Source organism: Symphalangus syndactylus, chromosome 15, assembly GCF_028878055.3.
Source record: "Symphalangus syndactylus isolate Jambi chromosome 15, NHGRI_mSymSyn1-v2.1_pri, whole genome shotgun sequence".
Taxonomy (NCBI): Eukaryota; Metazoa; Chordata; class Mammalia; order Primates; family Hylobatidae; genus Symphalangus; species Symphalangus syndactylus.
This window is the reverse complement of record NC_072437.2, coordinates 13,584,036-13,656,124: the sequence shown is the minus strand read 5'-3', so window position 1 is coordinate 13,656,124 and position 72,089 is coordinate 13,584,036. Positions and strand designations below refer to the sequence as shown.

At 41.0% G+C, this 72,089-nt stretch overlaps 1 protein-coding gene across 1 annotated transcript; it reads left to right on the top strand.

Annotated features, from left to right (window-relative positions):
* Nucleotides 1-13,675: 13,675 nt before the first annotated feature.
* On the top strand, nucleotides 13,676-69,628 carry LOC129463904 (ATP synthase F(0) complex subunit C1, mitochondrial-like). The gene is made up of 2 exons (XM_055244630.2): nucleotides 13,676-13,751; nucleotides 69,015-69,628. The coding sequence occupies exon 2, from the start codon at nucleotides 69,092-69,094 to the stop codon at nucleotides 69,500-69,502; it is 411 nt and encodes a 136-aa protein (XP_055100605.2). The 5' UTR covers nucleotides 13,676-13,751; nucleotides 69,015-69,091; the 3' UTR covers nucleotides 69,503-69,628.
* The last annotated feature ends 2,461 nt before the right edge of the window (nucleotides 69,629-72,089 follow it).

Sequence of the window (72,089 nt, the reverse complement as noted above, 5' to 3'; positions counted from 1 at the left end):
GATTTACGAGAAATAGAAACCTGCTCCTAGGAGGTTTCATGCTCTCTGCAGACTTAATTTCTTTTTTGCCACAATTTCTCAGTGATCTTTCACAGAGGAACTCGCTCAAGTGCTCACCCTCGTGTACAAATGTGAACAGATGTCTCAGCATTCTTTCTAGGTGAACCACTGTTTGTCTTTTCGAAACCTGATGCTTCCAGGTTAGGGTCTTGAGATGACAATCAGTTGCTTCGTGGGAATGAGCTCTGGCACCGACCCTGTGCCATGAGCCTAGACTAACACAAGAGGCATCCAACCAACAATTTTCATGAAAACAGTTTTGAATCTCTTGCCTGATTCCCACCTGCCCTCTGAGCATGCATTTCATTCTTTGTTTACTCAGTTCTGCCCCTTGGCTTCCCTCCTGTTTCTGCTCCCCGTGCCTGGACATGACTGCTGTGAACCTCAGCAGGGCTCGGTATTTACTCTTCCACTCCCTCTGCTCTCAAAGCTCCAGATAACTGCCCTACAAATCCATCTGGAGCTCCGGAGGTGCACCTGATGACTTTGCCAATTTGGCAGCCCTCCTGTCAAGCCTCTTTGGCCTCCCTGGGGCTGTTTAGACAAATAATCCCTAAGGATGCTTTCTCACAGGGTGGCCATGAGGACCTCTTGACCTCTTCCTAGCAATGTGCAAAGTAGGCAACAGTCTGCAATTGGTTCATTCATTCACGTGTTGCATGGACCATCTCTATTTCCTTCAGCTCATTTGCTCTTATCTCCTTCCACCATTCTTTAATTACACAAGAACCCCAGTTCTCTGAGTTTACCACTTCCTTACCCATTACTGTTTCAAATTCTTTCCTCCCTTACTAACATTCTCAATTCTCTGATTGCTTTCCTTCTATAGTAGCTCATGATAAATTACTGATTACATTCATCCTCCAACCTGGTGAACCCAACTACCCAACCCAAGTATCCAGCTCCTCTGCACTTTCATCCATTAGAAGTTAAAATTTCCCTGGGCCAGTTGTAGTGGCTCACACCTGTAATCCCAGCACTTTGGGAGGCCAAGGCGGGTGGATCACCTGAGGTTAGGAGTTCAAGACCAGCCTGGCCAACATGGTGAAACCCCGTCTCTACTAAAAATACCAAAAATTAGCCAAGCGTAGTGGCAGGTGCCTGTAATCCCAGCTACTCAGGAGGCTGAGACAGGAGAATCACTTGAACCCAGGAGGTGGAGGTTGCAGTGAGCCGAGATCACGCCACTGCACTCCAGCTTAGGCAACAAAAATGAAACTCTGTCTCAAAAAAAAAAAAAAAAAGAAAAGAAAAGATAAAAGAAATTCCCTGGGAACATTGTACACCAGGTGGAAGGTTTCACTGAAATTTCATGACCACAGACCCATGTGAGCACTCAACACTCCCTCATGGTTCCGCCATATTTTCCAAGATCTTTGTTACTTTTCAACTCTTCTTGAAACCCTATACCTGGCCCCCTCTACTTCCCTCTCTTAGCCACTGCCCTTGACTTGCAAACAATTAGACGGGAAATCCCTCATCTTTCCGCTACCTAATCAACACACCTATCTGCATCTACATCCGGATTCTGCCCTTTCTCTCCTGTCACCGGAGTGAGACACTGGTGCTGTTTTTGAGAGGCAAATGCCTTCTTTCATGATCTGCACTGCCTTTCCTCACTCACCTGCACCAGGTCTTTATTTTGGGAGTTACCCTGCCTCTCTGCTCTGCACCATCCATTTCTCCCTCTTTGCTGGCTCAGTCCCATGGGCACTCAAGTAAGCTGTATTGCTTCACTTCTTTAAAAGGATCTTTTATTGACCTTCATTCTAAAGGATCTTTTATTGACCTTTATTCTCTTCTAGCCACAGCACCATTCTCGGCTCTGTTTTCACAGTAAGATGTCTGGAAAAAGTTGTCTACATTTATTGCTGTCTCTCACATGCTCTTTACTTTTCACAATGTGAGATGTATTGTGAAATATGTCATGCATTCGAGGGCATATAAAACATATATAAATATATATTTCTTTATATATTATATATATAAATGTATAGAGGTATTCAAAAATCTATGTCTAAAATAGTAACATAAAATGTTGCCAGCCCCTAGGAGTCCCCCAAGTGACACTTCTAAATCATATACTGTGGCCTGCCCCCACAGATATAAACACTTTCGCAAACTTTGTGATAATTATCCCAATACTTTCTACTTTCTTTCCTTCCTTCTCTCTGTCTCTGTCTCTCTCTCTCTCTCTCTTTTGATCCTAGAGTTTAATAAAAATAATGAGCTTTAACAGAGCAAGGGCACCTAGGCCAGTCAGAAGAGGGAAGTTGAGTTGTAGTTTCATTCAAGGAGGAGAAAGGGAGAGAAAAAGAGGTGGGGAGAAAGGAATTGAGTGAGTGAGTGTGAGAGAGGATGTGAGAGGAGAGAAGGAAAAAAAAGGGAGAAAAGGGAAAGACAGAGAAAGAAAAAGGAGAAGGAGGAGGAGGAGGGAAAGAAAGGAGGAGAAAAGAAGGAAAGAGGGAGGGAGAGCCTCAGGCTTCCTTTATAGTTTTCCCAAATTTGTATGTCTCCCTAAACTACACGTATTTTTTGTCTGTTTGGTAAAACATATTATTGTGTCCATTATAAGATTAGATTTGTGTTTCGTTTTTGAGTTTTGCTTTTTTTGCTCAACATTATGGGATTGGGATTCTAACATGTTGATATGTGTATCTTAATTATGTTCAGTGTATAGTATGACGTTATATGAATATATCCTGATTATTTATCTTTCCTATAGTTGAAGGATATTTGGGTTGTTTCCAGCTTTTTCCTTTTTATTTATTAATATAAATAATGCTTCTATGAATGTTATTGTATATATCATATGTGTAAGAGATTATCTAGAAATGGAATTGCTGCCTTATAAGGTTGTACATTTTCAGTCTAACTATAATTGCCAATTTTTTCTTTAAGAAAGTTACACTATTTTACACTGTTCAAATGTTCTATGAGCATTTCCATTACTTGACATGCTTGATAACCTTAGTATAATCAGATTTTTAATTTTTTCAACTTTTGGACATGAAAAGCTGGTTCATCGTGGTTCTAATGAGAGTTTCCTATATTGTTATTAAGGCTAAATATCTTTCATATGTTTATTGATCATTTGAGTTTCCTCTTCTGTAAAATTCCACCTTACATCTTTTTGATTGTTTTTCTTATTGAGGGATGGTGTCAGGGTCATGTGAACCAGAGCAACTCCATCTTGAATAGGAGCTAGGTAATAAAAGGGTGAGACCTACTGGGCTGCATTCCCAGATGGTTAAAACATTCTAACTTACAGGATGAGATAGGAGGTCAGCACAAAATCCAGGTCATAAACACCTTGCTGATAAAACAGCTTGCAGTAAAGAAGATGGCCAAACCCCAACAAAACCAAGATGGCAACCAGAGTGACCTCTGGTGGTCCTCACTGCTACACTCCCACCAATGCCACGACAGTTTACAAATGCCATAGCAACATCAGGAAGTTACCCTATATAGTCTAAAAGGGGGAGGCATGAATAATCTACCCCTTGTTTAGCATATGATCAATAAATAACCATAAAAATGGGCAAGCAGCAGCCCATTTATATACTCCCAATATATTCCAATTTATCAATCTTATCTTTTATGATAAATGGTTTAGCGTCATTTTAGAAAATTCTTTGCTACCTCAAGGTCACAAGTATCTTCCATATTTCTCTTAATGTTTCAAAATTTTGCCTTTCACATCTAAGCTTTATCAATTAACTATAAATGTTCCAGTTAAAATATAAAGATTGGAATTTTAGACATCTAATTATCTGCTGAAATTATCAACGTCTAAAATTAATCAATATCTTTGTTCTCCACCTGGAAAATTTAAGGATGTAGAAAACTCAGTCATTCTTTAATTTCTCTTTCCAGCTGTCATGAGTATTTTTGACTTATATCGCCAATTTCCTACTCACTACTCTTTAGCTCTTTACTTATTCTTTTATCTCAGACATTCCATCTGAATCACTCTTTCTTCCGCCTTTAGGCTTTTCTATCGTGAGGATCTGAGAATGGAAAATCCTTAATCTTTGTCTGAAAATGTTTTTATTTTACCCTTGTTCTTAAAAGACATTTTTACTGGTCTACAGTTTTAGGTTGACAGTATCTTTCTTCAATCCTGGTCTGCATTACTGCCATTAAGAAATCATCTGGAAATCCAATAGCCACTCTATTAAAGACAATCTGTCTTTTTTCACATCATGATTTTATATATAAAAAACCATAAAGACTCCACCAAAAAACTGTTGGAACTAATGAATGAATTCAGTAAAGTTGCAGGATACAAGTCAACATACAGAAATCAGCAGTGTTTCCATATTCTAACAACGAATTATCTGATATGGCTTGGCTCTGTGTCCCCACCCAAATCTCATGTTGAATTGTAATCCCCACATGTCAGGGGAGGGACCTGGTGGGAGGGGATGAGATCATGGATGTGGTTTCCCCCATGCTGTTTTCATGATAGTGAGTGAGTTCTCATGAGATCAGTTTGTTTGAAAGTGTGTGGCACTTTCCCCCTCTCGTTCTCTCTCACCTTCCCTGGCCGTGTAAGATGTGTGTGCTTCCTCTTAGCCTTCCACCATAATTGTAAGTTTTCCTGAGGCCTCCCAGCCATGCTTCTGTACAACCTGTAGTACTGTGAGTCCGCAAAACCTCTTTTCTTCATAAGCTACCCAGACTCAGGTAATTCTTTACAGTACTGTGAAAATGGACTAATATACTATTTTAAAAAGTAATAAAGAAGACAATCTCATTTATAATAGCAACCAAAAAAGAAAAAGGCCAATTTAGGATAAATTTAACCAAGAGGTGAAAGACCTGTACATTGAAAACTATAAAACATTGGTGAAAAAAATTGAAGACACAAATAAATTTAAGATATCCCATATTCACAGATTGGAATAATTAATATTGTTAAAATATCCATACTAATCCAAAGTGATGTACAAATTCAGTGCAATCCCTACCAAAATTCCAATGAAATTTTTCACAGAAATAGGAAAGGTAACCTAAAATTTGTGTGGAACCACAAAATAGCCAAAGCAATCTTGAGCAAATGAACAAAGCTGGAGGCCACACTACCTGATTTAAAGTATATTTCAAAGCTATAGTAATCAATACAGCAAGATACTGGTATGAAAACAGACACATAGGCCAGTGGATCAGAATGGAGAGTGCAGAAATAAATCTATCCATTTACGGTGAGCTAATTTTCAACCAAAGCACCAAGAAGACATAATGGCGAAAAGACAGTCTTGTCAACAAATGGTATTGGGAAAACCGGATATCCACATGTAGAAGAATGAAATTGGACCCTTATTTGACACTGTATAGAAAATAATCTCAAATGAATTAAAGACTTAAATGTATGACCTGAAATCTTAAAGCAACGAGAAAAAAGTATAAAGAAAAAACTTTTTGATATTGGGCTAGGCAATGATTTTTTTGATATGACCCGAAAAGCACAGACAACAGAAGCAAAAATAGACAAATGGGGCTGCATCAAACTAAAAAGTTTCTGCATAGCAAAGGAGACAGTCAACAGAGTGCAGAGATCACTTATAGGAGAGGAGAAAATCTTTGCAAAGCATCTGTCTGATAAGGGATTAGTATCCAAAACATACATGGAATACAAGCAATTCAATAGCAAAAAAACAAATAACCCAATTACAAAAATGGGCAAAGGACCCAAATAGACATTTCTCAAAAGAAGACATACAAATGGCCAACAGATGTATGAAATAGTGCTCAACATCAGAATCACTAGGGAAATGCACATCAAAACCACGGTGAAATATCGCCTCATATCTATTAGAATGGCTATTATAAAAAAGACAAAAAACAGCAAGTGTTAGTGAGGATGCAAAGAAAAGAGACCCTTTGTACACCATTGGTGGGAATGTAAGTTAGCACAGCCATTACCAATTAAGAGTGTGTGGTTACCTGGAGAACAGTATGGCGGTTCCTAAAAAGTTAAAAGGAGAACTGCCATGTGATTCAGCAATCCTCAATACTTGATATGTGCCCAAAGAAAATAAAATCAGTATATTGAAGAGGTATTTCATTCCCATGTTCATTGCAGCATTATTCTCAACAGTCAAGATAGAATAGTCCGAAGTGTCAATTGACAGATGAAGAAATAAAGGAAATGTAACATATATAATGTATAGTATAGTACATACTAAATGGAATGCTATTCAGTCTTAAAAAAAAGAAGGAAATTCTGCCATTTGTGACAACATGGATTAACCTGGAGGACATTATGTTAAATGAAATAAGCCAGGCCCAGAAGGACAAAGAAAGTGCATGGTCTCACTCATATGTGGAATCTAAAAGATTCTAACTCACAGAGGCAGAGGTAGAATGGTGCTTGCCAGAGGCTGGAGAATGGGGAAAATGGGGAGATGTTGGTCAAAGGGTATAAACTTTCAAGTAAGGCAGGATGAATAAGCTCTAAAGAGCTAACATACTGCTTGGAGATTATTGTTAATACTGTATTGTATACTTGAAATTTGCTAAGAGAGTAGATGTTAAATGTTACCCATCCCCCCGCCCACACACAATAACTATGTGAGGTGATGGATATATTAACTAGTTGATTTGTGGTGATCGTTTCACCATTCACATATATATGAAAGCATCACTTCGTACTCTGCAATATAAACAATTTTTATTTGTCAATTATGCTTCAACAAAGCTAGAAAAAATAATGTATTTTTATTCTGGTTCCTCTTAAAATATTGTTTTCTTATTGTCATGGGCATTTTTCAGCTTCACTGTGATGTGTCTGGGTTTTTTGTCTGTGATGTGGGTAGATTTTTTTTGTTGTCCTGTTTGGCATTTATTGAGTACTTGAGTATATGTACTGATGACTTTATGGAAAATTCTTGTTATCTCTTCAAATATTGCTTGTTCTTCAGGTTCTCTCTTCACTACAAACACCAATTATACATATATTAATATTAATTTTCTCAATGTGTTTTCCATTTCTCTTTACTTGTCTTTCATATTTTACAAGAAATGATTGATGAAGAGGTACTCTGAGCTAAGTTGAGAAGGGCTAAGGGCGTTTCAGAAGGAAGACTGTGTGGTTTCCTGGGAAAACTGAGAAGGAAAACCACACAGGCTGCTGCTCAGGGATTGATCGGGAGAGGTATGATGTAAGGATGGTGACATGGGCAGGGAGAAGATTGTGTAGCATCTTCAGCCAACAGGCAGCGGGAAACCATTGCAGAGTTTAGGGTGAAGGCGAAGGAATCAGACGTGTGTATTAAAAAAATCACCTGGGCCCTCGTGTAGAGAATGGTTGGAAGAGGGCCAAACACGATGTCAGGAGACTAATTAAGAGGCTGTTGTAGTGTCCAGGCTTGTGCTGACATGATGGTAGCCAAGAGAGAGAAGCAGATGGAATGAGAGATACTTAGGAGACAAAAATCAACAGAACTTCGTGTTGTGGAATTATGGCTTCTAAAATCAGAATGAAATAGAAATAAAGGACATGCTGTGATACAGAAAGAATAAGAGACATCATTGTTTTCAGACTGTATACCTAGGGAATCTCAAATCATCAACTGAAAAGCTAGAATTAGTAAAATTATTTATTTAATGACTGTCACTTTCCCTATTCCATTTATTTTCTCACTCTCTTTTCTCTCCTCAAACCTCCCACGTCTTTTCTCACTTTCTCAACGTCCCAGCATCTCACTGTCCACCAGGGATGTGCTTTTAATTTCAGAGAAAAGCTAAAAGCAATCAGAAGAGACTCCTCACATGCTCCCACCATGGTACCCGCCCCCATTTATGTGCACGTATTTCCTTGTGCTCCATCTTTTCTCATGTTGCTAGAAGTAAGCTGTCCTCACTAAGGCCAAGCTCCCCATGTGTGAACTGGCTTCTACTCCTTCTACTGCTCAATTCTCTGTCTCCCTCAGCCTCACCACTTTTCTACTCTATTAGTTGATCTATATCAACACAGGAACATGACCTAATTATTTCCTTTTTACAAAGACTCACTTGACCCCATGTATGTATCCAATTACACTTCCCCATTTCCCTGCTTCCATTTGCAGCATCACTCATTCATATGGTTTGGCTCTGTGTCCCCACCCAAATCTCATCTTGAATTGTAATCCCCTCAGCATGTCGAGAGGGGGAGGTGCTTGGATCATGGGGGCAGTTCCCCCATGCTGTTATTGTGATAGTGAGTGAGTTCTTACTAGATCTGATGGATTTTAAGCATCTCACATTTCCCTGGTTGCACTTCTGTCTCCTGCTGCCATGTAAAGAAGGTTCTTGCTTCCCATTGGCCTTCTGCCATGACTGTAAGTTTCTTGAGGCCTCCTCAGCTTTGTTGAGCTATGAGCCAAATAAAACTCTTTCCTTTATAAATTACCCAGTCTCTGGTAGTATTGTTATAGCAGTGTGAGAATGGACTAATACACTGCTCAAAAGACTTGTCTACGCTCACTGTCTATAATTTCTCCCTTCCCACTCTCTCTTAGACACACTCAATAGGTACATTCCCACCTCATCACTGAACCTGATTTGATGAAGGTCATAAGTGACAACCAGTTGCTAAATCCACGTGGGCGAAAGTCTATGACTGAGTGACACAAGGGTGTAAACGTTGCCCCCTCGCAACAAGGTGCAGTCAGCCTCCCTGCAGGTTCAGACTGAAGCTCATCTCCAGTTGAAATCATGCACATCCTTACCGAGCTTCGCCTCCTGCCCTATCCTGCTGCCTGCACATCCCTGATGACTCTCAATGAATCACTTACAAACATCCTCTCTCAGGCTCTACTTCTAGGCAGCCAACTCGACACAATTGCTTTGTGCCTCATCACTGGGTGTTCAGAGAAAAACTTTTCATATCTGTGTCCAAATTTAAACCATCTTAACTTAGTAATGAACCTCTATCAAGATCCCCGTCTATCAAATCTGGAATTTTTGGAGGTAGTTAAGAAGTTTACTCAGGTCTTTCTGTGTCCCTGACCTAGTTAGGAACGTAATTTCACTCAGATGGGGATATCTTGCTTAGAATTATAATCAACCCCTCACACAGTTTCGAATAATTAACACAGAACTGGCACATGGAAGGTATTCAAGAAATGCTTTTGAATGAAGGAATCATTGCATTTAGCCCTCTCTCAGACTTTGGCCATTTGCCTTCTGTTGTTGCTTTCAGTGTCTTTTGCCCTGTAGAATCTGAAGCTTGGAGAAGATGTTGACTTCTGCTTCCATACAAGCAGTACATACATGAAAAAGGCAAAGCTTCTCTTCTAAAACAAACACAAAAAATCTTATTGAGAATGGACAAATGATCTAGCTCAGATGTCTTCACAAAAGAGTCTCTTAGCAAAAATCAGTTCATGAAGTCAGAGAACCTCATGGTGGAAGGAACTGTGGTGGGATTTATTCCAGTCAGTTCTTGTTCTAATGCTCCCATCATGTGATGAGGTAGCATAAGTAAGAACACAACGCGGGCATGCAATTAGGTTTGTTAAACCCATTTCCTGGGAATTCTTGTTTATCTTGGACAGTAAAAGATTCTGAGGGGTAAACATGTTTTCTTTCCTATTCATGTATCATTATGCCTTCTAATTTCCATTCATTAGTCTAAATTCTATCAACTGGGGCAACATTGAGCAAATATAATTTTCTTTCACAGGATGATATGATGGTTAATATTAAGTGTCAACTTGATTGGATTGAAGGATGAAAAGTATTGTTCTAGGTGTGTCTGTGAGGGTGTCACCAAAGGAGATTAACATTTGAGTCAGTGGACTGGGAGAGGGAGACCCACCCTCAATGTGGGCAGGCACAATTTAATCAACTGCCAGCACAGCTAGAATAAAGCAGGCAGAAGGTGGGAGAAGATGACTTGCTGAGTCTTCTGGCCTCCATCTTTCTCTCGTGTTGGATGCTTCCTGTCCTCGAACATCAGAATCCAAGTTCTTCAGCTTTTGGACTCTTGGACTTACACCAGTGGTTTGCCAGGGGCTCTCAGGCCTTCAGCCACAGACTGAAGGCAGCACTGTCGGCTTCCCTACTTTTGGGATTTGGGGACTTGGACTGGCTTCCTTGCTCCTCAGCTTGCCAATTGTGGGACTTCACCTTGTGTTTGTGTGAGTCAATACTCCTTAACAGACTCTCCTTTACATATTCATCAATTATATTAGTTCTGTCCCTCTGGAGAATCGGTCTAATGTGGATGGCCTTTCAAATATTTGAAAATAATTATCCTACTCCCTCTGAGTTTCTTTAATATGTATTTTTGTTTTTATCAAAATCTAACCCCTCTAATGTGCTCAGGTTCCCACCTCTTCTGGCTTCTCAAGGAGTTCTCTTTCCTGTCTCTACCTCATTTTGTCAATCTCTCTCTGTCTCGAATACATTATCCTATTAGAACTATCCATCATCTAGGGTAGTATTCTACAACTCTGTCAGATGCAACATCCCCCTTTTTAAAACAAATATTTTTGCTCCTTTTTTTCCCTCCAAAATGAAATTCATTGACCTTATAACTTACTGACACACCTGGTAAAAATATGAATAAAATGCCTTAGCTATAATAAAATGGAGAAATAAAAGGTATGCAATATATAATAGGATAATGTGTTTTAATACATAAATGCTTGGAACATGAGGTTAGTAGTTTCTGAAATGGCTCCCAGTTATCCCTTTGTGCCATTCCCTGCCTTTGAGTGTGGGTTAGACCTAACTTGCTTCTGATGAAGAGGGTATAGCAAAAGAGATGGCATGTCCCTTCCTTGATTGCATTATAAAAGTTGTGACTTCCATCCTTCTCTCTCTCTACTCCCCCCACACACCCCATTTTCTCTCTGGCTCTTCTTGCTTATTCTGATAAGGGAAGCTGCCAGACAGAGAGGCTTATGTTGAAACAAACTCTGTGCAACCTCGGGCGCATTGCCAGGGAGGATCTGAGGCTTTCGGTCCCAAAGTCTGCAAGAAACGGAATCCTGCCAACAGCCACATGTGTGAGCTTAGACATGGATCCATCCCCAGTTGATTGCACCTTTTATCAGAGCCCCTGAGCCAGAGAAACTAGCTGAGCTGTACCTGAAGTCCTGACCTACAGAAACTGAGATAATAAATTTTGTTGTTTTAAACCACCAAATTTTAAGATAATTTGTTACTCAGCAATAGATAACTAATATAATCCATAATGAAGTAGTGAGATGCTTGCATCTACTCTTAGAGAATTATTTGGATATTAGAGGCGTAAGATCAGAAATCATTCTCAACAGAAAGTTCAGGGCAGAGAAAGAGCAGAGAGCCAAGTAGACCCTGGATTAAAAGCCAAAGTTAGGTTAAAACTAGTTTTAGGATAACCAGAGTTATTCCAATATTTATTTTAAAAAATCATCCCTTCTACAGCCAAGCAATCTTCATGGCATTTATTCTAAGTTAAAAATCTTAACTAAGAATAAGATCCTTGATGCTTTAGTTCCCTGGATGAACACTGTGATTTGTTTATAGAACCTACATGTCTTCCTTGACAAATGCTATGATATTAAAAAATGTATATCCTCAATGCCCTTTTAAACAGCATTTCCACCCTCAAATGTGTGAAGTTTTGATGATAACTCCACTGTTTCCTTCTCTGCTCAGCCTCAGGATGTCCCATCTGCCCTACTTGAATGCCTGAAGCCCTTCTTTCTCCAATGACCCTGAGGAAAATCTTTGGAGGGGTTTCTTAGTCTGTGGATTTTTTCTCCACAAGGGTATAAAATAAGAGGATGAGGGAAATAACTGAATACATGATGATATGGTTTGTCTGTGTCTCCACCCAAGTCTCATCTGGAATTGTAGCTCTCATAATTGGGAGATAATTGAATCATGGGGGCAGGTTTCCCCACACCGTTCTCATGGTAGTGAATAAGTCTCATGAGGTCTGATGATTTCATAAGGGTTTCCCCTTTCACTTGGCTCTCATTCTCTCCTGCCACCACCATGTAAGACGTGCCTTTCACTTTCCGCCATGATTGTGGGCCTCTCCAGCCACGTGGAATTGTGAGTCCATTAACCTCTTTTTCTTTATAAATTACCCAGTCTCGGGTATGTCTTTATCAGCTGCATGAAAACGGATGAATACACATGAATAGCACGTCAAGACAAATGTTACAGACTGAATGTTTTGTTCGGACCTAAATTCCTGTGCCGAAGCCCTAACAGCCAATGTGACAGTAGTTGGAGTTGGGGACCATAAGGAGGGAATTGGGGTTAAAAATGGTCAAGATCCATTAGGCTTAGAGAGACTAGTGAGCTCTCCCTCATCTCCCAACCCAGGTGCACAAAAGCAAGAGGTCATATGAGCACGCAGTGAAATGGCTGCACCTACAAGCCAAGAAAAGAGGTCTTAGAATAAAACCTAATTTACTGGCACCTTGATCTTGGACTTCCAGCCTCAACAACTGCAGGAAATACATTTCTTTTGTTTAAGTCACCCAGTCTGTGATTTTTTTTTAATAGCAATTTGAGCAGACTAAGACAATAGTTTATAGACTCAGGCCATTAAAGTGTCAAAAATGAGGAAGTATGGTAATCTTATAAATAAGTGCAACCTTATTATTTGTAAATATAGATAAAAAGAATTTTTCATTATGATGTGGGTCAGAGTGGTATGGAGTGTCATAGAAAACACATTTCTTTGCAACTCTACCTGATTGTAGACCATCCATACATTCAGTCCTAATTTTGGATGAGATTTACAAAAGTTGTGTAGGACAAAGGGTTATTTCACCTTTGCACATTGGCATGATATCTGGCATCTCTGGCTCCTGACTACTGAATTCCAGCCATTCCCCTTTAATGATTTGACAATCAGAAATAATCCCATAAATTTTCAAAACTCCCTCCTGAGTGGTGACACCCCTATTGAAAATCATTCCTCTATTATTTCTTTAAAATTCATCATCAACTGCTGTCAACTCTACTGTCAAAACAAGTTCTGCCATTCATACATGATTAGCTCATGTCCGTGAGCAAGAATCCGCCCTCAGTTCAGCGAAGGAGCATAAGATCTAGTCCTAAATCAATCAGTGCACTGTATTCATCTAGTGACAATAGCTAGACATGACCCAATCAGAGCCAATGACACATAATGGAGCTTTTGATTAATAGCTTGGGAAAGAGACTCTGGTCCTCCCAGCCACCTTGAAAGACAGAGGCTGTAGGTATGGAGCTGCTTAACCATGTGGCATGTTGCAGAGCCTCCAGTAAAAGCCAATCCAGTGGAATGTATCGTTGGGTTTGGGTTCTCTTTGTGTGATACTTTCCATGCATTAAGTTGTGCAAGACTTGAAGAGGAGGAAACTATATTCCTGCTTTATAGTCAGATTGGGGGGTACCTAACAGCATGGTGCAGGAAGAGCTTATATAGGGAATCTGTGACCCTAGTACTTTCATATAATATTTTCTGCACTTTATCGATCACTGAACCAGTTATATGCTCCAAAGGTTACATCTTGTACCCTGAAGGGAGGAAAGAAGAAAAAGCAATTTTACACACAGGTGCACAAAATACCTTCCCAGTTCTAATTATTTTGTTTATTGTCTGTCTCTCTTCACTTGAAGGTAATCTTCATAAGGCCAAGATTTGCTACCTGTTTTGTTTATTGCTGTACTCCTGGTGTGGAAGATGGTGCCACTGAGATGAGGGAAAGGTAAGCCTTGGCGTCCTGATTTTCTATTTGCCATCTAAACAGTATTTATCAATATCCACTCCCTTTCTGCTTTTTAATTTTTTGTTATGAAAAACTTCCAATATATACAAGGTAGAGAAAATATAAGTGAACTTCTTTGTACCCATTACTCAACTTCACAATTATCATGGCCAATTCATTTTCACTTATATCCACCACAACTCTCCCTCTTTGCCACTCTAACTAGATTATATTAAAGCAAATCTCAAAAAGCTTCTACAAACTTCTTTTATGGGTACATAGTAGGTATATATATTTATGGGGTACATGAGATATTTTGATACAGACATGCAATATGAAATAATCACATCATGAAAAGTGGGGTATCCATATCCTCAAGCATTTATCCTTTATGTTACAAACAATCCAATTATACCATTGTAGTTATTTTTAAGTGTATTTGTACACTTTAAATATATTTTAAATGTGGTTGTATTAATTTACATTCCCACTAAGTGTGTGAGAGGGTCCCCTTTTCTCTACATCCTCTCCAGCATTTGTTATTGCCTGCGTTTTGTATAAAAGCCATTTTAACTGGGGTGAAATTATATCTCATTGTAGTTTTGACTTGCATTTTTCTGATGGTCAATGATGTTAAGCACATTTTCATATGTATGTTTGCCATTTGTATATCTTCTTTTAAGAAACGTCTACTCAAATTTTTTGCACATTTTTTAATTGTATTGCTAGATTTTTTTTTTTTCCTTTACAGTCGTTTGAGCTCCTTATATTCTGGTTACTAATCCTTTGTCAAATGGGTAGTTTGCAAATATTTTCTCCCATTCTGTGGGTTGTCTCTTCACTTTGTTGATTGTTTACCTCACTATGCAAAGCTTTTTAACTTGATGTAATCCCATTGGTCCATTTTTGCTTTCTTTGCCTCCGTTCACAGGGTATTACTCAAGAAATTTTTACTCAGACCAATGTCCTGGAGAGTTTTCCCAAAGTTTTCTTGTAGTAGTTTTATAGTTTGAGGTCTTAGATTTGCGTCTTTAGTCCATTTTGATTTGATCTTTCTATATGGCAGGAGATAGGATTCAAGTTTCATTTTTGTGCATATGGTATCCAGTTTTCCTGGTATCATTTATTGAAGAAACTGTCCTTTCTCCAATGTATATTCTTGGCACCTTTGTCAAAAATGAGTTCACCATAGGTGTATGGATTTGTTTCTTGGTGCTCTATTCTTTTCCATTGGTCTACTTGTCTGTTTTTATGCCAGTACTATGCTGTTTTGGTTACTATAGCTCTGTAGTATAATTTGAAGCCAGATAATGTGATTCTTCCAGTTTTGTTGGCTTTGCTTAGGATAGCTTTATCTCTTTTGGGTCTTTTGTGGTTTTATATAAACTTTATATTGTTTTTTCTATTTCTGTGAAGAATGTCATTGGTATTTTGGTAGCGATTGCATTGAATCTGTAGATTGCTTTGTGTAGTATGGACATTTTAACAACATTGATTCTTCCAATCCATGAGCATGGAATAGCTTTGCTTTTTTAATGTCCTGTTCAATTTTGTTAATCAGTGTTTTATTGTTTTCATTGTTGACATCTTTCACTTTTTTGGTTAATTTCTAGGTATTTAATTTTATTTGTGGCTATTGTAAATGGGATGACTTTTTTGATTCTTTTTTCAGATTGTTCACTGTTGGCATATAGAAATGCTGCTGATTCTTGTATGTTGATCTTGTATCCTGCAACTTTACTGAATTTGTTTACCATTTCTAATATTTTTCTGGTGAAGTCTAGGTTTCTCCAAATATCAGATCATATTACCTGCAAACAAGGTTAATATGACTTTTTGCTTTCCAATTTTGATGCCCTTTATTTCCTTCTGTTTTCTGGTTGCTCCAGTTACAACTTGCAGTACTGTATTGAAAACAGTGGTGAAAGTGAGCATCATTGTCATGTTCCAGATCTTAGAGGAAAGGCTTTCAGTTTTTCCCCATTCAGTATGATACTTGCTGTGGGTCTGTCACAGATGGCTTTTATGTGATTATTTCTGATGTCAAATCGTTAAAGGGGAATGGCTGGAATTCAGTAGTCAGGAGCCAGAGATGCCAGATATCATGCCAGTGTGCAAAGGTGAAATAACCCTTTGTCCTACACAACTTTTGTAAATCTCATCCAAAATTAGGACTGAATGTATGGATGGTCTACAATCAGGTAGAGTTGCAAAGAAATGTGTTTTCTATGATACTCCATACCACTCTGACCCACATCATAATGAAAAATTCTTTTTATCTATATTTACAAATAATAAGGTTGCACTTATTTATAAGATTACCATACTTCCTCATTTTTGACAATTTAATGGCTTGAGTCTGTAACCTATTGTCTTAGTCTGCTCAAATTGCTATTAAAAAAAAATCACAGACTGGGTGACTTAAACAAAAGAAATGTATTTCCCACAGTTGTTGAGGCTGGAAGTCCAAGATCAAGGTGCCAGTAAATTAGGTTTATTCTATGCCCAGTTTTTTGAGGGTTTTTATTACGAAGGATGTTTAATTTTATCAAATGCTTTTTCAGCATCAATTGAAATAATCATATGGTTTTTGTCCTTTATTCTGTTCATATGATGTATCACATTGATAATTTGCATATGTTGAATCATCCCTTGAATAAATCCCACTTTGTCATGACCATTATCTTTTACATATATTGTTGAATTCAGTTTGCTAGTATTTTGTCAAAGATTTTTATATCAATATTCATTGATATAAAAATGATATTGGCCTGATATATTGGCCTGAGATATTGGCCTGCAGTTTTCATTTTTTGATGTGTCTTTGGTTTTGGTATCAGGATAATACTGTCCTTGTAGTATAAGTTTGGAAGTATCCTGTCCTCCATTTTTCAGAATAGTTTGAATATAATTGGTATTAGTTCTTTTTTAAACATTTGGTAGAATTCAGCAGTGAATCCATCAGGTTCCAGGCTTTTCGTTACTGTGAGACTTTTATTACAGCTTCAATCTTGTTACTTGCTATCAGTTTGTTTATGTTTAGAATTTCTTTCTGGTTCAATCTCGGTAGGTTGTATGTGTCTGGAATTTATCCATTTCCTTTAGATTTTCCAATTTATTGACATACAGTTGCTCATAGTAGCCACTAATGGTCCTTTGAATTTCTGCAGTATCAGTTGTAATGTCTCCTTTTCATCTCTGATTTTATTTAGTTTGGTCTTCTCCCTTCTTTTCTGCATTAGTCTGGCTAAAAGTTTGTCAGTTTTGTTTATCTTTTCAAAAAACCAATATTTTGTTTTGTTGATCTTTTGTATTGTTTTTTTCATTTCAAACTCATTTATTTCTGCTCTGGTTTTTATTATTTCTTTTCTTCTATTAATTTTGGGTGTGGTTTGCTCTTGCTTTTCTAGCTTTTTAAAATGCATCATTAAGTTATTTACTTGAAGTTTTTCTTCTTTTTTGATGTAGGTGCTTATAGCTATACATTTCCCTCCTAGTACTGCTTTCCTTGTGTCCCATAGGCTTTGGCATGTTGTGTAGCCATTTTCATTTGTTTCAAGAAATCGTTCAATGTCCTTCTTAGTTTTTTCATTGACCCACTGGTCATTCAGGAGCATACTGTTTAATTTCCATGTGTTTGCATAGTTTCCAAAATTCCTTTTGTTGTTGATTTTTAGTTTTATTCCATTGTGGTCCGGGAAGATGAATGATATTATTTCAATTGTTTGAACGTTTCAAGACTTGTTTTGTGACCTAACATATGGTGTATTCTTGAGAATGACCCATATGCTGAGGAGAAGAATGTGTATTCCTTTGGATGAAATGTTCTGCAAATGTCTGTTAGGCTCATTTGTTCTTCTTTCGGCAACTCGTCTCTAGTTTCTGGGACATTGCCTCTTTATTTGCTATCTCTTTTCTTTCTAGCCACTCTTCCTTAGTCTCTGAGCTTCTGGGGAGCTCTGGAGTAGGGATGGTCCTTTGGAGTTGTCCTGCCCTGAGATGGGGGGCATGGGTCTTTATTTTCATTGGTCAGTCATTGAGTCGGAGCTGCTTTCTGGGAGGGGATGAAAACTTGGGTGGAGCTGTCTTCAACAGTTGTAGAGTGAATTTGAGTAGCTCACCACAGCATCCACTACAGTCTTCCCCTTATGCTATCATATCCATTACTTTCATGTAATAAGTTTTGGGTACAGCTTCCATAAGTCTTTGCTTGGTCTGTTTAGTGTTGATTTAAAAGAATACCTGAGGCTGGGTAATTTATAAAGAAAAGAGGTTTATTTGTCTCACAATTGTGGTGACTGGAAAGCCCCAGAGCCTGGCACCAGCATCTGCTTGTCTTCTGCTGAGTGCCTCCTGCTGCATCACCACATGGTGATGAAGTAGAAGAGGAAGCAGGCATGTGCAAAGCGGACCAAACATGAGAGATGACTTCACTTTTTAACAGCCCGTTCTCATGGGAACTAATTTATTTCTAGGAGAATTAGCCCAGTTTCAGAGAAGGACATTAATCCATCTTAATGACCTAATCACCTTTTAAAGGCAGCATCTCCCAACACCACCATATTGGGAATTAAGGTTCCACCATGAGTTGTGGCTGGGCCACTCAAACCATAGCAGTCCCTTTTCTTAGTATGTTATGAGATTATTAGGATGAACCACAAACTCTGCAGGTGATCTCAAGACTGCAACTGACAGTCATGGTCTTCCTCCTGTACTACCAATTCTAGAGTCCCTTCGCCACCAGTTACCACCTTTGCTGATATAGGTAGCTGGTGAAGTGATCCTAATTTCTGAGAGGGGCAAGATCCTGATCACAATGCTCTTCTTAGGTTATGGAGGTTGCATTTATCCATTTACTTTTAATATTGATCATAAAAACAAGAGGCAACCCAGTGGGTTACCTACATACCAAACACCTTCTTTGTGTAGAAGCAGGTATATCTCCTCTTGATGATTAGGCTCAACTCTCCTGCCAGGATGACCACTCCTTTTATTGACTGATGGATACTTATGGCATGAAGAGATTGAAGTGTTCAGGCAGATGCCATTGCTTAAAATTTATGTGTCTCTTACTGTGACCCCTGCTAGAAGTATTCCTCTTCAGAGAACTAGGCCTTCTGTGTCTGCAGAGCCCAGTGTGATGGGGATGGAAAGCATGAATTCTCTAATGGGCTCAATTTGCAATAGTGATAAGAGGGGCCACTAGTTCTACTTCTCGGTTCGTAGGTACAGGTATCTATTGACTCTTAGTGTATACTGCATCCTAGAGAATGGCACCCCTTACTTAGAGAGTATATTCTCCATGCTGGAATCTCAGCAGCATTTCCAAAAGGTCTTTCCAACAGACTTTCAGCTTCTGGTTATGTGATGGAGCCAGTAGATCCCATGGCCATATGCCCATTGCCACACCTTCTTTCATGTGACATAGTTTTCTTGGTGTGATGCAATGTTTTATGAGAATTCAATGTCAGTGGATCAACCACTATGTTAGCCCTTGGATATTGGTAGTGGCTAAGGAAAAAAGGCAAACCTATACCAAGAGTATGTCAATTCAAGCTATGATGTGTCACTGTTTCTTATGGGGTGTGTATGTGGCAGGGGTACAGTGTAGTCAACTTGCCACCAAAAGACAAATTGATCTCCTTGAGCATGGTGCAATACTGAGAGCTGAGGGTTGTCTCTGGTGCTGATGACTTGGACATTCAGCAGCAGGAGCGATATCAGCATTGGAGAGTGGAAACACATGCTTTGAACCCATGTGTAGTCTCTATCCTTGCACCATGGCTGCCCTGGTCATGTTCAATTACAGCTGAACTGGAGTAGCCAAAGACAGAGGATGGCTGATGTCAGCTGGCTGAGCCATTCCACTTACCAGGTTGTTAAGTGCCTGTTCTGCAGTGGAGGCTCTCGAGTAGGTATCCAAATGTAACATGGAGATCTTCACACTTCGAACTCACTCCCTTGTATCCAGCCACATGTTTTTCCCCAGACATATTTGCCTCCGAGTTTTCAACCTTTCTCCTTCCAGGTCCTTGACACACCAGTCAAGTCAGGCACCACTGCCCATTTATCTATACATATTCTTACCATGGACCACCTCTCTCACCAAGAAACCAAAACGGAAGAAGAGGTGCACCACCGTGCCCATTGGGAGCATTCTCCTTAATGCTCTATTTAATGTCACACCTGAGAGGACCTCTGTTCCGCAGCAGTTTATTTTAGTTTGCACTCCCAGACCACATGACACATTCATAAACCAAACTTGGCTTTTCTCTTCCTCTGTCAGATGATTATGAGGGACCTCTCTCCATGCAGCCATTATAAAGATTTGAGGAGAGGTACAAGTGCAACGGTGGTGATAACATGCAGGCCAGGATCATCTGGTTTTGTAGGTTATTTGTGTCCTTTAAACAAATGCCCTTTAAACACAAATAAGCTATAAAACTTATTATTATTATTATTATTATTTTGGTTCATGACTACCCTAAATGTACTGCTTCCATCTTACAGTGGATTATGTTGGGGCTACTTGGACTTATGACTTGTTGAATTTGAACTCAATTCACAAAGGGCAATTCCAATTGCATGGTACATGAAGTACCACGGTCAGGTGCTCTACCCCTAGCAGATCCTAATAGCACACCAAAAGCTAGTTTCTAAATGGATTATAATTCTTACTGCAGCTGACATAGTCTTCTTTCACAATCCTGAGGGTATACACTGGAGTCTACTGAGGTTTCTCATAAATTCCTAAGACCATCTTTTTCCATTACAGAGACTTCAAACGCATAGGGCCTGCCAGGTCATATGATGGAAACCACAGACCCTGTTATATATCACATCCCAGACCTGGTCCAGAGCCATTTCCTGATCTGAGCTATGCTCCAAGCTGACAGGCTTTTGTGTCATCCAGTAAGTGGATTGGAGCAGTATTTTCCAGATTTGGACTATGATGTCCTCAGAAACTGAAGAGGCTGTCATTGTGTTTCCTTATTGCTTCCTGAACCACATAGTGTGATAGAGGAAGCAATCATTTGTCCTTTAATTTAAGAAAAAATGCCCCAGCTTCTCTAGGCCACTAATTTCCCCCCCAAAAAACTTCACTAATATGGCAGATCTTCTGTTCGCAGATTTTATTTCGAATGCTCTGAAGTGCATGCGCCCTTGTGAGGCCTCCAGCATACTTGCCACTTCTTGTTCATCCAGTCTAATGAACGTGATATAATAATATAGTGGACCAATATGATGCTCTGTGGAGGGTTGGGATGCTGCAGGCCCCTCTGTATCATATTATGATGGCAGGCAGGACATATTTCTGTATGTTCCAAGTAAATGTCAACTGTTTCTGACCCTCCTTATTCTGCTCCGATTAAAGATGTCATGCCTGACCAACATGGTGAAACCCCATCTCTACTAAATACAAAAAATTAGCCGGGTGTAGTGGCGCACGCCTGTAATCCCAGTTACTTGGGAGGCTGAGGCAGGAGAATCACTTGAACCTGGGAGGTGGAGGTTGCAGTGAGCTGAGATCACCCCATGCACTCCAGCCTGGGCAACAAGAGCAAAACTCCATCTCAAAAAAAAAAAAAAAGGTATCACATCTGGTACAACATCAGCAATGGGACTTACTACTTGATTGAGTTTGGTGTTGTCTACTGTCACTCTCCAGGGCCTGGGTGGTATATTAAATGGGACATGATGGGGCCCACCAACCCCAAACAGTTTAGGTGTTGAATAGCACCAAGCCTTTTCCCCAGGTGTATGATATTGTTTATTGACTATCTTGGCCGGGGGAGCAATAGCAGAGCTTTTCACTTCGCCTTCCCCAATAAGATAGCTCTTATCCCAAAGGCCAAGGAACTCATGTGGGTGTTTTGCCAACTTCCAAGTATATCAACTCCAATTGCACATTTGGGAAACAGGAAAATGACCATGGCGTGGGTCCATGAATCCAGTGGACCACTGGAACCCAGATCAGGGCTGAAACTCCCTTTATTTCCTGGCCCACAAGCACCCTACTCCAATAGAGGGCCCTAAGGAATCCTGAGTTCTCTGGGTGTGAATGTCAGCTCAGGCCCTGTGTCCAGCATTTCTCAAAATGTTTGCATATTCTGCTTTTCCACTGTATAGTTGTTTAAACAAGTGACCACAGGCACCTTTAGCGAAGAACCATTGGAACCATAACTGTGTTCCCTTGCCATGGGTGCTCCTGAGAACCTGACCTCCATTTGAATTAGTGGATTCTGGGTCAGATAAACTGACTCAAGGATTAAGATCTGTTTTATTTCTTCTTCCATCATCTATCACACACTTGTGGCATTTCAACTTTACTTAATGTGGGCTGTAATTTTCTCCAAAGTTCCAGTAGTCATCCTAGCAGTGTGATGAAAACATCTCCCAGAGTCCTTGCCAGGGTGGCAAATCATCTATCACAGTAGACTGCGCCCATATAAATAAACTCACCCTTTTCCAACTTCATGCTTCCCCTGCTTTGATTCATCCCCCTCATTCAGTCCTATAAACAGTCTCTGGCTTTGGCCATTGCACGTTGGCCTGCCACCCTTAGGCACATGGTTCCTTCCTTTGCTCAGTGGACTCTGCATTTCCCCTCCACATGCTGTCTCACTTGACTCTAGTGATGGGTCTGGTCAAGGCAGGAGGTGGGGGTGGGTCCTTAGGAGCTCTGTGTGGTCTTGCAATGCAGAGATTTCTATATCATGTTCAAGCAAGGGCAGAGCACAGCCTCTCACAGGGAGGTCAGGGCCACCTCTGTAGGCCCGGAGGGCTCTGAATGGAGTGTTGAGGTTTTGTTTTGTTTTGAGTTTTGTTTTGTTTTGAGTCTCACTCTGTCACCCAGGCAGGAGTGCAGTGGTGTGATCTCGGCTCACTGCAACCTCCACCTCCCAGGTTCAAGACATTCTCGTGCCTCAGCATCCCGAGTAGCTGGAACTACAGCCGCTCGCTGCCACGCTTAGCTAATTTTTTGTATTTTTAGTAGAGGCTGGGTTTCACATGTTGGCCAGGATGGTCTCGAACTCCTGACCTCAGGAGATCTGCCTGCCTGGGCCTTCCAAAGTGCTGGGATTACAGGAGTGAGCCACTGTGCCCAGCCTCAAGTGTTGAGGTTTTGAGAGCATTCATTCTGATGTCCCACTCATCCCTAATAGGCCCCCGACATTGTTATTGCAGACTAACCAGAGCTAAGAATTCAAATTTTTTTGAAGTGCCGCTATTCTTATAATTAATTCCTGGTCCTTATCCATAGATTTTTCAGTCCTCCTGCTACAGGAGATAAGAGTATCTTCTGATGCCTCCAGTGAGACTTTCTCCCTTTCACACTTTCCTTTCAATGATGATTCACAGCCCTGAGCCTCACATTGTCTTTCTCTAATGCCTCCAGTGACTCAGCCAGAGCCATTAGAGTCCATTGTTCTCAGGACTGGTAATTTTTCTAACTCTCAAAAACCTGGAAGATTGCCATCTACCAGGGTATCCTCTCCCACCCATTTCCCACCCCAGGTCATCACCAGTGAAAGTTCTGACACTTGCACTTCTCTGGCAAGTCAGGGCTGGGGCTTCACTGCCAGCCAGCAAGAGGATGAGCCAGCTCTACAATTCCACTTCAGAGTCCATCTTCTTGGATCACTCTTGGCACCAACTGTATTGAGTTGAGTTCTCTGGGAAATAGACTTGCAGGTAAAAATTTCCATGAGAAGTTTTTTGGGGAGTGATCTTAGTGCTTATACCTATAAAGGAGTAAAGGCGGTAACACTGGGCAGAAGGAGATGTTGAGCTTTGTTGCAGTTGCAGCAGAGGAATCAGTGAATCTTGCATGGAGCCTGACCTGGGAGGGCCTCCCAGAGCTGTACCACCATGAGGCAAGGGACCAGGCCTCTGCATCCCACCTTCGTGCACCAGTCATTGGATGCAGCTGCCCCGGTATGAACTTGGGTAGGGTGGCTGTCTTCAGCTGGGAGCCATTTCCAGGGAGGGACTCAGTGGGGAGCCCTGACAACCGCCCCCCAACCCACCAACACTCTCGGCTGTGGAGAGGATGACAGTGTCTGCCTGGGCATCACAGCAGCCACAACCACCCCTTTTTCACTCCTTTTAATCTGTCTGCCCCCTTTTATACATTTATTCTCCCAAGGTTTGTATTCTCAGGCTTTTTCTTCTTGGGTCTGCCTTTCTTTGGGGGGATGGGGCTGCAGGGAGTGTGCATCTACTTCCTACTACAGATGCTGCATCCTGTCCTTGGATCTCCATGATTCCCACCCACTGGTTTATCCTTCTGTTTGTACCAGGCCTCTGAGGACTTCCCACCTGTTTGCATCACCTCCCCAACTTCCCAATTCGACCCCCAAGTCCTATATCTGTACAATACCTGTGCATGCCTTGTATATAAGTCCCCATGGCTCGTACGTTGTGGACCCAGGCTTCTGTCCTTCAGTTCCCAGCACCAATATCACAACCTGTTTGGAAGTGGACATGCGTTAAATTAGTGCATGTTCCCTACTTTTTGCCTTGGCATCCAATTCTGCTTTGTCTTTCCACCCCATCCCCCTACCTCAGTCCCTTATCCACAGCTTTTACAAAGCTACCAGAGGAAGCTTTCTAAAATATGCATCTTTATTCATGGAAAAATATTTATGGAATGTTTGCAGTGTCCTACCTAGGTTATTTTCTAGGCATCTGTGATGAACAATACAGTCAAAGTTCCTGCTCTCATAAAACTTACATTTCAGTGGGAAGACAGGCATTTAAAACAAGCGAATGAATGGATAGATGCTATGCTAGGAATCAGAATGTTATGATAGCGTGAAGACGTGGCTATTTTATAATAATATCAGTTGTCTGATTAAAAACTATCAGAGGTTTCCCATTGTCTTAAGGGGAGAGTTCAGACTCGCTTGGCACAAAAGGATCCCATGGAGAAAAGTTCTGGGCCCCTGGTGTGGATCAGATGGCCCCTTGGACTTGGTAGTTTGGGTGGCTGACTCTTCCAGGAGGCCAGGCCTTCTGCCCCAGTGGCCTTCCTCCTGGTCTCCTTCCTTCCTCCTCCCGGGATCCCTTCCCACTGGAATAATGTTGCTTTTAACCAAAGTGACAAAAGCCCAGCTGGCCTCAGCAGGTTTATTCTTGTCAGTGTCTCAAACCAGACAATGAACAATCCATTTCAACAGGGACTTTTGCCACTATTTTTGGGAAACGTGGACTGTGACATGACTTTGGGAAGAAGATATATTGTTTTTAAGCATGGAGGTGCAATGCTGATTTCTACTGAGGCCGGGCACTGCGGCTTAATTTGCACCCACACAACACTCTCTCTTCCTAGCCCAGTATCCCCTCCCCCGCCCCCCAATTTTATCTCACTGAGATTGTAGGAGATTTTAAGGAAGAAAACAAAATGAAACCAAGCACGTTATCAGTAGGTTACAGGTCAAAGGCGATAAGTCCTCAAAAATCCCAGTTCTCAACAGGAACCTGGGACTTTTCACTGCACTCACTGCAGAGGTGAGGAGATGACAGAGGAAGCAGAAGGTCCCCCGCCCTTGGCAGGCTCCCACCAAGCTGCCATTACTTATTTATGGGGCCATCTAATGATTGTTCTGAAGAAATTGATGACGGACCCCTAAACATCCCCGAGTCCAGCAAAGCTCCTCCCCCTTCCTTCCCGCATTGCCGCTCCTCTTCTTTTTCCCTTTATTTGGCGTTATGTTCATTGCCTTTCCCCCATTTCTCTCTCTCTCTTCCTTGGACTCCTGCAGCTCGGGTCACTAACTTAGCTTTCACCCCCCCTAGTGGTAAGTAAGGCAAATCACCCATTTGCTTATTGGTTCCAAGAGCTACAGCTTCACGCGCTCTCATAGGGGCTGAAAAGATACTAAATGAGAGAAGACATCTATTTATTACTCGGACGAGGTTAAACTTTTATTTTAACCACAACAGCTAGTCCAGTCCCAAATCTTGAGATACTTGTTCTTTATTATTTGATTATTACACACACAAGAAATTACAACTACAATGTATCAATAGAATTTCATAACGTGTACAGTCAAGCCTTTTAGGTATTTTTCTATTATTATACATAAAAATACAGTTAATGAAAAATAAAATCATTTCTCATTATACCTGAGGTGTGATGCAAATGAAGTTGATACTGTAAGATTGATATTAGACACGTTGATTGCCCTTTTGAGTGAAATCAACATGCTGTACTAAAAAAAATAGTACAATATTAGAGTTTAGCTTGTATTTCTGAGAGTGGAAACAGTCTTAAGAGGGATGAGGTGAGCCGTTGTGATATGCAGAGGCTGGGAAAACCTTTCTGCTGCTAAAAATTTTACCCTGTGTCATGTGGCCTTGGGCTAAAATCAAATGTTCACATTGATAGGAAGGTATCATAAAAAGAAATGAATTGTCAGCTCTTTCTCCTTTCCACTGTTAAACCTCTGCAAGTTTAACTCTGAGCTGCTGGAAGGAGGGTGACAGGTAGTTCTGTAAGGAGCTGGTGGATTTTCATAATACTGGGATGTTAAAGAACAGAATGAGAAGTGGGGACAGAGAACAGGGAGCACTTTAGGAGGTGGAAATGGAGTGTGATACTGTAACGCCAGCTCTTGTTGGACACAGCTTTTTAAAATTTATATTTCATGAGTCCTAGGAAAATTTTCCCCCAAATGGCAGTAGTACAGATCTGGGGCTGAAAGAAAGGCCTTCATTCTTTTTTTTTTTTTTAAATATGTAAAATGTTAACTCATTAAATCCTCCCTACGACATTATCAGGTAGGTGCTATTGTAACATTCACTGTGCTGATAAACTGAGACACAAGAGAAGTTAGGCAACTTGCTCAAGTCACTTAACAAGTAAGCAAGGGTTGTGGCTTCCACCCTAGCAGTCTGGCCCCAACATGCGTGCATTTGCTTATTCTCCAGGGCTGCTCTTCTAGCTGGAGGATCTGGAGCTGGGGGTCAGAACCCTCAGCTTTCTGGCCGAAGGACATTAAGCCAGACAACTCAAACGCGTCGCATTACTCATACCTTGGGTTTACCATGATCATGTAGGCAACACTGATTGATGGTCAGTGCAACTAGGTCTGAAACAGGATATTCTTGTACTGAAGCTTAATGTTATACAGAATTAGATCTTATCCTTCAGATTCTAAGCTTATTTCTGCACTGATAAGTTGGCATCCAGGTGGCCTCAGTTTCTGTGGGTTTACCCGGTTGAGATGAGAGTACTCCTTGCTCCCCTAATGGACTTCCATTTAATTTTCTTAAAACAAAAACAATACTATTTTTTAAAAGAAAGTGTTTTCATGCAGTTTAAGTGTTAAAAAATCAGTTTAAAATTTTCACAGCAGCAAGAGCAGGAAGAACTCAGGTTATATGGTCTTGACCACACTTGCTGGCATACAGCATATTTTGTCCTGAAATATGTGTGAAGAAAAATGGAGAACAAAACCAACTCCATGACTGAAACACAAACTCAACTTTGCACATGCAGCAAATAGGTTGAGTTAAAAGAACAATTAAAGAGAGCTCAGACTCACTCTTGTTATAATGACTTTTTAGGCTTCTTTTTTTCCAACTGTGATTTTATCCAGAGTGTTAGTATAAACCTATGTGGTTGGAACTGTTACCAAAGGGTAGGAGATCTAATTCCAGATCAACCAGTGAAAGTTGGGTAGTTTTAACCATCAACATCTGCAACAGCTAAATAAGATCCGTGTTGCTTCTGTTACACAGTGTTTCCTACTGGATTTTTGAAAATGTGCTCAATTGTCACATAGTAAAAGCAAATATTGAGTATCTTCCCAGGGACAGTGGTACTTTTAAAAATGTGATCCCAACTCCTATGTTCTTTAGAAACAATTCAAGTAAACATATTAAATAAGATTCCAAACCCTTCACCTCTTATTACTGTTCCATCTAAAATTTCATCCATTTGGAATGAATGAGGAGATGGACAATGTCCTTGGAAAGATTGTAAGTCTAGACGGGGGCAGCTTAGTTTCATATTTTTATATAAAAAAAGCTTTTTGCTCACAAAGCCAGATGGTAGATGGAATTGCTCCACTTAATGCTGGGCGCTGTTCATGAGAGAGCGTGCACTGGGTATGCTGACAGAGATGAATGTTTTGGAAAAGGTTTCCACTGAACACAGAAACATGATTTGCAAAGGAGGAGAGAGTTTGTCCATTCCCTAAGTGACCAATCTTTAAGAATGGCTTTAAGAATGATGTGAGTTGAAAATTAAACCTAAAATCACGAAATAAGTAATATCTTCCTGTATACTTACACATTTGAGCGTATGATTAATATCTGGTCATTTGGCAAGTTACAAGAAATCACATCTTAAATAAACTTCTCATACACAATTTGTTGCTGAAATGCATTTGCTTAGCAGCCAAGGATTAGATTGTTGCCAGTTTGTAACAAGGATTAGCTGAGATTTGTGTTGCAAAGAGAAGATTAAGAGAGCAGGCATATCATCTTCATGAACAATTCAGAATAATATTTTGTTTCAAAATTAACCAGTGTGGGATCAGCACTTCACATTATGTGTTTGTGTGCAGAAATTCATGCATATAGTATTTCTTTTTCCGGAAGTAATTAGGGCATTCAGGTAAAACCAATTATTTGTGAACACTTTGTTATATAAAAGAGGTCCCTGTGCTGAACCACACACTGGGAGATGGTAAATCAGTAGTTCCTTCCCGGGTATGTTATGTTTGATTATACTTATATTCTATAATATTTTGCCCTTTGCATTTTGTGCTCATATTTTCAGTGGTTTATGAAGTAACAGTCTCTAGATTTCATTCCAAATGGAAAGTTGGCATGAAAACTCTCAATCCAATTACTCCTATACACATTTTGAAACAAATCATTTTGGCCTTTTTGAAAATTTTACAGGAGGTGATAAAAATAGGAAATTTCAGGTTTCAGATGTTTTATTGCATTCTTGTAGCATAATAACAGCTTCATTAAAAATAATTCCACAATACAATGTGAACTTTGTGAGTTGTTTAAAACACTTTTGCTGGCTTTCTTTTTAAAGCTTTGTGTGCAAGAAAGTTGTGTTATTTTACAGTTTATGTTTCATTTTATTTTGCTAAGCTTTGGGGAGATATTGAATTACTACTCCCCAATGCATGATTGTAGGGATTAAAGAGCCTGCCAAATGGTACTACTCTTGAGACTGAGGACTTAGGACACTTCCAAGCTAAGATCACACCTATTCTAAGAAGGTGGAATCAGTTTCAGGGCTTCTTTCAATCTCCGGAGCTAATCATCCTTCAACTTATGGGCTGTGTTAGAGGTGGACTTGGGGGAAGCTCTTCCCTAGGGCTTTTTGTTCAGTCATTGGAGGAGCAAGAGGAAGAAGCAAAAGTAACTCTCTCTCCCCTGAATTTGGGAAATTATTATTTCCCAGGTAACAAATTTTAGCAGGGGTAGAGGGAACCATCAAAGCTATCTGGTACAGTTGTTCTTTCGGTCCTCAAGTCTCCTTTCCAAACTTTGTTTTCCAAACAAAGCTCACGTTTCTCCAGCAAGGGGAAATTTCATCTTGAGAGGCAGAGCCTTCTGTCTGGGAACACCCCGGAGTTACAGAGCTCCTCCTGATGTGGAGCTGAGATCTGTCATCCTGTGACTTCCACCCATTGTTCCTAGCAATACACCTCGGACACAGAAAGAACAGGCCTCTTCTTATTTAGTAACAACAATTCAGCTCTCAAGGGAGGGCAGTGGGTAGAGGAGGGAGGATGGGGCTTTGTAGATAGACAGGGACCTGTCCTCTCTGGTCCTCAGTCTCCACTTCTGTAAGGTGCTGATTATAAAACCAGACTTCCAGGTTGCTGGGGAGATTCCAGGAAATGTGTATGAGGCCCCTGCTGCAGCTCCTGGCCCCAAGCAGTGACTCCATAGCAGATGATCACTATGATTCCTATGGAAGCTGCTTAGTGATTTTCCCTGGAGTCCTCTTTCTGTAGGAGAATTGGCCTCTGTTTTTTCCATCTCTTTACATGTTTTGTAGGTTGGGGTCTACACCACTTGCAGTTAGTCAAGTTTTGCCCAGAACTGTTTGCAATCCTTTTTAGACCTGATGGCTGCTAGGGAACACAGTGGAAACCCTCCCCAGCAGCTGGTCACAGAAGCAGAATTGATGTCCTCGTCGGGTTCTCCATTCAGGGACCAAATGCTCAGCAAATGCCTAGAGAGCGAAGGGCAGGCATTTCATAGAATAGAAAGAATAAGACAGTTTGGAGCTGAAATTCACATGATATTATCATACTGTGAAATCCTAGTGTGCTCCTTCTGTGTCAGCCTTTGTGTCAGATACTAACATATTTATTATCTTATTCACTCCTCACATCAACTCAGTGATCTGAAGATTGTCTCTAGTTTCCCTCTGAGGAAACAAGTTCAGAGAATGTGAGAAACCCATGGAAGGCTGGCCAAGTGTTCCCGGTAGATTTGAGATGATCTGATCAGTGAGCAAGATGATCTCAATCACCTGAAAACCAACGAGGAAAAAAAATTGTGTTCATTACTGTATTAGTCAGGGTCCTCCAAAGAAACAGAACCAGCAGGAGATGTACACATTCTATATGGATATAAAAGGAGGTTCATTACGAGGAATTGGCTCGCATGATTCTGGAGGCTGAGTAGTCCCAGGACCTACCATGTGCAAGCTGGAGAACCAGGAAAGCTGGGGCTATAATTCAGTCCCAGTCTGAAGGCCTGAGAATCCAGGAAGCTGACAGTGTGGAGCAGGGAGGATGAGGCTTTGCAGGCAGACGGGGTCCCCTTCTCTCTGGTCCTTGGTCTCCACTTCTATAAAGTGGTGAATATAAAACCTGAATTCCAAAGTTGCTGGGGAGACTCCACAAAATGTGTATTAGGTACCTTGTGCAGTTCCTGGCATCAATCAGTGACTGAATGACAGATGATCATCATGCTTCCTATGGAAGGCGCCTAGAGCCAGAGAAGATGAAATGAGATGTCCCAACCCAAGCAGTCAGGGATGATGCAAAAAGGGGCAAACTGCTGCTTCCTCTGCCTTTGATTCTGCTCAGGCCCTCCAGGGATTGAATGATGCCGAACCACTTAGGGAGGGCATCTCCTTTACTGAGTTCACTGGTTCAAATGCCAATCTTACCTGGAAACACCCTCACAGGCATACTCAGAAGGAAGTTTAATCTTGGCACCCCATGGCCAGTCAAGGTGACCCAGAGAATTGACCATCATAGTTACTTTTAAGGCAATTCTGACATGAACTCAATTCCATCTTATGGTTTTGTTCCATGAACAAAACCCAGAGAGGTAAAGGTGGTTTGCAGGCGGTGGGAAATCAGTGTCTCAGGCGCTCTTCACGTTGACTTGTGTAATCCTTCCCTGGAGAACTGAAGACTCCCAGCAGGGAGCTAACAGGGTTTCTTCTCCTCTTATCTCTGCTCTAGCCACTATCAGTGTGCCAGGTTCCTCTGAGAGACAAATGGGAAACTCAAAACGTAAGCCTGTATTAAAACAGATCGCAGTGATGCTAGATGGCCATACGCATCTCTGTCTCCAGCAGGCCACGCACACAGGCTGCCCAGAGCCTTTCCTTTTCATGTTGCCCCCACGTTTTGCTTTGCGTGTATCTCGCTGTTTACATCTAGTTCTCTTGAATATTTCCCCAAGATAGCAGGGGATTATTTCCCAAAGATAGCAGGTAGCTCCCCGGTCTCACAGGAGTAGTTCATAAGACAAACAGAATTACCATTTCTTGGTTAATTATCGTATCTGTGGACCCTTGAAGCATTACTGTAAATGAAGATTTTCAAATCATTTGAGAAACACTAAAATTTAAAAATACAACAGAATCTTAGTGCATGGCTAAACATTCGATAATATATGCAGGGTGAATGGTTATAAAAGAGAAAACATGCCTATGGCCAATATTTTATATAAAATAGACTCAAAAGCAATAAGTCTTAATACTAGTTTAGAAGGGATGGAGGCTGTCCAGCACATAATAAAATTCCTTTTCTTTTCATGTTGTTTCTTTTCCAGGTCATACGAAAACAAGTATAATAATATATTTTGCCTGTAGGTGCCAAGACCTGTATTGTTTCCTTTCAGATACTTTTCTTTATTGTATCTGGGAACAAACCAGCTATAGCATGAGGAAGGGATGTTAGCTGGAGATAGAAGAAGAGAAGAAAACTGGATGTGCCAACACTGTCATACACAGGGATTTTCAGCAGTTTCATGAAGCTACTGGAAGATCTTTTCTTTGCTTGCCTATAAACCCATGCCATCCAGTTCTCTCAGTCATAGTGAGCTATTCTTGGAAAAGCCCTTGCATCAATCAGCATCCCAACAGGAAATGGTTGGCATCCCAGATGAAGATGATAAAGGGACTGTTTACAAAGTTTTGGGGAAACTCCAAAGAATAGTGTAATAGCCCAGTCCTGTTACCACCCCTGCATCCAAAGTGATAAGGGGAGGGGGTGGAGACTGGGACATGGGAAAATCATCTAGGGAAGGATACCTTTACGGGATCAGCAGCCTTCAGTTAGAGGAACACAGCCAGCTCCTGGTGACCCCACAGGGAGAGAGCGGGAGCACTAAGGATTCCAAACTCAGTCCTCCCGATCTTCATCAGGATTCCTCATTGGCCAAACACATAACTGAAATTCAGAGGGCAAGAGAGCTTGTTGTTATCTAAACAGGTCAGCATGGCAGAGAGCAAGGCAAAGAGGGAAGGAAGGTGGATTTGGAAGAGCAAACAGGAGTGACCTAGTGCAGCCCTGATAAACCCATGAGTATTGAGGCATATCAAAGAGGCAGATGATTCATGCTGAGCTGATCAGCATTTCATGGAGTAGTATAAACTGTAGGCATTACCAAGACTGTGTTCTTGCAGAATCATATGCAGGGATTTCCTGCCCCCCACCCCCCTTTGAATCATGATTTAAATTGCTTTATGCTTAAAAATTACTGCTTATTCTTAGAGGGTGTGGGTATGAGAGAGAGTTCTTGTGTGAGCTTTGGATGGTAAATTGGAAAACTGGACCATGGTGTGAAGAACTAGCAGGCTTTTCTTATTTTTTGTTTTTGTTTTGTTTCGTTTTTTTCCTCCTGTGGGAGGGAAGACAATGAAACTGGGCTCAGCACAGAGTTTCTGGAATGGGGCTGGCGGATTCCTACACGTGGTGTTACTTAGGACTGAATAAGCCAGACTTTGGTATTGCTCTGTGAATTATTGTCGTCGTTTGGTTCAGCTTTTCTGAGTTAGACCCTAGAGGGTGGGAAATGGGACACACCCTGCAGGAAATAGCTGTGGCTCTTCTTTAGGAGGTGAGCCTTGGCCTGAGAAAGGACCTCACTATTGGCCAGGAGGAAGTGAAGCTTGGATTCAGAAGTTCGGAGCTAATAAGATTCCCACTGATAGAGGCAGACTTGGTTTCCGACAGTGGGCACCCTGGGCAGGGGAAGCTGGACAGGGCTGCTGAAGTCTGGTGGGAGCCCTGGATCTGTGAACTCTCACTTCTAGGAGGGGCTGTGACCCCCACTTCTAGGAGGGGCTATCCTCTTTCTGCTAACCTTCAGCCTGCCGTGCATTCCTGTTAGAAGTCATAGTTGCTGTCATTTGTGCTGGTGGAACTAGGAAAGTAGTGTTCCTCTCAAGATAGTATGGGGTCCCAGGGAGATGCAGTGTCCAGGGGAGCAGAGGCAGCAGCACAGCTGCAGGAAGAATTAGGGGTGGAACCCACACAGAGCCCATTCCCAGGTGAGCATGTAGGCCCAGGGGCGGGGGCCGTAATTCCTTATGTATTAAAATAAAGTAGATTCTGTTTCATAGTCACCAGCTACTGAAGTCAGCAAAATATACAAAATATACATTAACGAAGCACAACTTCTTCTGTCTCAAATGTCTTGTTGCTCCTACCAGTTACTTGCTCTGCTTAATGGATACTCTTCACAATGGTTAACTCAGTATAGTGTAGGTCATACATTAGTAGACACATGCTCTTAATAATGAGTGTGTTCATGGCAGGTGCCAGGCAAGTACACTCCAAGCCCAGATGTCTAGGAAGATATATAGGGTCGGGTGGCAATTGGCAAGGGAATATGGACCTGAGGCCAGTGTCTTCCTGGTGGTGTGGGCATGCAGGGGCATGGGTCTACCTGGAGGCCACTGCCTGGGAAAGCACTGGCTTTATTGATCCTCAGAGTGGGGACCATTGGCTGGCCACCTGAAAAATGACTGTCAAGCTTGATGGTCTTGCACAAGTTGTTTAATCTCTCTATGGTTTCTACATCTGAAAACAGGCATAGCAATAGTTGTCACCTTGTAGGGTGGTTGTCAGCATGAAATAAATGGATACGTATACAATGTTTAGAAAAGTGTCTGAAACTAAGTCTTCAATTCCCACCTCATTTACTCATTGATCATTCAAGAAATATTCATTGAGTGAGAGATAGAAACTTTTTTGGGCTCCGAATAATGCAGGTAGAAATATTTGCCTTCATGGAGCTTATTGCTAGGTCATAGAGTCATAAAGACATTTCTAGTTTAATCCTTTCATTCACATCACACATTTCTCCTATGTTGAGAAGATGTGCAGGCTATGGGCTAGAAGCTGACTATTGGCCAGAAGCTGACTTACTAGCTTTGCTGATAAGTAAGCATTTCTGATTTCTAGCTGAGATTGAAGGAAGAAAATGTGTCCCTATCAAAACTGTTCATTCTTTCTCAATTGCTAATGCTTCCTTGAGGATTTATGGATTCAGCACTAATAAACTGTGGATTGGAAGTTTAACTGAATGACTGACCTATTTCACCTCTGTACTGGAAAGAAAAGCCCAGATTACAGTGAAATTCAGTTTCAGAAGTTAAGCAAGAAGAACTTCCACTTTTGAATTTTGCAGTAGGAAAGGGTAGAAGTTGAGAACTGGTTCAAACATGGAAGTTTATAGAGGATTCAAAAACATTTTTATTTTTTTCGGGGGGAGGGGCTTTCCAGGAATGGCCCAAAGCCCTCAATTCAATTTAAACACACAAAGAAAATCTCCACAGCTCCATGCCACATGGCGGTATTTCACTCCAACACAAGCTTTTTGGCATAGTGTCCAGGGCTAAATGTTTACAAATACTGCATTTTGTTTGTAGGGCTGGATCTCAGAGTTCAGATCTCATACTCTTTAGTTGCATTAACTGATTCCAGGAAAAGAAACAAGGAAAAAGACTTACCAAAGCAAAGAAAGAAAACCAACAATATTTTCTCATCTTTAATCATGGAATTTGGCATGAGGAACCTCAACTTTTTCATGTCTATCATAAAGTTTTACTTATTCATTTATTCCACAAAGGCTCTTTGAGAGTCGACTTTTTTTGCCAGGCATTGCACTCCACATCAGAGATAACACCGTGGGCACAACAGCAACAGCAGTACCAAAAAAGTCTGGTCCTGGCCCTTATGGAGCTGACGGTTTAGTGGGAGAGATGGATAGTAGCGACATTGATTGTGTAATTAACACTGGAGTGTTTCCAAGGATAAGTTTCCATAAGAACGAATACTAGGAGGAATTGCTTAACCAGGGAAGTTAGGGGGAGCTGAGCTCAGAAGGAGAGGGAAGGATGGACCAGACGAAGAGGGGGAGATGGAGGCAGCGGGCTCCAGTAGGGAGCAATGTGTACAAATGCTGTGTGGTGCAAACACCACCCTGGAGAGATGCTGGAGTGAGGAGTGCAGAGGCACAGAGATAGGGGAGTGGGAGAGGGGAGGCTGGCGTGGTTTACATTAAGGTTTTTGACCACCATCAACACCTAGAGCTACTGAAATGTTTAATGGGAGGTGTGAGGGGTATGGTTAGGTTTGTGGGGTTGGGTGGGACCACTTGTGCAAGATCGGGGAGGGAAATCTGTAGATTGTAGGTCTACCACCTATGAGAGGAAGGAGGAGAGGAAGAAGCGGGGTAGGGCAGGGGAGCTGCAGACCATGACACAGATGTGACAAATTGTCAGACCACCCAGTGGGAGCTGTCTTAGTCAGCTTGGGCTGCTATAATGAAATGCCACAAGCTGGGGGCTACAACAGAAATTTACTTTCTCACAGATCTGGAGGCTGGAAGTCTGAGATCAGAGTGCCAGCAGGGTGGGGTTCTTGGTGAGGGCCCTTTTTCTGGTTGTACTCTCACATGGCCTTTCCTTGGGGCCTGCAGGAAAAAGAGAGAGAGAGAGGTGGGGAGAGAGAGAGAGAGAGAGAGAGAGAATCTCAAGTCTCTTCCTCTTCTTATAAAGGTGCTAATTCTACTGTGGGGGCCTCACCCTCAGGATCTCATCTAAACCCAAACATTCAGTCCATAGCACGAGCTCCAGAACAAAGATTTCTCCCTGGAGTCCCGCGTGGAGCAGAAGTGACCAGGCCCAGGTCCCCCATTATTCTTCCTCATAGGCTGGGAGCTACCAGAGTATTTGGCCTTGGGCAGAGCTGGGGTGGCCCCGACGGCGCTGCTGTCTGCTGATGGTCTCCACAGCTCCCCCAGCGAGGCCTTCCTGGAAGGAGCGCTGAGCAGCAAAGCTCTGTGGTCACGACTCAGGACAAAGAGGAACCAGCTGAACAGAGCCTTTCATGTGACAACAAAAAACGACCTGGCCCAAACATCACAACAGGCATCTGTCGAGCTTGGGAAATGACCTTTCTCATGGGGAGAACACAGAACACACAGAGCTTTCTCTTACAAGTCTACAAAATTATAATCTGATAACAACAGAACGTTTTGGTATTCTGAGTAGTAGGTGTCACATCGGAATTGATATTTGCCAAATTTGGCATGATAATTGAATGCATTTTGCTTATTTATATTTCATATTTTAGTTGTTTTCTAATAACCAAAAACCTTTGTGTATTTTTAATAATAGAGGTAAATGAAATTTTACATGTCAGTAAAAAAACTGAAAGATGATGCTTGTAATTTCAAGTCGATTAAAGAAAATTATTAATAAAACAATAAAATACAAATTATACATTTTATATTGTGATACTTAAAGTAGATGATCTGGTTTATCCCTGAAGAGAAAGCATGGATGCATAAACCAGACCATAGTGTAAATATTTCAAGTTCATTGGTAAATATTGTTTTAAGAAGGTGATTAGCAAATATTGTTTCAAGACGGTGATTAAAAAGATGATGCAAAATTTGGAGTACTTCCTGTTTTGTATTTTTCTGGACTATTTGTGAGCACTTAGTGCTTAAGACACACTCAAAGAGGTACTGACAATTTATCATATTCTAAAGCAATAAAACAGGTTGAAAATATCTAATCAGTTGCCTGGCTAATCAAGTAAGTGTTACAGAAATGGGTGAATAAGATGGTTAGAAAACCAAGCAGCTCCCTAATATAGACCTCTTCCATGAGCTCCAAATCAGATAGCTTTATCCATCTCTCTGAAAAGCATCTCCAATTTGAAACCTGTTTCTATTTCACCTGCTTCACCTGACAGGACCAACCTCCCCATCACCCACACATCCACTGGCCCAGGTGTGTGTACCTAGTCCACCCAATCGTCAAAGCCAGGAACCTGGGGGCAGCCCAGGCTCCTTCCCCCTTCTCATAATATTCAACTGGTCACCAGATTGTGCCTTTGGACATCGCTCTGACCACCCTGCCACACTCTGTCACACCTCGCCTCTGCATTGCCCTCTGACACTGCCTTAGCTCAGGACCCCGTCTCCCAGCTTCCTGGGGCAGGCGCCTCTCCCCTGGTCTCCCCACCTCCAGAGTTACCACTGTCTATGGCAGTGGCTTTCAAAGCCATTCCGGGACCAGCAGTAGCAGCTAGAAATGAGTTAGGAATGCAAATCCTCAAGCCCTATCCCAGACCTTCAGAATTGGAAACTCTGGGGGTGGGCCTGGCAATGGTGTTTGAGGGAGCTCTCGGGGGGCGCTGATAGAGTGAAGGCCATTAGTGGGCTTTAGTTCAATATGACTGATATCCTTATAAAATGAAGAAATTTGGACGCAGTCATACAAAGAAGGAAAAAATGTGAGGAGACACAGGGAGAAAATTGCTGTATACAAGCTAAGGAGAGAGGCCTGGAACAGACCTTTCCTTCACAGCCAACAGAAGGAGCCAGCTTTGCCGACACCTTGATCTTGGACTTCCAGCTTCCAGACTGTGAGACCATCAGTGGCTGCTGTTGGAGCCACCCAGCTCGTGACACTTTGTTACAGCAGCCCTAGGGAACTAACAGAGTAGTGAAAAGCAAGAATTCTCCAATGATGGATCCCTCAGCTTTGGCATTAACTAGCATTGTGACTATGAGCAAGTTACTTTATTTTTCTGTGCTTTGCTTTTGTCATCTGTAAGATGGGGCTGTATGTACCTCATAAACTTGCTAAAACGATTAAAAGAGTTGATTGTGTGGAGCACCTAGTTAGTGGTTGGTACAGAGGAGAACTAAATGTTGGCGAATGTTGCATAAAATCTTCAAGTGCATCTGGCCTGCCTCTCCTCCCCGCCAGGACTGCATGTCACCATGGAAGATGCATTTATAGACACGATGGGGAGCTTTTGTTCATGGTGGCTGATATGGTTTGGCTCTGTGTCTCCACCTAAATCTCACCTTGAATTGTGATAATCCCCATGTGTCAAGGGGCTGGACCAGGCAGAGGTGATTGGATCATGGGGGTGATTACCCCCATGCTGTTCTCGTGACAATGAGTGAGTCTCATGAGATCTGATGGCTTTATAAGCATCTGACATTTCCCCTGCTTGCACTCATTCTCTCTCCTGCTGCCCTGTGAAGAGGCGCCTTCCACCATAATGGTAAGTTTCCTGAGGCCTCTCCAGCCATGCAGACCTGAGAGACAATCAAACCTCTTTTCTTTATAAATTACCCAGTCTGTGGTATTTCTTCATAGCAGCGTGAGAATGGACTAATGCAGTGGTGATGCCGCGGTAGAATGGGTGACACTTGTTACAAGACGGACAGGTCAGACAGTAGGGGATCATTTCCTAGTTCCCTGGATGAGGGCTCATTCAAGTTGGGAAGGAAAAGAACCGGAGGACAGAATAAGCATTGATTACAAATTTACCACTGACTAGACACGCTACTTTCCTAGTGGGGCTGTAACAAATCACCACACACCGGGTGGCTAAAACAACATAAATTTCTGCTCTCACAGTTCTGGAGACCAGAAGTTAGAGATCAAAGTGTCGGCAGGGCTTCTCTCCCTTTGAAAGCCCCAGGAGAGAATCTGTCCCCTGTCTCCCACCCCCAGCTTCCGGTGGCTCCAGGAGCTCCTTGGTTGTGGCTGCATCATTCCAGTCTCTGCCTCCATCTTCACAAGGCCTCCTCCCTGTGGTCTTGTCTTCTCTTCTGTTTCTTCTAAGGACACTTGCCATTGGATTTAGCGCTCACCAGAGCATTCCAGGATGATCTCATCTCAAGACCTTTAAGTTGATTATATCTGCAAGACCCTTTTTCCAAATAAGGTCACACTCATAAGCTTCAGGGGTTAGGAAGCTGACCTATTGTTTGTGGGGGGGGAGACCCTTCAACCTACTACAGCAACTATTTTTCACAAAACATCTAATTTAGTCTTCATAACAGTTCTGCAATATCTCCATTTCATGGATAAGGATGCTTCCAAAAAGAGGGTGACGATGGTGCCCCAGGTTAATGGTAGAGCTAGGGTTTAAATATTGATATTCATGACCTACGGTCCCATGCCTGTCCTCTACCTATGCTTTGAGTTAAGCAAAGTGCTCAAAATCTTTGAGAGAGCAGCTTTTGCTTCAGGCTGTGGGCCCTCCAACACAAGGGCTACACATGCGAGTGGAGAAAAGAATTGAGCTTGTGCATTTTCAGAAGACACCAGCTGTACAAGAAATATAATCTTCTTTGAAACACTGACAGTTTTATGTGCTTGCATCATGTTTGTCCTTACAATAAGGACACTCGCTTCTAATATTTAACTTACAGCTGGTAGGAAAAAATCTTTGAACTCTTCTCAAGGTTTGTGCCAAATATTTTAAGATTCAAAAGCAGTCAAATAATTGTCGTTTTCCTCAGCACATTTCCCCCTCTTGCAATATTGCCTGGTTTATTCACGCTTGAACAAAACTGTTTAAATGAAACAAAGTTTTGTGTTTTTTACCGGGAAGCTCTCATTATCCATCCTTCATAATAAAAAACGAAACCAAAACCAATGTACATGATCATCTGCTTGACCTTGATTTTTCATCTCATGTACAAATACGTTCTAATCAGGATGTCAAAATTCCACTCTTCTTGCTTGGCTGGGGAATTCTGAAAAACAAAAACGAAAAGAAAAAACTGGACTTTTCAGTTGAGAGTTAGGAATATATATATTAGCTGTGTGACTTGGGTAAATAAGTTCAACTCCTTATGTCTCTGTTTTCTCATCTGTAAAATGAAGTTCAGTAATATTTATCTTATGGGCTTCTCATGCGAATTAAATAAAATACCACATTGACATCAGCTAGAATAATGCTTGGAATAGAATACAGTTAATCAATGCATACTTCCTCCTTCCCATTCTTCCTTCTTTTCTTTATTTGGTTAGAATTTCTCTTGTTTTGACTCTTTACTGAGTTTCCCATTGTTGGCAAAAAAAAACTTTCTCCAAAGCTGTTTTGAATTCTAGAACAATCCTTGTTATTTGGCCTTGGTTTCTATATTTTTTAGAAAAGTCAGCCCTTTTCTTTTGACTCTGCCTTCTAAATTTTCCGTCCTGGCATCTTTATAGTTTTACTAACTCTAAAATGTGTTTCTGGGATAAGTTTGTATGTAAACACCAGGCAATTTAAATCACTGAGTATCTATTTCATCAGAGGAACAGGCAGGGGCAAAGGAGGTTAGAAGAAACAGTGGATGTCTCCTATGGTCTCTCTCTCACTTTTTGAGTCAAACTCTTCACTTTCTGGTTTAAAAATGCTCTTATAAATTATATGAGCCTGGGGTTGGCCCAATTTTACCCTTTTGGAGGATGTTTAGCTTGCCTTTCTGCCACTTTAGATTGGAAGAGCTGGGAAAGAAAGCAGTTTTTTCCTCTCTAGGAAAGACAACTTTGTATTTTTCCTAGGAGGTGAGGTGTGGACCAGGCCACAGTGTGGTGTTCTGAGCTGGTAGGAGGGGGTGCAGGGAGAATGTGAAGCACTGGCTCTTTGGGGAGGCAGGGTGATTTCCAGATTTGAGTTGCCTGAAGGTAGGGAAACCTGTCCATTCCTACAGATTCTCTATCATTTCTGTCCTTGAACTAAACCAGACACTCGGATAGTTGTACATTTGCTGCAGAATTGCTTTGGACCCAATGGTAGTTTCCCAGGGCTGCTGCAACAAACCCCCACAAAACAGGCACCTTAAAAGGCTAGAAATGTATTCTCAATTTATCATATTCTAAAGCAACAATACAGGTGCCAAAGTCAAGGCACCAGCAAGGCCGTGTCCTGTCTTCTGGTGTTGCCAGCAACCCTCAGAGTTCCTGCCTGGCAGCTGCCCCCTTCCAGCCTCTGCTTCCTCGTCCCATGGCGTCTGTCTCACCATGGCGTTCTCCTCTCCATGTGCTCCTGTCTCTATAGCTCTTCTCCGTGTCTTATAATGACACCGTCATATAGGATTAAGAGCCCAGTCTATTTCAGTGTGATCCTGTTTTAACTTCCATCTTATTTACATCTGCAAAGACCCTATTTTTTAAAAAGTCACATTCCCATGGACCAGGGGTGAGGACTTGAACTTATCTTTTAGGGGGACACAATCCGACCCATAACAGACACGTGAAGAACTGAGTTTCCCAGCCCTGGGAGTGAGCAGCGTGGAAGGTCACATACATGGTGAGACAACGTGAACAGCGCAACACATTGGAGCTGGAAGATCTGGGTTTGAAGGCCACGCAGCAGTTCAGTTGCGATGAGATTTGGCCTCAGGTTCCTTGTCTAGAAAAGGGAGTGATGGGGTCTCTCATACCCATATAAAAGATATTTGTTATGTGGGTCACATCACATTCAAATCTTTATAATATGGCTGCAAACCGACCTTATCCTGTCATCTTTGATTTTATTCCTCTATTTATGCTCCGTGCACAAAGGGCTTCTTGGCTTCCTCCAGATCTGTCACACAGCTGCCATCTCCACTGCTGAGCTAATGCAGTTCCTTAAGCTATTAATGCCCTGCACACCATGCTTTTCTCCCCAAATATTTCCTCTTATCATCCCCAGGTACTTGTCCCAGTCTCACATAATTGCTTCTTCAGCAGCAATTTCACAGTGGGCCTAAATATGCACATTTTCATGCGGCCCAGTATCAAAGCCACATATCTATTTCCTTTGTAGGAATGAAGTCCTGCAGGATTAAAATCTGACCAAATGAAATTGTGTACATAAAAACGTATCCTACATGGAAGAGCAGAGGACAGGATTCTGATTACTATCCCTAGACAATACAATTTGAGGGAGCACCAAAAGGTCTGCCCAGTGAAAATTACCAGTTTCTAGCCTGCCACTGGGTTCCCCAGGTCTGCTCCTGGTTTAACTGTGAACAACCCTCCTGGAGACTTATTTATTTTTTTTTTTGAGATGGAGTCTTCCTCTGTTGCCCAGGCTGGAGTGCAATGTCACAACCTCAGCTCACTGCAGTCTCCGCCTTATTAATTCTTCTGCCTCAGCCTCCCGAGTAGCTGGGATCACTGGAACATGCTACCATACCTGGCTAATTTTTATATTTTTTGTAGAGGTGGGGTTTCACCATGTTGGCCAGGCTGGTCTTGAACTCCTGACCTCAGGTGACCCACCCACCTCGGTCTCCCAAAGTGCTAGGATCGCAGATGTAACCCACCACACCCAGCCTGACTTATCTTTTCAAAGGGATTGTTCCCGTGTTCCCTGGAAAGGAAAGCACTTGGCATTCATTGTCTCCCAGCTGAGAAAAGGTCTCCAAGAGAAGGGCAATAAAGAGGGTAAAGTCTGAAGGGAGGGACAAATCAGACAGCATCCCCAGTCCAGCGGGTCTCAGGAGCCCTGTGTAGCATGCTGACTGGACAGGCATTGCGCAATTTGGGAGTGCCCTATCTGCCTGTGGTGGTTGGTGGATATCACTCATATGTGCTCATATGTGTGCTCTGTTACAAGACTGTGGCCCACTGCACAAAGCGAAAAGCATTGGGCTCTGTACACCTAATTATCTTCTCATCTTCAGTCCTTTCTTGGGGATCCTTATGGAGCTGCTTTGTGACTTAAACAGTTTTTGGTCTTGATGGTGTGATTGCTAATCAAGAACTTAGATGTATGCTGAAAACTTAGCATGTAGTCCAAGCCTGCCTGGCAACACGTTACAGGGCTGGAGTATCACAGGCAGATCTCTGCATCCATGTCCCTTCCAACCTCATACACTGGCCACCTTCTCTGAAGCTCCATCAGGCAGTCAGAAACTGAAAGACCAAGAGCAGGGTTTCTTTCACCCCAAATAGGATGAGAAAACCTCATTTTTCCTCCCCTCAGCATAATTCAGGCATTTACAATGACTTACCGATGGGAATACAGAACAGAATTTGTCTTTACATATAAATAAAATTCGCTTACTGTAATTCTCTGTGGCTGAGAGATATTGTGATGGTCCTCTTCCATTCTCTTTTTTCTTGGTCTTGATATTTTATTTCCCATGTCTGTTTACTGAGCAGCAAACCAAATTCACCATGCTATCCAATTTTCTCCATCTTTCTCCCTTTCCCAAATCCCTTAATAAAAGGCTTGCAATTTTAACTTTTTAGTGTGTACAGCACATCTAGGTTGTTTGAAAATTAGAATTTTGTGTGAAAGCATTTATAGTCACTTTCTTTTTGAATTATTTCATCCTTCCTAGCTGAAAATATTCCATTTCTTTTTTTAAAAAAAATGTGCAAACTAAAAATTGATAATATTATCTGATTTGAATGCTTTGCTTACTCAGAAATCAGCAGTATATAGATGCTATTACTATTGACGTAGGCATAATTTTTCCCCTTATTTTTTATTCCTTTAACACATGGTCATGGCCTTTGCTATATCATGGCAGAGTTAATTAAGTTTTAGGCTTTTAGCCTAAATCACATTGTCTGCTTATTAGGTGTTACTGAAATTGTCTTTTTTGTTGCTTTATGCCTCAATAACAATTTAAACTGCATAAAAACAACAACCAAATTTAATACCACAAATAACAACCAGATTTTAAAATTACATTTTGATTTAAAACAAAAGCTGTCTGAGAATTTTATGTTTTCTCTAGTGTCTTAACCTCTTTCTGACATAATTATTGTGGGTATTTAACAAGGCAAAAGAAAAATATATCTGAAAATAGTAGATAACAAGGTTAATTGCTCAATTTAGAGTGTGGCAGGAGACAGCAAATCCAATCCTGTTGAGATCCACGTGGGGGCCATGGGCAGCAGTGCAGGAGAGGTGGTGACAGCCTTTCCACTTGTTCCCCTGCCACACTATTTGATGGTGCTTTGGAACCAGCATCATTTATAATTCTTGTTTCTCTCTCTGAAGCTCCACCCACCAACTGACAGCCTGTGGCAGGCACTGTATATTGTCTCACTCAACACCTGCTCCGGCTTTGCCTTCTACACCCCAGGCAGGAAACTAGACGATGCACCTTAACCCCATGCCACAGGGGCGTCCCTGTTCTCTGAGTACCCCCAAGCAGTTCCTTCCCATGAGACCTGGAGGCGGATGTGCTCGGGGAGGTCGGGTCTTCTGGATACCACACGGCAGTGATCATCTTGGATTATCCAAGGTGGCCCAGTCTCATCATGTGAGTCTTTAACAATGGAGAATCTTTTCTGGCTGGGCTAGAGAAATGAGACAGAAGGAGGAGGAGTAGCGATTTGAAGCATGATCGGGACCCATCTTTGGAGATGGTGGGGAGGCCGGGAGCTAGGAAATGCAGGTGGCCTTTAGTAGCTGGAAATGGCAAGGAGAAACAGATTCCACTGGAGCCTCTAGCAAGGAGTGCAGCCCTGCTGACACCTGGATTTCAACCCAGTGAGACTCATGTGAGACTTCCAGTGTGGGTTATCTGAGCCACTAAGTGTGTGGTGTTTTGCTCTGGCTGGTCCTCCTGTGTTGGAGTTTCTAGCAGTGTGCTTTTGGAGTCATTAGTAGTGAGTGTCTGACTGCGATGGTAGAGTATTTCTACTGGGACAGTTCAGTGGTAGGTTGAACTTTTCTACTGGACAGGTTACATAATTTGCGAGGCCCAGTGCGAAATGAAAGTGTAGGACCCTTGTTCAAAATGTAAGAGAAAAAGTGCAGTTAAAGATATTAAGACAGGCTCACACCTGTAAGCCCAGCACTTTGGGAGGCCGAGGCGGGTGGATCACCTGAGGTCAGGAGTTTGAGACCAGCCTGGCCAACATGGCGAAACCCCTTCTCTACTAAAAATACAAAAATTAGCCAGGCACGATGGCAGGTGCCTATAATCCCGCTACTCGGGAGGCTGAGGCAGGAGAATCACTTGAACCTGAGAGGTGGAGGTTGCAGTGAGCCGAGATCATACCATTGCACTCTAGCCTGGGCAACAAGAGAGAAACTCCATCTCAAAACAAACAAACAAAAAGATATTAAGACATAAGCTTTTCCTCTTTTCTTTTGTTTCTCAACTTGTGACATATTTTATTTGCTAATTAAGAGCCTTCTAAATAAAGACATTTAAGAAAATTTTAAAGATTTTTAAAAATTAAAAAAAAATTAATCTTTAAAAAGCGTATTTTATTTTATTTTTTAGAGATGAGGTCTTACTCTGTCACCCAGGCTGGAATGCAGGGGCAGCATCCTAGCTCACTGAAGCCTCAAACTCCTGGGCTCCTGTGATCTTCCGCTGCAGCCTCCTGGGACTACAGGCTCTCATCACAAAGCCTGGCTAATTTTTTCATCTTTTTTAGAGATGGGAGGTCTCACTTTGTTCTTCAGTCTGAACGAAAAATTAAAATGCTAAAATACTGTATTCCCAGCCACTCAAGCAGCTAGGATGGGAGGATTTTTGAGCCAGGAGGTTGAGTCCAGCCTGGACAACATAGTGAAACACCATCTCAAAAAAAAAAAAAAAAGTGGCATGAATTTTGTTGTTATCTTTATATTGTACATTGGCAGCTTTAAATGTAAATATAAAAACGTTTACTATGTATGCAGAATCACCAAAATGACACAACTTGTGTTGTCTAGCTTATATATGCATATGTATTTTGTTCTTACCACAACCATGGAAATGCTGAACAAAACTAACCCAGCTGTTTCTGTGTCACTTTTTGACATAGGCACTTTCTTTAGCTGCAGATCAGTTAGGGCATTCTGAAAGGAAATGGGTTACCCTCTCTGTCTCTTTCTTTCTCTGTCACCATTTTTCAGTATGCATGGCTGACTTATACAGGGAAGCCACACAGGCGAGAAAAGGTGTGATCGAGTTCCTTAGTTGTTCGCACCTTCATTCTGTGCAGGAAACAAGTTCTAGTTGGAATGGGAAGCTCATTCAACAACCAGGCATCATCCGCCCACCAGGATCTCATGCTCCTAAGGCACCGGCTCACTCCAGGAGACTGAGATGGCTAAGAATGAAGAACAGGTGTATCTTGCAAATCTCCCCACACATATACGTTCTACATGGGCTTCACCTACAAAACACAAGCTCAAAAATAAAGTCGTTCAAATTTCAAGATGGTGACAGCAGGGTATTAACCCCCTGTGGGGTCTTGTGAGCATGGGACCTGGTATGACTGCACAGTCACATGGCCCAACTACTAGATATTTCTCTACTGGCTTATTTGTGTTGTGTAGCATATCAGCCTGGTTCTTTGCCCTCTTGGAGATTTTGAGAGTTACTTAATGTCTGTTAATAAATTTCTTTATGTTTCCAATAGCAAGAGGGGATTCTGTTGTTTGTCCCAAATCAAGCCTAGGTTAACTTATGGGTTGAATTGTGTTACCTTCGAAAAAGATGTTAAAGTCCTTAGTACTTCAGAATGTGACCTTATTTGAAATAGGTCATGAGTCTAGGGTTAGGTCCTAATCCTATACAACTGATGTCCTTATAAAAAAGGAAACTTGGACCCAGAGACATACTCAGAGGAAGAACGCTGTGTGGGGGCAGAGGTCGAGGGGATTCATCTATGAGCCATGGACTGCCACAGACCGCCAGCCAACCCTCACCAGAGCCAGGAGAGAGGCACAGGGCAGAGTCTGCCTCATACCCCTCAGAAGGAGTCAACGGTGCTGATACCTTGATTTCCGACCTTTACCTCCAGAACTGTGAGACAATAAATTTCTGTTGTGTAAGCCACCCAGCTTGTAGTTCTTTGTTATGGCAGTCCTAGCAAGTGAATACACTTGATATTCTGTTACGTTTTAGAAATGGATTCTGTCAAAACTTGCAGGAGAGCTGAGATGCCCACAACTCATCAGTACCATGTATCTGAATAGGACATGGTAGACACTAAATAAATATGCCAAATTGTGAGTAAGTGAATGGATGCTGTTGAAAGTCTGGGGAGTTTTAGCAGGAAGAGCTGTGATAATGATACAGTACTATGCAGTATACAAAGCAGTCCTTTTAATAAATAGTAAACATGTGGGCAAAAAATTGAAATAAACATTTCAAATGAATAGTTGATAGATTTATAATATAAAGAAATTAGGCAAATCATCAAGAAAAGACATCAGAGCCTAATATTTAAATGATCAGAAGGCATGAACAATTTTTAAAAGAAGAAATGTAAGAGATAATAAACATGAAAATGTTCAGTTTAATCAGGTATAAAACAATGGAAGTTTCACGAGCTATACACTTTGAGTTTTATTTTTTGGCCTTTTGTACAACTATGTGCAAAATTCCCCTGCCAAATTTTGTGCATCTATATTTATTTAAGAAGATTGTATTTTTCCATCAAATTTATCCAATAGTATATTTTACCACGTATAATTGTAACTGTCAACAGTTTAGCTTATTGCTGACTTTTTATACTTATAATTTTCATTATGAACAAGATAACAGATTTTTTTATTTTTCAAAAATTATCTTTATTTAAATATGCATAAAAAAGAAAAAACTTGCAATTGCACCATTAAGATCACTTGTGTTGACATTTAAAAAATATAATATATACACTTAGATGAAAAGCTCAAGTAGAACAGAAAGAAGTAAATCAAATGTAAAATTCTTACCTTCCCACTCTCTTCTGTTCCTCTCCAAAGATGGCCACTTTCAGTTTCTTTCATATTACCTAAAAATGTTTTAGCAAATATTTTATTTTTCTTAATTCATGTTTTTTAAAAGAGTTGTGAACAATGGTAAGAGAGAGGACAGTTCAACTTTGTCCCATGTCATTAGACAAAGGGGGATGAAGAGACACATGTAGATAAGAGAGAATCATACAGACAGACACTTAAGACCCCCCTGGATAGAGTTTTATAATGCTTCCCAATGGGGTCTAAATGTTCTCAGGTTCAAACTGGCAGTTCTAGGCATTGTCCTTCACAATTGGGAAATACGGTATTTTATCAAACCGGATAAGTCATTCAGATTTTAAAATGTGGAACAAAAAGCCCCTTAAAATTCGAGATCCTTTGATCCTGAAGTTAGTCTTCTAGAGTGCTATTCTAGGGAAATATTTAGAAGTGCAGGCAGAAATTTATGAATAAGAATATTTATGGCAGTGTTAATTATAAGCAGGACATAACCCAAATGTCCAACTTGGATAATTAACATCAGGTATATCCACATGAAGAAATATGTAACCATTGTGCAAAGAGAGTTTAATGACCTACCTAATAATGCGATTTTTAAGCACAACAGAAGTGTGATATAAAATTATATATAAAGTATAATCTTAAGCAGGAGGAAATCTTAAGCACATAAAGAACTAGAATAAATTATGCCCATATGTTAAGCGTAGTTATTTCTGAGAGGCAGATTGATGTGTTTTCCAAATTTTCTGGTGTAGAAAATGGAACAATATTGTTAAATAAAATTTATAGGAGTCCTTTAATTTGGACTGAGCTCCTGCACTAGGCCCCAACAAACCAAACCAAAATGGAGTCACTCAAGCTAAAGTAAAAGGCCACCAAGTTGAAACCAAGTTGTTTATCTCACCTTCTGAGAAATCAGAGGAGAGAGAGAGAGAAGCCAAATCCCCGAACAGGCCAGTTTTAGCCAGCATGTTGACCTCTCAAGGAAGGAAAGTTTAAAATGACCAATCCACTTTCCTTTCTTATTTCTTTCTTCAGCTTTTTTTCTGCCTGTAAATACTCATGGCCCTTGTTGCAGAGCGGAGTTCTCAGAACCTCCTCTGGTTCTGAGGGTCGCCCGATTTTCAAATTGTTCTTTGCTCAAATATACTCTGTTGAATCAATTTTGTTGAAAACTTTTCTTTCATCAATATTCCATATTAATATGTAATTAAAATCAATATTTAACTCTAAAAAGATTGCTATCACAACAGTTCTCTGGGAAGCCAAGTCAGCCTCCAATAATCACAGCAGTAAAAATCTGAAGATCAGGGCTGACAAAGGCTTTTCTGAAACTTGTTGCCGATGCTCGGCTGGGCTTGAAGAGGCGAAGAGAGTTGCTGAGCGTAAAGCAGTTAAATTACACCATAAAAATTCAGGTCAGATGCTAATATATCAAGCTGTTTTTCTGAAATACTGAATCCTTAATTCAAAATTTAAGCAGTAATAAAAATGGGCATGAATTGCCTACCTTACCCACATCTCTTCAGAATTCAATCACTATCAGCTGTCCCTGGGGATGAAGAATGAAATAAAAAAGCACATTTCCTTGAGTTTTAAGAGATTCGATAGACACTGAAGAGAACATCACTTACTTGTGCATGCATGGACTACGAACAAGCAGGAGATTAGAGAGATCAAAAGCTTCAAACTTTGATGAGGAAGAAAGCTTTCTGTTTAGCCGGAGGTAAAAAGCTCTATCCGGTAAGATTACCTTTAAAAGGGGCTTTAGAAGTATAGAGCAAGCACAAATCAAAAGTTTACCACAGATATACAAACAATTATAAACATCGCTTCCCGCGTCCCCAACTTACACTTTCTGGGTAAATAAATGATAGGAGCCGCCATCTTCAATGGTCTTCATTTTCCTCAGTAAAAAGGTACATGAGGAGAACCGGACTCTCGTAGTTTCCTGGTCGTCAACTCATTTCCTCAGACGAGCAGAAAAGGGAGAAGGAGGAGGTGAGCAGCTGAAGAAATTTTACCAAACAGACTTGTTTTTCTTAGTTAAGTTCTGATTTCTGGGAAGGATCTGCATTTCTGCTAAGGTCTATGTTCAGAAATGAGCCCCTTTGTAAACGGGCTGGTTGTGCTGCAAAATGATATATAGGACTCCTCCAAGGGCCGTGCAGGGAAAAGTTGATCGAATAAGAAAAGTTTGAGAATAAGAGAGTTCATTAAAAAAAATAAAACTTTTTATTGTTTTGAAATAGTAGAGTCAAATTTTCCAATTTTTATAACTCACTCAAGGTCTAAATACAAATTTAATTGTGTCTCTACTAAAAATACAAAAAATTAGCCAGGTGTGGTGGCGGGCACCTGTAGTCCCAGCTACTCGGAGTGGCTGAGGCAGGAGAATGGCGCGAACCCGGGAGGTGGAGCTTGCAGTGAGTCGAGATTGCACCACTGCACTCCAGCCTGGGCGACAGAGCGAGACTCCGTCTCAAAAAAAAAAGTTATGATATCTCACTGTTTTAAAATTCACGTTATTAAACTGGTATTAGAATAATTTAGCTTGGTTTTAATAAAGAACTCTAGACTCGTGGGCATGTTCATGACTGCAGGAGTTTGGTACCCACTCAGAGTGACAGTCTAGTCACTAAACCCTTATGACGTGCTTGGGTCTCCATGCAATGGACTAAAGAGTGGGAGGATGTCTTTGCAGTTACAGGGCTCCTCAGATACGCTCAGGTTGACAATATTTACTTCTGAGTGTTCTGTATTTATCACAATAACAATGAAACTCCGATTTTATTATTATATTTTGTAACCAAAACTATACTCATTCTACAATGTGCCCCCCCTTGGTTTCCTGTCCTGTTTAGTTTTTGTGACACCACTGCTTGATCATTTTTATCAGCCCCATGTTTTGAATGGGGAGACCAGCAAGGTTAACTACCTTGCCCTAAGTCATCTAGACAGAAAGGGAGAAGGCCCACAAAGCCAGGTTGCTTCCCCCATGCCCATGAAGCTGGCTCGAAGGACTCACAATAAGAGAGGTGGGGCAGAAGAGTGCCTTCGTGTTGCTTTAGAACATAAGATTATGTGCTTCAAGAGCAGAGGGCAGATCAGTTTAAAGGGTCCTATTTCATTTTATCAGATTCAACAGGAATAGAAGAATGTTGGAGTAGCCTCAGCCCAGCAATGTGCTGAGATCAGGAAGTGCTTGCTTACCTGAAGTCGTATACTTAGTTACAAGTGGGACAGGTGTGCACGACCTATTTTGATGCTTGTATGGATGTGGGTAGAACAGACGTCTTACATTCTGGAAAACGCAGTGATGGAATGGAGAATTGAAGGTTTCCACTATATTTTGAACCCTAACTCATTTCTTGCTAGTCATCTCTGACTTTCCCTTTTCCTTTTTCCATTCCTCTGATAGCTAAACAATCCACATGTATTGTTCATTATTACCAAGCCTCCCTCTCTCCCTCCCTCCTTCCTTTCTCTCTCTCTCTTCCATTCACTCACCATTCCAAGTTTGGCCATCATCACCTCATTCCTGATCACTTTAATACCTCCTAACTGATGTTTCTTTTTTGGACTCCTTTCCACCTGAATTCAGCCCCAACCCATAACACGATCTAATTAATTTTCCTGAAACACTTTGATCATGTAACCACTCTGACCTCAAAATGTTAATAAGTCCTCTGGCCTGTTGGAGAAAATAAAACTTTTTTAAAGCATTGCATTCAAAGTCATACTGACCTTTGCTGTTAGCTTACTTGGTTACTGGACAAACTATTTGTTAGAAATGCCTTGACGTTTTTGCCACCAAATTTTTATTCATACTCTTTCATGCAGCAAACATGTCTCTTTTCCTCTCCATCATACCAATCAGACCAAAATTTCAAAGTCAAACTAAAATTAACCTTCCCCATCAAGATTTCCCTTAGTGCTTAGGAGCTTAATGGTCCAGCTTGGGAAGACATGTTTACTTGGTCACCAGCCACAGCCACAGCTGATGGTAACCTTGTCCTGGCCTCAGCAGGAGACGCAGAGGGGCCGAGGATGCTAGCATAGTAAGAATGTACTGGTGGGAAGGAATGGAGGGAGAAAACACAGGGCTGTTAGGTGAAAAAAAAAAAAATTCAAGGATGGAATGGTTTTGGAGATTGATTATAGGAAAGGTGGAGAAAAAAATTGGGTTTGAGATCATGAAAGATAAAGACGGCTGTAGGGAGAGGGAAGGAGCCTATAGGTATGGCCGTAACAGGGATTGTCATAATTTTAATGAATTGTTTTAGGTAACAGTGAAACAGTGGTTACCTGATTCCCACAATAGTTGCAAGGGTTTCCATCTCTTTGAGGGTGTGATGTGAACTTTCCAAAGAAAGGATTATTTTGCAGCCTTAAACAGTCCAAAATTCCTTTAAAAATGGGAGGCTTTAAGCAGGAAACCTACTACCCTCTTGAAATTATATAATAACTATTTCTACTTAGGTTGTCATTTCATCCAGTTGGAGGGACCTAACCACTTTTGGTCCATACTACCTTTCACAAACCTTTCAGTGGAGACTTTGATCAAATCCCACACAATTTGACCTTATCATTACTAGCAGTTTACAACATATACATATCACATGCCATGTGTTAGTCACAGTCTGTCTCCAGGATTCAAGTCCTGGAGACAAGTCCAAAGTTATAATTTTGAACATTCGGGACCACATGTAATATCAAGGATATAGCGTTTGTGACTAAACAATATATTGGAAGAAACTCATGGTAATGGCATTTGGCTAAAGTTAAAAGCTTAGTTTTAATGGTTGTGAAGATCTAAAAGAAACTTGGTTTTTGTTTTCTCCAAAACTCTTGCTCAGTTAACTGCATAATATCCAATTATGCATCTTAGGAGAATTAAGGGTTGAGAAAACCCAGCTACTATTGGAATCTTTGATTCTTTAGAATATGCTCTCCCAAAATCAGTGCTTACCCAACTAAAGTCTTCTCTCTGGGATTTAGTTGATTGTCATAACTTTTGAGCTTGCTTGTAAAGCCACAGAGCCATTACAGCTAAATGCTGCAGTTTCAAATGTTTTAAAACTCTAGTGTTATAGCTGATTTTGTTCATGATTTGATCAGGAAAGATAAAAAAATCCTACGAATCTTTCTTTTTTTTCTTGATGTCTTAAATGAACTGGGGTTTTAATGTTTATTTTTTCAGACTGTAGCATATCAGCTGCAGCACATCGTTTTTATGGGTGTGGGAATCAGAAGTCACTAAAATATTTGTATCTTAAGGCTGGAAGAAAACTGCAATTATCATTTACTGCAAGTAAGCAGGGGGCCACCAGGAGTGCTTTGTTTAGTCTGATTCTTCTTTACAGTGAGGGGAATGTCAGGCTACCCTTCCAGCCATGTCTCCGGAACAAATTTGCTACGGCTGCAGGTGTTGTACTCCTATAAAAAGGTGTAAATCATATGTCATATGTGTGGTTTTGCAGAAATCCAAGGGCTTTAGGAGTTTATAAATCCAGTTTCCCTTAATTTGTGAAAGACATCATAAAGATGGCACTTTTCTTAGGTCAGAAGCAAGAATTGGTTCATTTTTCTTTGATTGGGAGAATCACATTCTCCATTTAATGAGTCACAAGTTAAGGACTTTATGTTGGTTGAAACAGGCACTTCAAGGCCTGACTTTCAATCCTCTACATCAGAGTTTCCCAGCCTCAGCACTACTCACATTCTGGGTCCAATAATTCCTTGTTTCAGGGCAGCCTGTGCATTGTAGGATGCACATTAGAAGCCACTCACACCCCCTTCTCCATCAGTTGCCATGACAAAATAATGTCTCCAGACATTGCCAAATGTTCCCTGGAGGATGAAGAAATCTTTCCTAGTTAAAATCTACTATTCCAGATTTACTTTATGTTTGGATATTAATTAACTACAGCCTAGTTTGAGGGGCCTGAAATGCCTCAGTGAACTTTCTTGAACATAAATGAGGACTAGGGAGTAAAAGGTATTGAGGAATAAAAGAGTAACTTTAGTTACAGGAGCTTGGGTTGTGAGTACATAAAGGAAATTGTTATGACTCCTAGAATGCGACCTGGAGGACTTGTTTTAATCTGGAGCAGAGTTCCAGGCACTCCTGTCTTTTGTAAGATTTTAAGAAGTCCAGAATGGTCACATTTCTTGAAAGACCCAGTTTGCTTTGATGTGGGGGCATCCTTAAACTTCAGGTGTACATCCCTATAAAAAATTCACTGATATGTGTGCTGGAAAACCAGGCATGCCACTCCCGTTCTGCTTCCCATGGCAGACATCACTGATCCATTCTTGCACTCTTTAATGCTGAGTGTAATGTAACACCAAAATCTTTATCAACATGAGACTCCAAGCATTGCTACCAATATGTCCGAATTAGAATTTAAATTGAAACCTATTTGTCACCCATGCTTTTAAATTGTTGCTAGTTATTTTAAGGCAATGGTAGCCAGTGATGAAATACATTGTTGGAAATATAACCTGCAAACAAAGCCTCAATGTCTAGAATGGAAAAATAACGTAAACAGCAAAGAAAGCGTGTTTGGCAAAATTACAAATTTTTATAAATTACAAAGACAATGTTCATTGTTTTTTTTGACACTGATGCCATGAAGATTTATTTTCTCAAGGTCAAATGGTCACTTAGGTTAAGTGAGAAATTCTGTAACAGAGATTTTGTGGGTAGCAAGAAGGTCTTCACGGGCCTGAACTTTGCTCTGGTGTGTCAAGGCTGCCCACCAAGAGCCACGTTTGTGTACAGTCCCCAAAACTGAAGAGAAATGAAAGACAGCTGTGAAAGTGATGGACCATCTTCTGAAACAATGGGTGAGAAGGAAGACCCTGGGCATCTGCCTGGGTTGCTGAAATAAATCAGAAAATTCACCCTGAGTCAGGAATTTGCTGAAAGTAAAATGTGTCTCCAATTGGTATTGACGGTCACCAGATTTGTGGAAATCAAAAACTCTGTTCCCTTTTATGTCCAAAGGATCTAGAAAACTCTGGAAACTTCTTCAGTAGAGAGACTCATGTAAAATCAAAGGTCTTGCATTAGTTTGGGAGCCTTGCTACTGAACCAGGAAGTCTGGGAGCGAGCCTGGCAATCTGTGGTGTTATCTAATTCTTAAACACACTCCCCAGGTGATTCTGATGCATGTTAAGGTTTGAAAACACTGATCTAAGGCTGGTTTATTTAACTTTGATTTGCACAGCACTTTCCCCACCCCCATTCAGATTGTTACAATGCAGTGGTTGGGATGGGGCTTGACTGTCTGCATTCGTTGTTGCTTCCTGGGCCATGATCCCAGTATCTAAGCAGTGAAAGTGATTTTCAGTGAGTAGTGAAGCAGACACAGGCAGCCACCAGGAGGGTGAACCCAGAGGGCAGTGAGCAGTAGGAGCTTTGCTGGACATCGAACCCAAATGTCACCTGTTATCCATTCACCAGGAGACTGGGAATGCCTGTGACGGGGTGGCTGCGGGCTTCCGTTTAACATCGTGGCAATTCTCACCTGGCTTCTGACTGCTGCCAAGACAGATGTGGCCCAGAGAATAGCCAATAGCCATTGCAAGGAGACTGTTGGGTCTTCATGCCTGATTGGCTGCTTGATCCTGAAGTGCTTTCACACAAGGGTAGTTTTATGACCTCATCTTAGAACAAAAATGCCTTTATCCAACTTACTCAGTATGACTGGGTTCAGAGTGGCTTTTAGTTATTTCCAGAAATCAAAATCACTCTCAAAGGAGGAAGTTTTGCTGTGACAGAGTGTTATGGTTAATACTGAGTGTCAACTTGATTGGATTGAGGGATGCAAAGTATTGATCCTGGGTGTGTCTGTGAGGGTGTTGCCAAAGGAGGTTAATATTTGAGTCAGTGGGCTGGGAAAGCCAGATCCACCCTTAATCTGGATGGGCACCATCTCATCAGCTGCCAGCACAGCTAGAATATAAAATGGGCAGAAAAACATGAAAAGACTAGAATGACCTAGCCTCCCAGCCTACATCTTTCTTCCATGCTGAATGCTTCCTGCCCTTGAACACTGGACTCTAAGTTCTCAGGTTTTGGGACTTGGACCAGCTCTCCTTGCTCCTCAGCTTGCAGATGGCCTATTGTGGGACCCTCTGATTGTGTAAGTTAATACTTAATAAACTCCCCTTTATCTCTCTCTCTATCTGTCTGTCTGTCTGTCTATCTATCTATCTATCTATCTATCTATCTATCTATCTATCTATCTATCCTGTTAGTTCTGTCCCTCTAGAGAGCCCTGACTAATACACAGAGACAGCTGGAAAAAATAAGACCTGGTCTTGAAGGTGGCTCAAGGCAGCAGAGACGTGGGGAAGGAGAGCCTTTCAGATGAGTTCTGGGAAGGCTGAAGCAGCCATGTGGGTGTCCACGCTCTGGCAGGTTAGACATTGCCATGCCTGGTCATTGATGGGTGTATCTTGCATGGTTTGGTATATGCAAATGGCCTCAGAGAACAGGCAAGGAGGGAACAAAGAAACCAAGAGCTCAAAAGAGAAACTGCTCTGTGTGCAGTTTTGTCGAAGGCCACCTCGTTAGCCTTTCACAAAACCGCTCTGTCGGTGGGAGGGGAACTGGCGATACCATTGTGGTTCAGTGAGTCAGCCCGCTCCCCATAGGCAGGGAACCAGACTCCCTGAAATGTTAATTATCTGTTAGAAAAAAACAGTTTATTTTACAGAATTTCAAAAACAATAACTCAATTCCTGGGCAGACTCTGTTATTTGACTCCCTTAACTTACATTGAGATAGGCTCAATAAAGGTACATGAAAAAATTATAAAGTGGGCTTTTGAAAGGAGACATCGTATGTTCTTTACTCATATGGTTTAGATACCATAACACTTACACACATGGTGATTGAGTTACAGTCAGAAAGGTGCTATAAAATGACATTTCTTCCCACCAAGTTTAGATTGCCTATGCAGTTCTAGAGAGAAGTATTAATCTTCAACACAAAATGATCGACTCCATTCCAGCAAGATCACATTGTTCTTATACTTTTTTTGGTTATTTTATCAGCTCAGCTGCCATTGTTTCTCCAGTGATAAATTGCACTTTTATTCATTTCTTTATTTTATGGAGTGCAGAGTCATAGTAATTTCCTTGTTCCAGTTCCATTAACTTCCTGGTAGTATTGTTTAAAGTCTCCAGGCCCTGATGTGTAATCCAACTGTTTCCCTAATATGTGGGAAGCAGCAAACTGCTTGTTTATGTCATAAACAACTCTTGCTATATCTTTTCCCATGAAAATTCTGGCACGAGCTTAGCTCAGTATTCTAGGGCTAAGCATAAACCTGGTGCATAGAGAGCCTTCCTGGAGTGTTTGAGAACTGAATAGAGGAACTAGGACTGGTCTGGAGTATCATACTTATCCCACCAACCAAGTTAAGCTTCAAAATTTGGAAAAGAGATCACATACACCAAAATTATTTTCATGTTCATATCTCGGTAGATTCCTCAAACTATCTACACTAGTTTTTTTTTTTTCCACTTTTCTCAAGTCCTTGATTTTACCCACACCTTCCACTATGTCACCATACAAATTAAACCTCATTTCATTGTAAAAATTAAGGTCATCTGATTAACATGCTTTCAGCTATCCCTCCGTCTCAGAATTCCTCCACATTGCTCCTGTCCTCTCTGCTTCAAATCTAAACCTAGAACCAGCATGGCTTTTCTTGGCCAAAGTGAATCCACTCACCTGTGCTCCAGATGGCACTGTTTAATCCACCATCTCTTCTTTTTCTTTTTTCTTTCTTTTTTTTTTTTTTTTGAGACAGAGTCTTGCTCTGTTGCCCAGGCCATATGTAGTGCAGTGATGTGATCTCGGCTCACTGCAACCTCTGCCCCCTGGGTTCAAGTGATTCTCCTGCCTCAGCCTCCTGAGTAGCTGGGACTACCACCATGCCTGGCTAATTTTGGTATCTTTACTAGAGATGGGGTTTCGCCATGTTGGCCAGGCTGGTCTCGAACTCCTGACCTCAGGTGATCTGCCAACCTTGGTCTCCCAAAGTGCTGGGATTACAGGCATGAGCCACCGTGCCCGGCCTCACCATTTCTTCTTTATACCCTTAATTTCTCATGTTCTTTGCCCTCACTATCAACATTTTCCTGTTTGGAGAGGTCATCTCTGCATTCTGTCTTTATTTTCTTATCTCCTGGTCCATTTTCAAACACATTGTAAATCTAATTTGATCCCTAAACTTCTCCATCAATGTTCAGAGCTGAGATTCTGGCTCATGATGGAGTAGGCAGTAATGTGGGGGTGGGAAAGCACAGAGAAAAACTGGAGGTGGGGAAACCTGTTAATGGCAATCATTAAGTCTAAGGAAGCAAGAGGCAATGAAGCTCTGTGTTAAGGGTTTCAGGGTAGGAGAGCTTGGGTAGAAAGCACAGTGCCCATCAAATCTTCAGGAGCTTTGCTACTAATGGGGGCATGCTGTGTTTTCAACTTGAATGTTGAAGGAAATGTTGGCATTATTTACAAATATAGGGGCAAAAGGAGGAGAATCTGAGTGCAAGTGTGTGGGGCTAATGAGGAATTAACATTAGGCATGTTGAATTTGTGGGGATGGTTGGATGATGAGAGACAAAAGTTGGAACTTTGCATTTAGGGCTGTAGAAGGAAATGAGTGTTAAAGACACAGACTTTCAAGTCAACTGCATAAAAGGGAGCCTTTCCACCATAGCTGCAAGTTTCCTGAGAAAGGATGTAAATAGACAGACAGAAGACTGCTTAGGACAGAGCTTTAGAGAAATTCTACCAGGGACGGGTGGGAAAGGCCTCAAAGGAGAATGCGAGGGAGTAATTCAGGACCCTGTAAACCAGGACTAGTTTCCAAAGAAGTGCAGTCAGCAGAGTCAAATCATGCAGAGACTCAGCAGCAGCAGAAATGTGAGGAGCCCCAGGAATCTGGCCATGGAGAAGTCACTCATTCTGTTGTTCAGGAAGAGGTGGCCGGGCCTGCACGGTGGGCTGAGCACTGTTTTAGATAATGGATTAGAGATTCCATCAAATCAACAGCAAATTATGTCCCTGCCTTTAGGGAATGCACCTTCAGATGATGATAGCAGAAAATTAACAAGGAATTACAATTCAACTTGGTAAGTATAATAGCAAAGAGAAAGCAGGGTGTCCTTGCCTCCAATACTAAGTGGGTGGATTTGGGGACCTCTCAGTCCTCTCTCTACTAATAAAGGCTCTGCAACCAGACTGCCTGAATCTCAATTATGGCTCAGCCACTTAGCTGTGGGATCTGCGGCAAGTTATGTCCCTGCTCTCTGCTTCAAATTCCTCATTGGTATTACAAAATGATAATGATGATAATAACTATATCTGCATTATAGGTTTGCAGTAAGGATTAAATATGTTAAAATGTGTAACATATCAGGGCCACCCATGATTAACAGCCACCAAACATCTATGGCACTTATAGAAGCCTTATGAAATAGGCACTACGATCACATGGGTTTCTGCAGGTGAGGAAACGGACACACACACAGGTGAAGCAGCTTCCCCAAAGGCGCATGGCTAAAAGTGGTTATTTGTCTCCTTGTCACGGTGTTTTGAGGGAGGGATTCCTACACTAGGATTATGAAGATGGTCAAACACGTGACACTGGACCCCAGAAAAGTGGGGCAGAAAGCAGTTTAGTTGTCACACATGCTCACAGCCTAGGGAAGAAGACAGCGGACAGCCCGCAGGGCCACACCATAGTTCAACAACAGAGTGAACAGCCAGGGCCTGTGAAAGGTGGGTTTGTAGTAACAAGAAGGGGACTTGGCCCCGGTTTTGCTATGTTCATGGGGGTGAGTGGCTGTGTTCATGGGGGTGTATGAATAATTCTGCAGGCTGTCAGGGAACCAAAACCTACTACCCAAAGATAAGCAGGAACTGTGCCTGGTTTCCTGGTGAATTGGTGTTTTTGGCTAGGGGACCTTACCTGTGGGAGCAGAGTGTGGAGGGAAACTTGTGGTCATTTGAAGCCTGATTTTATCAGATGTCAAAGCAGCACTTAATATTGAACCCCAATTTCAGGGCTTACACCTCAGTGACCCAGTGGTGATTAGGACCCACGTATTCTGGGTCCAGGTCCAAGTGCATCTACACTATCTTGTATTTTCTAAAATTCAGACAAAACGTTTTCTTTTGAACATGCATTATATTCTCCATCTCGACAATGTTTGTTCCAGCCTATCTCTTTGCCTGGAATTCTCTCTTGATTCTCAACTTGGCTTTCGAGATCCTGTCTGCTAAAGCCCATCTCAAATGCCAGTTGCTTTGCCAAGCTGCTTCGGTCAGATGTGGCCCCTTCTGCATTTCCAGCATGTTGTATGAGGAAAGAACATGCCAGAAAATCATGGCTCAGCCTCTGACTTTGCTATTTGTTTGTTACATACTCTTGGGGAAATGAGCTTGATTACCCTTAGTTCTCCCATTTTTCCAGCAGGGATAATAATTTCTCTTTGAGATGGTGTTATAAGATTATTCTTGACAACACATGTATAGTGCTCAGTATTTAGAAGTCACACAATAAATAAGAACTTCTTTCTCTTAAATGACTTTGTATCTCTACTGACCCCGGTATTATTATGCTTCATACTATAGTTACTTGTTTGTTTTATTCACTCCCACTAGGCCATAAACTTGAGAGATGGTATTTTACACTTTTATCTTTCACGTCTGTGTCCTGGTTATTTGCTGCTCACCATCACTTCCAAAGTGAAAGGGTGGGCTGGGTGCGGTGGTTCACGCCTATAATCCCAGCACTTTGGGAGGCTGAGGTGGCGGTCAGGAGTTCAAGACCAGCCTGGCCAACATGGTGAACTCTCATCTCTACTAAAAAATACAAAAAATTAGCTGGGTGTGGTGGTGGGCGCCTGAAATCCCAGCTACTTGGGAGGGCTGAGGCAGGATAATTGCTTGAACCTGGGAGGCAGAGGTTGTAGTGAGCTGAGATCGCACCACTGCACTCCAGCCTGGGTGACAGAGTGAAACTCCATCTCAAAAGAAACAAAACAAAGAACAACAACAACAACAACAAAACCACAAAGTGAAAGGGTGACCTTGGTTCTCATCCATCGTGGAAGGACTTCTCAGCATGTGCTGCTCTACAAAGCAGTGAGGTCAGCTAGGACAAGCACTTTGTTGTTCTCTTAGGAACATAGTTGCTTTAACTGCACATAATGTCTTTTATTCCTAAAATACACATGCCTGGGAGACATAGCACAAGAATATGAATCCATGTTATATTACATAAATCTATATTATGGTGAAACTGACATATCCTATCCCAAACTAAGTTTAACTGGGTTAGTTTTCAGAACCTGAAGAGGGGCAGGCATGACATGGAAGAAGAAAAGCAGGTGTCAAAAGATGAGTCTTGGGCTTCTACAGTAATGTTTGTTTCTTTATCATTTTAACACATAGATTTGGGAATGGTAAGAAAATGCAGCTCAAACATATTATTTGTGCTATTTACCCATGAACAATGTGAAATGTATGATAAAGAAATATGAAACTGTCATGGGAAAGAGAGGTTTGAATTTTCTAAAGATTTAAAAGATTTGTGTCACAGTGTTTATTCTTCATTAATTGTTAGAGGAATAGATGTATTAATTCATGAAGAGAATGAAAGACAGAATGTCAGGGCTTATTATATTTTTCTTATGCAGTCTCTGATAAAGTATATGACTTGGCATCAATGAGACATCTCACTTCTCTTTCTTTTAGTTTTTGATGAATAAAATGAAAGAGATAGTAATAGGCTGTCTCCAGATGGTAGCACTGGCCATCAAAAACGGACCAAAGGGCATGATATAGAGGGCACTGGGTTTTGGGGTCACTAAATGCTTGTCTCCAAATAAGTACAAAGTGGGAAAGAAATATTTCCTTGTGATTCTAAGATTTTAGAGGGGAGTGAGAATCATTGGCTAGCTGCATTCATTGGCTCGGCATTATGTAATACTAATGGTTTTGAAGCCTAACTAAGAAATCTCAACTGTCAGAAAAACTGCACAATTGAGAGTAATTATGGAAGTTTGAAGGAATCCAAACCATTTTCATAATCCATTGGTTCTTGTCCAACTAGGGTATCCTCTTTTTTTTTTTTTTTTTGACTGTGTGAAATATTATGCAATTTGCTCTTAAAGTCTTGGATATAATTTGCCCGAATTTCTTCCCAGCTCTTCCATAAGTTATCAGTTAAAAGTTTCCTTTGAAAAAATGGATTACGCTGCAGAAATTACTGAAGCCACCTGAAATCCTTTTTGTAACAAAGCAGAGTAAATAATTGTCCCACTGCATAAATAGATAAATGACACAGCCTGCTGACATAATTTGCTACTTATTGAATTATTATCATTTCAAAGCTTATCAATCTTTTTTTCACTGTTCCATTCTATTTTGCTAATGACAGGGAAGGAGCTAAGAACATTTGAATTAATTATGCAAATAAATTCGTATTAATCTTTCTAGAAATTGGGGTGCTCATTTTAGTATCAGTAAAGCTATTTCCATGGCTGTTTGTGGAGATAATAGATGACAGAAAAATAGAATATTATAATAGACTGAGAAAAATATCTTTGAATTACAACAAATACAATTTAATTTAGGCTTAACCCAGGACGTTTCCGTCTGGTAGATGAAGGCTGTAGTTTTTTGGATCTTATTTATAGTCCGATTATGAATAGACACGGGAAAGAGGAAGTTGGGGTGGGATGGAGCATATTAATGAATTTTCATACTTTTGCTTTTTTGCAAAAGTGAAATATGTAATATTTAGAGTTATAACTAAAATTTTGGGGAGGCTTATCAAGAGTCTTCAGAATCATTTTTCTAGAGCCATTTCTGAGATGAGGATTAGCAGATGTCTTGTCTGACTGATGTAATCAGGAGAAGCGGCTGCGGGCCTGACGAGTAATGATCTGCATTTCTATGCTGGGCTAGGGGATGGGGCAGGATTCTTTTGCAGACAGAAATAACTGGACAACCATTCTCATTTCTGAGGACTGAGGAAGGTAAAGTAGAAGCCTGCAAATTATATGCTTGGAAATTCTCTTGGCCAAAAATCTTCTAGCAATAAAACCTTTGTGATAAGCCTCTTCTCCAAGTTTAGTATTCTTTTGTTATTAAAACTGCTTGGAAAGATATAGTTAGTTTAACATTCTGAGGAAAATTAATCATTCATTACCAACTTCAAATACAAAATGGAAAGAGTATTAGTAAAAGAGAATGAAGACTATGAACTAAACATTTCGATGAGTGTTCAATATAAACATAGTTATACTTTTGAAAGGGAAAGTGTGGAAAAGTGATTAGTCATAATTACAAAGCCTACATTTTTCTGACATACCAAATAGTCAAAGGTTTACGTGTTAATCTAAAATCTGACTGGTGTTTGAAGACCAGAGTGAATAGGGGCTGAATCTTTATCCATCTTTGTGTTTCCAGGGTCTAGCACAAGGGACAAAGTGTAGGGGTTCCATGAATGATTGCTAGGCAGCATAAATAATTTTAAATTACAGGAAACCCCCAAGCCTGATTCTAGCCAATAATGCCACCTGCACTTCCTACTAAATCTTTTATTCATGCACTCAACCCCTTTTTCAATTGAGTAGTTTGAATTTCATCTCTTTTTGACACTATATTTATGAAGCCTTTGAATCAATTATTTTGTTCTTAACATGCTTTTTGGTACCAAGATATTATACATGACAGTGAAAACGGGGTAGAAAATCAATGTCAAGTGAACGGCTTTGTGAGTGATTGACTACATGCTGAATCCAATAGATGCAATGCCTTACCCCCTAAGGCTACAAAATTGTAGGATAGCATGAAGCTGCCCTAGAAGATAAGTTGATCCACATCTGACACAGAGACTGCTGAGAAGTACACCTGTCCTGTGTCATTCATAAGCCCAGGGTGAGTCCTGTGAGGTCATTACTAACAGTGACACCCAGAAAGACTCTCTCATGCTGTCAATCAGGGTTGGCTGTGCATCAGTTGATAGGTGCCCAAGTGTCTTACCTGGGTGAAGCAGACAGGGTCCATGTGGTTTAGGCTCTGTATTTCAAAGGAAAGCATGGTGGCCTGGCAACTGAAGTGTACATTGAGCAGTTTGTTGAAAATCAAATAAACAACACTACTTAAACAACAACAACAACAACAACCAACCTCTTGAATTTTTTAGTTTGTTATAAAGGTATCATCTCTATCTTCTACCCCTATTGTATGGTTTTGAGAAGAGAGATGAGAAGGTATAAATTCCATGAGGTGGGAATTCCTGTTTTGCTCATTGCTGTGTTTTCAGTGGCCAACAGAGTGCCAGACATACAGTAGATACTTAAGCAGTATGTGTTGAGTGAACATTGGATAGGGTGAGAGAACTATGGAAGTAAGGCTGAGTATATGGCTCGGTAGTCAACCCTTGGATATATTTTTTTTCTGTCTTTTCTTGCATTTATTTTCTCTAATCTTTTAAACCTGTTTTTTATATACCTTATATGTATAAGGTCCTATATAAGGCACTTTGAAGTTCTTGGAGAGTTTCCTCATACATTTGTATTAATTTACTTATTTATCCACTTAACAAATATTTGTTGTTCATTTAACAAGGTATGTATCACTATTGAATTTTTTTCTAAAAATAGTACCATTTTAACTGTTATCCTCTAATGAAATTATAGTTTGGAAGCAAAGACCAAGCAGTAAAAAATAGTGAGAAGGATCTAAACTGATCAAAAAGATATAATAACGTGGACCATTAATCCCACAAAGTAGTGTATTCCACTGAGGAATATTAAATTGTAGAAAGAACAGTCTAATAAAATATCACCCTAGACACTGTCAAAGAAGAATAGTTGATACCAAATTGGCTAAAGGAAGATTTAGTCATTAGATCTTTTGAGAATAAAAAGTTTGAATAGATGATATAAAAATACAACTTTTGACTGATTTCATTGCAGTAGCTAATATAAATAGTTATTATGCTATGTGACCTAGAGCCCAGAAAAATAGAATTTTTTAGTCTTGAAGTTTCAGATTACCTTTATGCCTTAATAGGCTTAAAAGCTTAAAACATTTGACTTAACCAATATCAAATACCTCTTAATGGATATAAACGATTCAGGAAGAAAACATGAATCCTAATAGATTCCCATTTGAAACTGGAAGGTACATTAAAGTCATTATGTCCAAATTTCCTATCTTCTGGAAAGGAAATTGAGGTCAAGAGAGGGCAAGTGACTGATTCAGCATTGCACATGTAGGGTACATGACTTCTACTACAGTTTTCTCTGCACTATACAGCCATACTTCCATTGCACATTAATTCACTAGCTTTCTAGTCCAACACAATCTTGCTTGACTTTGAACGGTCTAACTTATTAAATTTATCATGTTATTCCCATATCGACTCTTAAGACCAAAGCTTTCCCCACATCAACAGGAATCTACCTGAACCCTATTGCCAGATAGGGATTGAGTACAGTGAAATATGACTAGCTGGAAACTTATCTGAATTTAAATGTGATTGGCTCAAAGGGTGGCTTATGCCCTTTTTGTACTTTATTGGTGACATGTCAGTAAGAGGAAATCCAACTTTATTAACCAAATGCTCCTCATCCTTGGAATGCCCCAAAGGCATATTTCTTCTAATTTATTCAATTTGGGGAACCATGTTATAGATAAGGAGACTGAGGCCCAAGGAAGGTCTTGGAGGAAGGGTGTGGCAGAGCTGCTATTGAGATCCCAGGCTACATCCTCTACCTAGGATGGGTAATTTTATGTCAACTTGGCTAGGCCATAAAGCCCAGTTTTGTTTGGTCAAATATAAATCCTAACATTGCTGTGGATGTATGTTTTAGATGTGAGTAAGATTTAAATCAGTAGACTAAAAGCAGATGACCCTGTATGATTTGGGTAGGCCTAACCCAATCAGTCAATGGATTTAAGAGAAAAGACTAAGGTTTCTTGAAAAAGAAAAAATTCTCTTCAAGTGTTGAACATAGAAGTTCTGCCTGAGTTTCCAGCTTGCATCCCTGCAAAATTTGGACTCAAGGTTGCAACATTTTAACTCTTCCCTGAATTTCCAGCCTTGGGGGCTGATGTAGATTTTGAACTTGTCACTTCTACAACTGAGCCAATTCCCTGAAGCTTCTTTCTCTCTATCTTCTATGGATTCTGTTTCTCTGGAGTACCTTGACCAATAGTCCTTGCGTGCTCTTTCTGTGTACTTTTTGTGTCCTAAAGTTAGACTTTGAAGTGAGGAAAAAAAAAAATCTGCTATGGAGACCATGAGCCCTTGCAGGAGGATGAGCTGTGACTCCATTTGAAAGAAAGATACCCAGAGAGGCCAGGCCTTACCCGGAGATCAAAGTGGCAGCATTGGAGCTGGGTTTTGACAGGCGCAGCTGCAAATGCTCACAGGACCAGCAGCATTGGAAGAGAAATCACCAGAGCCCTCCACGAAGCCCGTGAAGGGATAGATCGGACTTAAGAACAACAGTATCAACAAAGAGCATTTTCAGGAAAAGAAGCTCTGCATTGCTTGTTTAATTAAAAAAGAAGATATATGGGAAGACATTTTGCAGAATGCCTTTTTAGAAGGGCAAAATAATAATAATAATAATAAAAGTTCCTCCTACCCAAAGTAAAACATCAACACTCTTGAATAGAAAAGAATTTAGATTCTGAACTAAATGGCTTAATGAGGGACAGATAATAAGTGTGAATTGAAACTAATTGGTGTTTCAGATCACTGAGCTGGTTGAAAAACCATTTGTGATGAGGTCTGTATAAGTTAACAGTCGCTTTTAAATGCCTAATTAAACATCGTTCTGTCCCTAGTGAGAATAAAAAAAGTATTGTTGCTCATTGCTCTATACTTAACCAGATGATTAAAGTGGGTAATCTGAACAGATTTATTTTTTGTGTGTGGTAAAAGCTCTTTTTTCCCCAGAATAGGCTGATGTAGGTAGCCTTTGGACAATGACACACTGTGTCAGATACAGACAAGAATGCCACCTCGCAGTGAGCATGCATAATGGGATAATGTGAGAAAAAGGCCACGAGATTCTTGTTGAACAAAAGGAAAAATAAAGACACAAGGTGAGAGGTGGCTGGGTCATGGCTGATTTTTTTCCCTCTCCTGGGAGTAATAATTAAAAGGGTATCAATAAGAGGATTTAAAAAATTATGCTGTTTCGGCGCTAAGGATTAAGGGCACAAGTGTTTTCAATGAATTATATTCAAGAGAGATCCAGGTTTAATACTTGTAATTTCATTTTACTATGGGCTGAAGCCCTCTGGAATTCAATGAAAAGGGTATTAAGAGGATAGTCGGACAGATGGGGGACTGGAGAGGGCTCAGAAGGGCTTGCTCTGGGGCCACACTGGTGGAATCATTTTCTGGGTTTAGGGACAGAAGAGCTGGTGTGGAAATGGAGTGATTTCTGAAGGAAAGTGTCCAGGAGGAGCAGCCTACAAGGTAGAGGGAGTCTCAGGGCATCGGCTTTCCTTCCATCTCCTCACTTCGCACCTCCTTCTCTTCCTCCCACTACAGTTTCATGCCTTGGTATAAAGCAGCCCGTTTCTCTATGGTCTAGTTTTACACCCATAGCTGCACAACAGTGCAAGAAAAGAAAAGTTTTTTCTGTAATTAACTTCCCTAAATGTTTTCAAGGTAGTTTATTTGACTCTGCCTGAGCATAAGGTCAGGGGAATATTTTTTTTCTGTAATTCCAGAAAACAAAACAAACAAGAACCTAACACCAAAGGTGTTAAGAAAAAAAAAGAGAATCATTTGGATTTAAAAAAAAATATTCCAATAAAAACTCTAATGTTATTTGTGCAACTCTTTGTTTTGTGTGGAAACATCCTCTGATGATGCAGGTGCTAATAAGTGACTTCTTTGAGAGGAGGACGTGAAGAAAGGTGGGGACAAGGAGCCAGGAGCCTCCTGAAAAGATCAGGGTGAAGGAAGAGGTACCCACAGGATTATCCTGTGTAGGCTTCACCTTCCTCTTTCTCCCACTCTCACCTTTGCTGAGAACCAAAGTCTTGGTGGTGAGTTCAGACATTCAAGAGAGTACGCTCTATCTATTATGTACTGAGCCTGTATATTTATTTAGATTTGCATATTTGTGTGTATATTCATTACTACTTTTTTTTTTTCCTTAAAGACAGAGTCTCACTCTTTTTTCTTAAATATAGAGTCTCACTCTGTCACCCAGGCTAGAGTGCAGTGGTGCAATCATGGCTCACTGTAGCCTCGAACTTCCGGACTCAAGTGACCCTCCTCCCTCAGCCTCCTGAGTAGCTGGGACTACAGACACACGCAACCACATTGGGCTAATTAAAATTATTATTATTATTATTATTATTATTTTAGAGATGGGTTCTCATTATATTGCCTAGGCTGGTCTCAAATTCCTGGCCTCAAGAAATCCTCCCTCCTTAGCCTCCCAAAGAGCTAGGATTATAGGTGTGAGCCAACTTGCCCGGCCCATCCATTACTTCTTAATGTCATTTCCTTCCTCTGTTCCTCTAAGCAGTCATTTGCTTCTAACAGCACTCATAGTTTCTTGTGTACAATTTGCGCTGATGTCTATTGAGTCAACTGATCAATAGCAGTCCTGGATTCTGAGACAGTTGTTTTTTCAGTCGGCCTCAGACCACGCCAGTTTGTTTTCTTTTCTGAAGTGGATTACGACATGGGTGCTTTGGCTGTTCTACCTTCTTGATCACTGCTGGGTCCGCTGCTTTAAGCCAATGGACCCACCTGTCTGGACATCTGGGTGTGACTTTCTTTGAGAAAGAGTAAATTTTTTCTAAAATCCTAATTTAAGCCCCTATGGCTTAATTAGACACCCACCCCACCAACCCCCCCAACAACTGTTGGAACAAAGACTCTCACAACCAATGTTTCAACTGTATTGTTCTGAGGCTTTATTTCCATCTTCCTCCATGCAGCAAAAGTCCCAATACAGTAAACAGAAGAAAAGAGCTGGAGCGCTGAGACCAAGGGCTAAAGCTGGGAGACTGAAACAATGCAGACCACTGGGGCGTTACTCATTTCTCCAGCTCGGAACCGCTGTTGTACCTGGGGTCTAATCAGGCCTGTATCTGCCTCCTTCTTGAATAGCCCAGAGAATTCACCTAAACAGCCTTCCTATAGCAGCTCCCCACTTTGGGTGGCCAGATGGGAGTTCCAGACCAGTATTGTCTCCCGGGACATTGACATAGCAGTCAAGTTGATTGGTGCTGGGGCAGCCACAGTTGGTGTGGCTGGTTCAGGGGCTGGCATTGGAAAAGCGTTTGGCAGCTTGATCATTGGCTATGCCAGGAACCTGTCTCTCAGGCAGCAGCTCTTCTCCTATGCCACTCTAGGCTTTGCCCTGTCTGAGGCCATGGGGCTCTTCTGTAGAATGGTCGCCTTCCTCATCCTCTTTGCCATGTGAGGCTCTGTGGGGGTCACCTGCCTGTGCATGCTGCTGTGACTCCACGCCATTCCTGCTTCTGCGGTGTGCTAAGCTTTACCATTAAACACAACGTTTCTCTAAAAAATGAAAAAATAAAATAAAAGAAAGAAAAGAGCTGGAGGAGTGGAGGCTCTCCCACCCCCACCTCCCATGCCCAGGAAAAGGGCTTGCGGGTTCAATCACACTGGTCACTCCGGCACGAGTGAGGAAGAAGAGCCCTGTAAGGGCTGTATGGGAGAACACATCCCTTCCTCAGCAAGGACGGCTTCCCCCTTTCAGTGTTGCTTCCCAGAGCCTGAAAGCTCCTGGACTACAATCTCATTTTTTCCTGGACTCAGGCTGTCAGCCCTGGTGAAGCCTCACTGCCACTCTCCTGGAGCGAAAACAGTCTAGAGATGTGACCTACCCTAACAGCTTTAACGTACTCCTCTACCATACAGAAAAAAACATGGGCTCAGCGACAAAACTATTAGGAAGCCAAGAATCACACACAGGGTTAGTTCAGTCATATGGGATTCAATACTGGAGGACAACTTTGATTTTATTTCTTTCACATTTTACATACTCAGTAGTAGAGGCTGTGAAGGGTCTGAAGACCTTCTGTTCTGCCAGAGAAATGGATGGCTTGATGACCAGGCCCTGGGCACTCAGCTGAGAATGACTCCTGCCATCAGGGCCCACCTCTTGACTTTTCCTAGGAACTGACAATTGTTCTCTCACTTCTAACTTCCCTTTATTTCCCAGTGTTACACATGCTTTGATGATTGAGCCTCCTTTGTGATCTGCGCCCTGTGGAGTTCTCTCCAGACTAGATGAAGAGTTGAACAGGCTTAATAAATCATTAGCATAATACAAAATATTTGAAACAATAATGCCACAATTTGACTACTAGATTATATCTACACAGCTAGAGAGAAATTTAAATACTAAGGGAGTTAAGTGAACACTTTTACAACTAATTTGATTTATTCATATATTTTTTAAAACAGTAGATGATAAAGCAGATATGGAAAAATTCCAAATTACGAAAAGATTAAAAATTATTTCTTGCATATTTTTTTTTAAACATATTTTTTCACATACTATAATAACTAGAGTTAATGATTTTCATTATAAATTGCTAAACATGTTTAATTTCTAAATGGGAAGTCAGAAACTTTTAAACAAAAGATTTGTCATTTAAAATGATCAATTATTGTTTTAGACATATTTACTTAAGGAGAAACCTAAAATATACAGCAACTGTGCTTAGAATTGATGAAGCTGAGATTTGATGAAAATGAAGTTCATATGAGGAACATTTAAAAAATCAAGACAAATCGAGTCAGTCATTCACCCTTTTATATAATACTACAGTACTTGTGCTGATTAAAAATGGAGCTAATTGTAGGGTAGAAGTTTCTTCAAATTAGAAAATAATTTCTATGAATTTCTAGTTGTTCCGTGGCGAATAATTTAGAATACTAGAGTTCCAATATCAGTAAATCAACATAAGGACTGGAGTAGGCATCATGAGGATATTTACAAATTATTCCTGTTTCTTGAGGGTTAAATTCTTATGGAATTCATACATGAACACTTTACAAATGTGAAAGTGTGGGCTACTTTATCTCAGGTTATGCTCAATGAAACAATTATGCAAGCTCCGTGCAAAGCACTAGACATGGAATAAGTAGAGACTAATATTATAGAGACTAATATTATTAAAAACATTAAATAGGCCTTTCCATCAATGAATCCAATGGATGAAGCTCAAATATTTTCCCTTCAGAAGCTTCCTTTGCCCATTCTATACCTTGCTGTGCTTCCGCCCTTCCTCCTCACAGCTACAAACCAGAACATTCTTCCCCAAGGATAACGTAGATCTCTGTGCAGTGAAGGCTTTCTCCACGTCCCTCGGTAGAATTTTATCATTTTTATAATTTTCTTTATTGTTCACTAAGTGAATTCGTAGTTACCTCATGATTAGAGTTATTCGGGTGAATGCAATTTTCCTTCCCTTATATTTTCTAGTTGCTTTATTCCTGGAGAAATTTTTGTCTATTTGTGTTGTCCTGCTATGTCTATGTTTGCTTTTCCTTTATGGCTGAAATGATCTTTTTGATGAAGAAGTGAGTTTAAACTAGCTTGTAAGTTTAGTTTTCTAGGTGAGTGTATATTTTTATCTTCATAGTTATATCTTCTCCACAGTTTCAAAGCAAAGGCCTTATATGTCCAAGTTAAGGAGCTTACTCCAAAGGAAAAAGGCACATGTTGCTTGATTTCTGTTTTCTCTCCTCCTTCCATGTCACCAGCAGCTCAAATCCTGCCTATGTGATATGTGAACAAACACCAACTTTTCTGTTTTCTGTTCTTTCTTTCTCCAGCCTCATCTGCCAAGCTAGAGTATATCTTTCAGGCATTCCTAGCTGCACTATTCTGTGCTCATCTTCCAGGGAAGTTACAAGTTCGTTCCCAATCATCTTTATCTGATCTAAGTGGTTTTGTACCTGATAGTCGTGTAAGTTTGAATCCTGACAGGTTTCTGTGTCAACGGAGATTAACAGTGGCAGTCAGAGAGTGGCCC

Coding starts and splice junctions, on each gene's coding strand:
- LOC129463904 (XM_055244630.2), top strand. CDS start 69,092: ATGCAGACCACTGGGGCGTTACTCATTTCTCCAGCTCGGAACCGCTGT.